Source organism: Staurois parvus, unplaced genomic scaffold (genome assembly GCF_062004578.1).
Source record: "Staurois parvus isolate SC_StPar_1 unplaced genomic scaffold, SC_StPar_1.0 ptg000078l, whole genome shotgun sequence".
NCBI classification, from domain to species: Eukaryota; Metazoa; Chordata; class Amphibia; order Anura; family Ranidae; genus Staurois; species Staurois parvus.
Window position 1 is genome coordinate 8,707,886 of NW_028317874.1, and position 72,089 is coordinate 8,779,974.

Here is a 72,089-nt window from a genome sequence, read left to right on the forward strand (position 1 = left end):
TTTTTTCTGTAAATATTTTAATTGCACCATTTTGACCTTTTTAGTAATAAATGCTATTTTCTGAGTGTTGAAATGTCTCTAATGCTTTTAATGCAAACTAAAGAATCCCTGTCTCTGAAGAGTGCCACTGTATGTAATAACCCTCTGAATCTGTCTGCGGTGGCAGTGTGCGTTACAGACGCTTATACTAATATCATAGTGTTACTGATAAGATTTGTGAGTTTCCTCCTTCTCTGTAAAAAGGTGGGGGTGGCAGTGTGAAGGGTTAATTGCATAATTAACCTGACCCGGTAACAATCGCTCTCAGGCTGCTGGCACATAGATTGTGGTCCCGCGAGCTGGAAAATGTTTGTACAGGGCGCAGCTGAGATTGGCATTGTTACGCAAGTGACAGCGCGGTGTGAGATTGGCTGGTCCTTCGGTCACGAGTTTGTGAGAGGGACGGGGGTCGGACACCGCATACCGACATAACATGGATCATAGTAAAAACATACATTGATATCTATATTTTATTATGTACTTACTAAAAAGACCACCCAAGTAAATAAGTTTCAGACCACCCAGAAAATCAAATGGGTAAATAATGATGAAATGGTTATTATGGTATGTGAACAATTGGTACCAGAAATAAAAAAAAAAACAGAGGGATAATTAAATTGTGTGGATGTTAACAGTGGATGAAGCATCCCTTCTAAAAGGAGGCAAAAGTAGTTTTTAGATTGAATTATATAAAATGGTAGCAACCTCAAGTTCCTCATTGAGGCCTGCGGGGGACAGGATGTCAAGGACATAAAACCAATAAGTCTCCCTTTGGAAGAGCCTTTGAAAGTGCTCCACCTTAGGGAGACTACTGAACATAGATTCCACAACCCACACGCAAAACCCCACAGTAGATGTATTATGAACCTCTGAAAAAAGGCAGGGAACACTATTTTCATCTTTTGCTCCCTCAATAAGACAGTGATGTTCGCCGAATCTCCATCTAGGAGTACAAGTGGTGTGAACCACATAAAGAAGGCCACAGGGACGGGATATAGGCAGTAAATTACAAAGTCAGATGAGCAGTTATAAAAATCATGCAACATATAATTCCTGCCTTTGGCAACAAACTGGTTTTGGCCATGTTGTACAAAATGGCAGGTTTTTCAGGCATTGATACATGCCTTTGATGGGGGTGAGAAATAAGGAAGGTACTGTATAGTGTTGAATGTAATGGATTTCAATTTACTAGAGGCAATGTTTTTTAAATTAAGGGTGCTCCTGTATGTTACTTGCAGTTTTTTTAATGGATGACTGTTTTTAGATGAGCATCTTCTAGTGAAATGTCCTAATGTTTTGTAAGAATGTGCTTCATTTGGCAGTGTTGTTCACTGGACCCTAGTTGTAAATCTAATAGAATGGTCAGTTTCTTTATTAATTGTTTTTTCAGGTTTACCATTCATATACATGGTCTATGCTTGTTTGACCAAAGTGTCTAGTCTTTTTCCAAAAATTTTCTTTTGAGGATCGAACTCTGTTGGAAATAATCAGAGTTTTTTTCTCAGTTGTTTCTAAGGTGACAAAACTGCCCTTTATGGATATTTTGAATCCACTTGGGGCAGTGACAGCTGTGAAAGTGCAAAAAAGAATTGCCCGCAGTGGGCTTAGTGTAATTCCTAGCAATATTTCTCCCGCTCTCATGCCCCATTTCAAGGTCTAAAAAGGCAGAATCCTGCTCTCAAACTCCTGGTCTGTGTAGATGATCACAGACAGCAGTTTAATTACATTTATATTGGATTTCCAGGCTTACTCACCATTATATAATAAAGAGAGATCCTCTTTGAACCCATCTGGTGGACCCATGTCTTAGGATGCAACTGTTCCAGATTTCACCCTCTCTGTACTTTGCAGGTAACATCTGATACTAAGGCTACTGCAGTCAGATATAATAATGCTCTAGAAGAACAAAATGTGTGAAATGAACATCAAGTAAATGTAATCTAAATGCATAAAGGAAATATATATAAATACATACATGTAATCTGTTACACATCCCAGAGGATTTGTAATTCTGGTCAGCCAGTGTTATGATCTTATGCACCTGCCAGACAGAACAGCCCACTGTCTGACCTCACATTACTCCACTGCAGTTAAGTCATACAGCTTGGCCAAGTACACACCCCCAGCCTGCCGATTGGACAATGAAGGTCCAGCAGCATGCCAGTGGGGTCAAGCCTTTGATGTCCTGTAAGACTGACAGCATTAAAAATAATTTTTGCTACCCATTGGTTTCTAGTTGGGGAGATTTTTCTTTACTTCCTGTCCCATAGCCACAACAGAAAGCTACAGGAAATTACTCCAAATTGAGGGAAATCCCTGCTTGTCACCAGGGTCACCAGAACTAGTGCCCCACTGGAAGTTTCCACATTTATTCCTGTTCTGATGACAACTGACTTTGCAAGGGCAAGGAGGAAAGGAGCTAAGTTGTTAAAATAGCAAAAAGGGCTGGCAGTAATCTAGACTAATGAGAAAGGTAATGGTATCCAGGTGAATCATTGTGGAGATAACAGGTGGCTGGTAATTAACAGACAGCTGAGCAGCTTCTTAGTGCTGAAAGAAAAGAGCTGCTCGTTAAGTAGCAGGAGCCCAGCCCTGGCAATTTCACTATGTAGTGAGGTAAGTGGTCGTGGGGCCTTTGCAATCACTGGGCCCCTGGTGTCGACCTGGTTTGGCCTAATGTAGTCTTGGTCTTGATGTATTGGTCTTGGTGATGTCAGAGGACCTTAAGCCACTGGAGTTTAGGGAAGAAAAAGCTGCAGGGAACGGTGTCGCAGCATGGAGGAGCCTTTGGTAGTGGAGGGTCAGGTAATAAAAACTGCAGAACCCAGTCTCCCTAAATGAATATTTAACCCATGCAGTGCAAGAACAGCTCCACTGCAAGGATTTACTTTCAGTTATCCCAGAGCTCAGCTTTAAGAAAAATCAGCAAGTTAATTTGTTAATTATAAAATGAAATAAATGATAACACGTATTTTAATCTCAGTATTTATTCAGTAATATTTTCTTCCAGTATTTTAATATAATAAATGAGAAACAAATCCCACTGATTATGCTATCATTCTTTATGATTATGAATGTCAAGTAACTGTACATAGTGTTTTGCTCCTTTTAGAGGAAGTGAAAATTCTAACAAAAGACATATCAGAATGGATAGGAAAAGAACACGCTGTGCTGTTTCATTCAGAATATCCTTAAAAGGATTATTTTACTGTGTATACACTGTGTTAATGTTGCTTCTGTATGAGATCTGAGCACAGCTGTCACTTAAAGCAATGTAAATAGTCCTTACATTCAAATTATGTTCCATTGGTAACATCTGTTTCTTAGAATTATGAGGAATAAAAGTGAGCCATGCGATGAAAAGTGGTGCTTAAAAGAAAGCATATTTTTGTAATAAATGTTTTCTTTTCCTTTCATTTACCATGTACAGTACATTGTACACAGGCTCAGTCTATTATGAGACAGTATAGGCAGATAAAATGAAAAAGCAGCTTTTTGTTGCAATATTCCCTTTCAATCCAGGAGTTCTCTCCACAGTACAAGATGCCCAGCATCATTCAACCCACGTCCTCTAAGCCTGGACTGTCCCTGACTTGCCCTACCCTGTGACTGGACAGTGAAAAGAGAAGCTGCAGAGTGCTGAGCTCATTTCCCTGTCACTCTACTTGCTCTTCCTATCAGCTTGCTCTTGGTCAGCACATTGGCTGATTGGCTACTTCTATTACTTTTTCCTTTCACACCTGAGTCTTGCTGAACAAGGACTGCATAAGGATGATACCAGGTCAGGTTCAGGTGCTAACTGCTGGCATTACAATATACCTTTAATTATGTGTTAATGATTACAGAGTTGCATTCATTTGTGTCTATTATAGTTACTTAGAGTTCAGATTTAAGCACTTGTTTGCCACCCTATAGTAGAAGTACTGCTACAGGGTGGCAGGGCTGTGCAAAATCACATATATAAACGTGATTTGAATTTCCGGGTAAGAGGCGCACGCACGCGCTGCCCTACCTGCTCTGCTGTTGGAGGCTACGGATATCAATTGCCGGGTCCTGGCTGGCGATTCCCAGACAGCAATCAGCGATCGTTGAAGAAAGCTGTCAGGGGAGAGACCTGTGTGTAAACAACACGGGTTTGTCCTGTCAGCAAGGACATGCTGCTTTGTATTTCTTTGTCTCTGTAGTAAAACACACAAAGCACATAATGTGAAACACACACAGCACACAGTTAACCCTTTGATCGCCCCAGATGTTAACCCCTTCCTGCCAAGTGTCATTAGTTCAGTGTCACTGTATTAGTGTCACTGGGGTTGTCAGTGGCAGTTAGTGTCATGCACTGCCTGGCGGTATCTCTAGCAACCCACAGCGCCGGGTTCCTCAGGGCGTGGGGTCTAAGTCCCAATCTGCTTATTCACCAGGGCCCCTGATGGTGAGGATGGACTTGGAGCAGACTGAGACCAGGTCGCGACCCCTGAGTACGTCCGGCAGTGGTAGAGAGCACTGTCAGAGGTGTGCGGGTAATGGAGCCTGACATGAAGAGGCTGGTAGGCCTAGCAGCAGGGACTGGTCCGTACGGGATGGATGGACCGTCAGGGTAACGTAAGGTGTAGTCAGGCAGGCCAGGTCAGCAACGTGAGGGCAGCGAGGTACCAGAGGAGCAGGCAGAGAATGGTCAGCGTCACGAGCCAGGTTCAGCAACTAACGGGCAGCAAGGTACAGAGGATCAGGCAGAAGAATGGTCGGGTCAAGCCAGGGGTCAAGCAGGAGACAATCAGCAGGGTCAGGATCAATGCAGAGGTCGGCAACAGGAAGCTTCACAGATCAGATTACAAGAACAGGACAATAAGACCAAACGGCAATTGCACATACCTCCTGTCCCGTTTAAATAGCGCGCCCTGCGCTGTCATTGGGGCCAGGCACGTGTCCGCCATCGCGAGTGCGCATGCACGGCCGTCGCGATCGCCCAGGTCCCGCTGCCTGCTGGCTAGAGCGTGTCGGTGTTCTGCTCATGCGCCGCCCCGCGTATCGCGGCAGAACACCCGACCCCTGACAGTTAGTCAGTTGCCACCCTGAGTCAGAATGCCTGCCGCAGTCCCGCTATAAGTCGCTGATCACCGCCATTACTAGTATAAAGAAAAAAAAAATTCCAGTATATATACCGCCATTTATAGGTTCTATAACTTTCAAGTAAGCCGATTAGTTTACACGTCTTGGGATTCTATTTTGGCAAAGACATGTAGCAGAATACATTTTGGACTAAATTTTTATTGGATATGTTTTATAGCAAAAAGTTAAAAGTATAGTTTTTTTTCAAAATTGTTGGGGTTTTTAGTGCAAAAAATAAAAAATGCAGAGGTGATCAGATACCACCGAAAGAAAGCTCTATTTGTGGGAAAGAAAGGACATTTATTTCAGGTACTTATATAGCGCTGTCAATTTACACAGCGCTTTACATATATATTGTACATTCACATCAGTCCCTAACCCTCAAGGGGTGTACAATCTAAGGTCCCTAACTCACATTCATACATACTATGGACAATTTAGACAGGATCCAATTAACCTACCTGCATGTCTTTGGAGTGTGGGAGGAAACCGGAGTACCCAGGGGAAACCCACGCAGGCGCAGAGAGAACATGCAAACTCCAGGCAAGTGATGCTGTGGTTGGGATTTGAACCAATGACCCTAGTACTGCCAGGTGGAAGTGCTAACCACTAATCCACTGTGCCACCCATAAGTTTCATTTATGTACAGCGTTGCATGACCGTGCAATTTTCAGTTAAAGTAACGCAGCACCATATCGCAAAAAATTACCTGGTCAGGAAGGGGGGCAAATCTTCTGGAGGGCAAGTGGTTAAAGCCTAACCCCAGGTTTACTTTCACTTTAAATAGTTTGGCCAAGCAGTCTCAAATGAACTACAGTAAGTCCCATACATGTGAGTTCCATTCTGAGAGCATGTTCGTACGTTCAATTTGTTCATAAGTCAAACAAAGTCAGTGCCTGCAGCCAATGGCTGATCAGTGTGTTCTGGTGGAGAGGAGTTCTCCTTTCAGAACACAAAGGCACAGTGGGGGAGATCACTGCACTAAAATTGCTTGTGTTGATACAGTGATCTGTCAGGTTTTTTTTTCTGTTCAGCCCACTGAATTGAACAAAAAAAACTGAATATGTGTATCCAGCTTTACATGATTGGACATGCAAACACATGTTCGTATCTTTGAATGTTCACAACCTGAACATTCGTATGTAATGGATTTACTGTATTTCCTTTACTAAGTAATGCAGCCACTGTCAATGCTGTAAAACTGTATGTAGCATCAGCTCCATGCAGTATGAAGTGCTGTGTTCCCATCTGCTGCTGGAACAAAATTATATTCGACTGAAAGGTTTTCAGCCACTCACAGGTAGCTTTGTATTTTATCAATGAATAGAAGGCTTCCTCTGATTAGCTGAGGTGGAGATTGTGATGTCATCTACTGGCCTCTCCACCTCAGCCAATCAGAGAAAGCCGTGTATTCATTGCTAAAATATAAGGCCTTCCATGAATGGCTGAGAAGCACTCACCCCAACTCCATTTTGTTCTGGCATCAGAAAGGAAGTCCCTGTACCCATGCTGGAACACAGCAGTGAACACTTTTTTTTAGCTGATGCTACATACAGTTTATACAGAGCTGACAGAGACTGCATTGGTTAATAAAGGAAATAGTTTGGGCCATATTGGTCTAAAAAACTATTTAACCACTGTAGCTCCAGAAGATTTTACCCTCTTCATGAATAGGCCAGTTTTTGCTATTCAGCACTGTACAAATTTAATTGTCAGTGTATAATTTTTTTCACACAAATAGAGCTTTCTTTTGGTGGTATTTGATCACCAGTTTTTTTTATTATTTAACATATAAGCGTAGAAACACTAAAAATTTGAAAAAAACCCCCCAATATTTTCTATTTTCTGTTATAAAACAAATCCACAAGAAAAAAAGAGCAAAACAAAAATCTAATTTCTTCATAAATTTAGGCCAAAATGTATTCTGCTACATGCCATTGGTAACAGAAAATCCCAATAAGTGTATATTAATTGGTTTGTGTGACAGATATAGTGTGTCAAACTGTGGCATATATATTTGAAAATTGATCAATCCTGATGTACTGATAGCCTATCTCATTTCTTGACGCCCTTAAAATGCCAGGATGGTACACATTCCCCCCAAATGACCCCTTTTTGGAAAGTAGTCACAACTTTTTTTGGAAAATAAAGAATTTAAATAAAATTTATTTTTTACATTTTTTTTTTATATACTGTCAACAATGCAGTTCAGTGTCAGTATATAACCGGTGTGACGGTGATCAGGGACACTTACTGGTGACAGTATGTTAAAAAAAAAATTATAACTATAACTATAATTTATAACAAAAAATTTATAACAAAAAATGTATAAAAAAATTATAACTATAATATATAACAATTTATAACTTTTTTTATTCAATCTTTTTTTACATTTTTATGTTTTTGTATCATTTTTTACATACTTTCATCAGAGTAGTTCAGTGTGACCATTGTAACGCTGTACTACTCTGGGGAGTGATCAGGGACTTTTTGTTAACTTTGATTGCTGATACAATGCAGATCATTGTACCAGAAATGCTTTGATCTGTCATGAATGAGTTTCATTCATGACAGCTGTGATTACTAGTGATGCATGTTTAGCTACATCTAATTACATGGTACAGTATAATGTGACTGGCCCAGGTACCATGTGATAGCTGTGGGCCAATCACAGCTTACTAGTATTGGAAAAAGAGCTGTTATAAATTAAATTCATTCATAACAGCTTTGTTGACATTGTGTTATTGTGTTCATGTGATTGCATAGTGATCACATGATCCCTGGGCCACTCAAAGTGTGATCTGCAATCCGTTGATTCGCAATCTGTTGTGTCCTGTGGACACAGTGGTCGTGGGGATGGGGGGCGCATTGCATGCCCCAGCAGGCACAGAGTGCCCCCCTTAGCATGAGCAGGTACAATGAAGTATATGTACATGATTGTGCCTGCAAGAGCCACCCCACCTCAGTTAATGTACTGTGGCGGGTTTGACAAATGGTTAAAGCGAATGTAATCCTGGAGTTAGGCTTTAAAGAATATGTAAAATCAACATTTCATATTCCTGATATGTGCCTGCTGTATCGTGTACTTGTATGAAAACATATCCTGTTCTCTTCATATCGCTTCCTTTGCTCCAACCAGTCCTCTGCTTTCCTATTAGCAGAAACAAACAGAGCAATAAATACAAGAGACACTGCTCCAAAAGATCATATCAAACATGAACACGTCACATTCCAATTCTGTCAGACTGTTCCACAAATACATATCAGAAGTAAAAAACAAAAACTCTTAGACAAATGTGGAAGTTGTTACCTGCAGTCTACATAGCTTATGACACTTAGAAGACATTCCTCAATGTGTGGCATAGAACAACTGTCTAAGTGGCCTATTTGTACCCAGTCATATATTAAGTGATTCTCTAGCCTAATTTAAGATCAAGTAGAGAATGGTTAGAACACCTGTTGTTTTTTTTTTCTTTGCTGTCTTTTTCTCAGTGGGGAAATTTCCTCTCTAATCCTGTCCTAGAGACGCAAAAGAAAGTAAGTTAAAAATCTCTCTAGAGCAGTGTTTCTCAACTCCAGTCCTCATGGACCCCCAACAGGTCATGTTTTCAGGATTTCCATTATTTTGCACAGGTGATTTGATCAGTTTCACTGCCTTAGTAATTACCACAGCTGTTTCATCTGAGGGAAATCCTGAAAACATGACCTGTTGGGGGTCCATGAGGACTGGAGTTGAGAAACACTGCTCTAGAGTGAGAGGAATTCCCTCTTAGACAGCTGTCACAAGAAGTGTCCCCATTGGAAGTTTTCCTGACCCACCTCTTATTCCAATGATAATTTAAAATGTTGAATTCCCATTACTTTCTGCCCCAGTGACCATAATCACCAGGACAAATAAAGAGGGTGAATCCCTCCAGCAGGGATTGTTTCCTACTCTATTAAAAGAAAACCATTTTTTAGTTAGAGATACCTGTAAAAAATTGCATACAATTATCAGGGCTTTAAGAGTGTCAGGTGAAAAACTGTATATGACTAAATGGATATCATTTTTTTTTAAATCTATTTTTATTGCACAAAATCACAAAACACTTTTAAAACAATGGAGAAAAAAGTTAGGGTCCAAGATATATGGCTTATAATTTAACGCATCACTTTCCAAGGCCAAAACTTCAATTTATTGCTTCCTGTGTTCCATATACACTAGAGAGTTTGAGGGAAATGTATCAAAACTGGAGCATAGAGAAACAGAAGCAGCTGTGCATGGCAACCAATTAGTTTCTGTCTTCAGCTTGTCCAGTAAAGCTTTGAAAATGAAACATAGAAGCCCATTGGTTGCAACATGTCCGACGGATCCAGATTCTGTCTACTCCAGTTTTGATAAATTTCCCCCTTAGTTTTGGCTAGAGATGCACTTTAATTTGCAATTTCAAGGTATTTAAAGTCCAACAGCAGCAAAAAATGTTGTAGTTTTGGAAGGAAACAGAAAAGACTAGAACCCATTTTAATGGGGTTCTAACCCATTTCTGACTCAATCCAAAACTGAAAAAAAAAATGGTTTGCTTTCACATGGTTGGATGATAGATATTAGCAAAGCTTCACCGCTTCACTAAACTCTGGAAAAAATTCCATTGAAAAGTGCAACTTCTCTTACAAAGTGAACATTCTATTTACCTTTAGTAAATCAACCTTGCTCATATTTGGTGTAGGAAATGGAATTATCCCAATGCTCACAAGTTTGATTTTCTGATCTGAATATATGAGATTAATGAGATGAATGGCAGACTTAACTTTTGAAAATGATAAATATTAAGTATGGACAGTTTTATTATTTTTAATTGAAGCTTAACTGTGGAGAAATTGTACCATAAATAAAGCCTATTAGCTACCATATGTGTAGCTTTTTATTTTTTAGTGCCAGATGGGTAAAAATGTTACATAGTTATAGTTTTGCAGTTCAATAATCTTATTAAATTATACATTGCTTTTCTTGCACTACAATGAATTTAAAGACAAGATTATGAACTAACTCTCTGTGGGTTTATAAAGGGTCTGTAGCAGTTGTGTATGTTACTGAACTTGCTTCTTTGATTTATATACATACATACATACATACATTTTCTTAGAACAGCTAAATTAATCTTGGATTTCATCCCTCTGGTAGTCCAGTATCTTAAAGGTCGGGTTGTTTTTCTGATAATGCAGATCGCATGTTTCACTTAATCAGATTTTAAATATGATGCAAGTGATGAAAGATTCTCTCCTAGGGAGCTGCATATTAATAGATAAATTTGGCACTATGTATGTCAAGAACAGTTAAGACCACAGGGAATTAGCCATAGCAAATTAATTGATGTTACAAGAACTTCCGCATGCATCACATTAATAGTGGTACACATGGAAATGAAGACAATGTTTGTACAATTTGGTTATCTGTCATATGTACAGCTTGTGGTGTACTAGGCAGACACTAGTATATACTACTTGATCTTATCGTAGAGATGACTAAGTTGACTTTTCTGTAAGGATGGTTCGAAACTCCTTCAAAAAACAAATTCCTGGGATTCACATAAGAACATTTGTACAGCGATAATCAGGAAATGTACAGCATACGGCAATGGATATATGAATAACATCTGTGGTGCTTTGTGCCAACAATCATGCAATATGACTTTTCAAGCAAAACAGCCTGGCCGTGGGAACTCACATTGTTGTGTCCTTTTATTTTATGTCTTCACTCACTTAATATGATACTATAGCATCTGTATACAAGATATAGCTTAGTTTTATATTTTTTGTCCTAATGTAAATAAAGCAAATCTTATTAGACCATTTATTTTTGATGTGCTGCATTTTATTTTTCATATACACTATATTACCAAAAGTATTGGGACACCCCTCCAAATCATTGGATTCAGGTGTTCCAATCACCTCCATGGCCACAGGTATATAAAATCAAGCACCTAGGTGTGAAGACTGCTTCTACAAACATTTGTGAAAGAATGTGCAATAATTCATCCATGAAATTTCCTTGCTACTAAATAGTCCATGATCAACTGTTAGTGAATATAACGAAGTGGAAACTGGGAAAAACAGCAACTCAGCCATGAAGTGGTAGGCCACATAAAATGACAGAGCTGGGTCAGCGCGTGCTGAAGTGCACAATGTGCAGAATTTGCTAACTGTCTGTAGAGTCGATAGCTAAAGACCTGCAAACTTCATGTGGCCTTCAGATTAGCACAACAACAGTGCATAGAGAGCTTCATGGAATGGGTCTCCATGGCCGAGTAGATGCAAGCCTTTCTTCAACAAGTGCAACGCAAAGCATCAAATGCAGTGGGGTAGAACATGCTGCCACTGAACTCTAGAGCAGTGGAGATGTGTTCTCTGGGGTAATGAATCACGCTTCTCTGTCTGGCAATCTGATGGACGTGTCTGGGTTTAGCAGTTGCCAGGAGAATGGTACTTGCCTGACTGCATTGTGCCAAGTGTAAAGTTTAGTGGAGAGGTGTTAGGGTGTGGGGGTGTTTTTAAGGGGTTGGGCTTGGCCCCTTAGTTTCAGTGAAGGGAACTCTTAAGGCATCAGCATACCAAGACATTTTGGACAATTTCATGCTCCCAACTTTGTGGGAACAGTTTGGGGATGGCCCCTTCCTGTTCCAACAGGACTGCACACCAGTGCACAAAGCAAGGTCCATAAAGACATGAATGAGCATCAGCTCATCCCCCCACAGCTATTACCTTTTGTGTCACTCAACCCTTCCTCCTAGATTGTAAGCTCTAATGAGCAGGACCCTCTGTTTCTTCTTGTACCAAATTGTATTTCAACTGTAATGTCTACCTTCACCTTGTAAAGTGCTGCGCAAATTGTTGGCGCTATATAAATCCTGTATTATAATAATAATAATGAGCGAGTTTGGGGTGGAGGAACTTGACTGACTTGCACACAGTCCTGACCTCAACCTCAATAGAACATGTTTGAAATGAATTAGAGCGGAGATCAGGCCTTCTCGTCCGACATCAGTGCCTGACCTCGCAAATGCGCTTCTGGAAGAATGGTCAAACATTCCCATAGACACACTCCTAAACCTTGTGGACAGCCTTCCCAGAAGAGTTGAAGCTGTTATAGCTGCAAAGAGTGGGCCAACCTAATATTGAACCCTACAGATTAAGACTGGGATGCCACTAACATTCATGTAAAGGCAGGCATTCCAATACTTTTGGCAATATAGTGTATTTATTTATACATATTTACCCACAAGGAAGAAAAAATATATTTGAAATATATTTTAAAAATATTCTTCCCAAATATATTGACATATATTTGAAATGCTACAATTTTGCCCATATTCAATATATTTCAAAATATATTTCAATAAATATCTTCCATATGGTTATGCAAGTTGTTATAGTAAAATCTCTGTTTTTACAAATAACAGAAGTGCATTAACGGATTAATAATTATTTTATACAGAAATGCTGAGAAGAACTATATCAAGGAGACATTTAATGTTATTATACATTGGGGTAGATTTACTGAAGCATTCAGAATTTTGCGCAGATATGCTTGGTAGCCAATCAACTTCTAACTTCAACTTGTTTAATTAAGCTTTGGCAATAAAACCCGGAAGCTGATTGGCTTCTATGCAGAGTTACACCAGATTTTGCACTCTTCAGGTTTAGTAAATAACGCATGGAATTAATATGACTGCGTATCGTTTTTGAATGTTTTAAAATGTATTTAAAATTATATTTAAAAAGTAGAACTAAAGTTTGTAGAAAGTAAAGACTAATATACAGTACTTTCCTCAACACACTGCATAAGAGATATGGATAAGGAATGGTGAGAAAAATACATTATGGAATAGTAAACCTTTTTTTCTCTTTGAAGTAAGAAGATGATCTGCTCATCTGTGCAGACTTCTGAGGTGTTAACAACTAATAGAAGGTATAAATGGCTAAAGTAGAAAATCCAAAGAAGTTACTCTCTTATGGTAGAGTTGGAGGGAAGGGGTATAAAAAGAATAGGGGGCTAAAGAGGGAAGGGGGATAAAGACACAGGGAATAGGAATGAAAGCTTAGGAAAAACAAGAGGAAGGAAGCACACGAAGGCCAAAAGAGGAGGGTTCCCCTTCTTACTGGCAGTTGCAGACAAATACATTTATTTTCTGATATATATGGTTTGGATCAGGGGAGCTTTTAAAATACATCCAAGATGCCCAAGTTTGAGTGAGGGAGTGCAATACACCATCCACTGTTGCATTCTTACATCCATCTTCAGAACTCATTCCCTGGCAGTGGGAGTCTATTGTGTGAAAATGGTATAACAACCCAAGTTATATTAGAACATAGCAGAAGATCGTATTTTTAGGGAGGCTACACATCTTTGACACAAAATGGCATTAGGCTCAAATCACAATTTATTTTTCACAAGGATACAGATATTATTTTTGGACATGTGACTGTATTTCTAATCTAAAGTGTTCTCAGCTAAAATTACCTGTCACTTTCTTAAATACTGTATAAATATCTATATCACATGTGTTGATTTTGGGAATTGAAGCTATTGTTTTGAAAAAGGGAAAAGGATTTAAAGAAACATTTTACTATCTATATATATATATACAGTGGGGATCGAAAGTTTGGGCACCCCAGCTATAAATTTGTATTAATGTGCATAAAGAAGCCAAGGAAAGATGGAAAAATCTCCAAAAGGCCTCAAATTACAGATTAGACATTCTTATAATATGTCAACAAAAGTTAGATTTTATTTCCATCATTTACACTTTCAAAACAACAGAAAACAAAAAAATGGCGTCTGCAAAAGTTTGGGAACCCTGCAGAATTTATAGCATGCACTGCCCCCTTTGCCAAGCTGAGACCTGCCAGTGTCATGGATTGTTCTCAATCATCGTCTGGGAAGACAAGGTGATGTCAAGCTCAAAGGTTTTAAATGCCCAGACTCATCAGACCTTGCCCTAACAATCAGCACCATGGGTTCTTCTAAGCAGTTGTCTAGAAAACTGAAACTGAAAATAGTTGACGCTCACAAAGCTGGAGAAGGCTATAAGAAGATAGCAAAGCGTTTTCAGATGTCAATATCCTCTGTTCGGAATGTAATTAAGAAATGGCAGTCATCAGGAACAGTGGAAGTTAAAGCAAGATCTGGAAGAGCAAGAAAAATATCAGACAGAACAGCTCCCAGGATTGTGAGAAAAACAATTCAAAACCCACGTTTGACTGCACGTTCCCTCCAGAAAGATCTGGCAGACACTGGAGTTGTGGTACACTATTCCACTATAAAGAGATACTTGTACAAATATGGTCTTCATGGAAGAGTCATCAGAAGAAAACCTCTTCTACGTCCTCACCACAAAAATCATCGCTTGAACTTTGCAAATTAACATATAGACAAGCCTGATGCATTTTGGAAACAAGTTCTGTGGACCGATGAGGTTAAAATTGAACTTTTTGGCCGGAATGAGCAAAGGTACGTTTGGAGAAGAAGGGGCACAGAATTTAATGAAAAGAACCTCTGTCCAACTGTTAAGCATGGGGTTGGATCAATCATGCTTTGGGGTTGTGTTGCAGCCAGTGGCACAGGGAACATCTCACGAGTAGAAGGAAAAATGGATTCAATAAAATTTCCGCAAATTTTGGATGGTAACTTGATGCCATCTGTGAAAAAGCTGAAGTTAAAGAGAAGATGGCTTCTACAAATGGATAATGATCTTAAACACACCTCAAAATCCACGGGGGATTACATCAAGAGGCGTAAACTGAAGGTTTTGCCATGGCCTTCACAATCTCCTGACCTCAACATAATTGAAAATCTATGGATAGACCTTAAAAGAGCAGTGCGTGACAGACAGCCCAGAAATCTCCAAGAACTGGAAGACTTTTGTAAGGAAGAATGGGCAAAGATACCTCAAACAAGAATTGAAAGACTCTTGGCTGGCTACAAAAAGCGTTTACAAGCTGTGATACTTGGCAAAGGGGGCAGTACAAGATATTAACTCTGCAGAGTGCCCAAACTTTTGCAGACGCCATTTTTTTGTTTTCTGTTATTTTGAAAGTGTAAATGATGGAAATAAAATCTAACTTTTGTTGACATATTATAAGAATGTCTAATCTGTAATTTGATGCCTTTTGGAGATTTTTCTATCTTTCCTTGGCTTCTTTATGCACATTAATACAAATTTTTAGCTGGGGTGCCCAAACTTTCGATCCCCACTGTATATATATATATATATATATATATATTTTTTTTATTGAGCAGTTTTGAAAATGTAAACACATATTCCTAGTTTGTTTGCAATAAGCATGCAATCCATGATCTGAATCCCTCAGTGCATAATGTGTCAGTATTTGTTCCTGGTTCAAACCAGCTCATCTGTGACATGATGAGGATTAGCATCCCTAGCCCTTTTTTAATTCTTTCAAATTTGTCTGCATGTGAAATCTATGCAACCCCATAAAATGAGTGTATTTTTGTTTCTAGACAAGTTTGTGATTTCTGTTGGACTGTATTGTTAGGATTATGTGGCTGCTTAAGATCTAGACAATACACAAAAAAGCCCTTTTAATAACTTTTCACAAAATACATAAACTTTGCTTTCAGAACAGTTGGATTTTTGAACAATTACATATGCACTTTAGATACCCATCTTGCATAAAGCTGTTTCAAGCCTTATGTATACTTTAGGCCATTTTAATTCATTTTGGGCGGAGTAATAAGTGTTTAAACTTGTTATATTTTTGTCCTTTGTGTCCCATTGGGGGATCTCTTCTCACTTTTGGTCTCTTAGGTACAAACAAAACTGAGAGAAAAAATAAACTTTTGACGAAAATGTGTGAGAAACACTGGACCTTTCAAGTGGATAGATCATTTGGGTTTCATGCTGATTCGGTGGTCACAGGTAGGATTCCGGTTCCCTTGGGGTGTTTAACCTGTGTAAAGCCACTGCAAAGGTTATTTTCTTCAAGTAGTAACTGTGATTGAATAGTCTCAAGCATTCAGTTATGAGGGCATAGGGATTTTATTTAATAAAACCATGCAAAAAAGTACACCCAGTATATCTTGTTTCTCCACTTCTTTAGTTTGTGGTTGCCTTATTGCACATGTGATTAAAGGGGTTGTAAACCCAAAAGAACAATTCCCCATTTTAATACATTTTCTAACATTCCAAGCTATTCTTTTCATTAAACACAGTTTGAAACATGTAACATACTTAGCTTTCCTGCTAGGTTTTTCACTCAGCCCCATTTCCCATCCTCTCCTGTCAATGCTAATCACAATCACTAAACACATGGTAGCATTGACAGACAATGTCACTGTGGAAAGGACTGGGAACAGCAGGACACGATGTTCTTATGCTTCCCAAGTAACTGCAGGCAGAGTGTGAATGCTGGGATGAAGCAGTGAATCAGAGGCCAATCAGATCTAGTAGAACTAAGGAATGCATAACAGAATTCAGGAAAGATATAATTTCTTGAAGGCAGTTATGTTGCTGCACTGGCCATGCCCCCCACCCTTGAAGGGAGTAAATGGGGTCACTGGACTGCTTAATGAAAGAAGATGATTTTAGGAGGCGGTTTTTAAAACAATAGTGGTGTTTTCGGGGGAATAGGCTTTCAATGACATGGTAACCTGCATGGAATTACTTTACTTCACATCTGTTTTAATGTGTCTGCCAGGAGTTGGTGTCTCTGCACTCCATTCCTGTGACTGCTTGCATTGGTGAACAGCTAAAACGTCCTTCTTCCAGTAGACACCTGAAATAAACGTGTGATTGCCCTGGAAAAGGTGGAAGACCCTGAAACATGTTGGCTGAATATTTGCACACATTTTTACCAATAATATTACATAAAGGTAATCTTATGCCTATTGACTTACACGGCTTGTTTGCTTTGGATCGTTGCTTAAATTTAATTTTTACTGAATATTTGGTATTTTGGAGTGACGTTTTTCAATTTTTTGTGTACCTAATACCTTTTTCTGTGTTCAGTCTGTAGTTTGTGGTTTAGCATTCATTCTTTCAATTGTTTAATGGTAGTAGGGGGTGAACGTTGCTGAAGTTGAGGGGGTGAAAGGGCAGTGGCTATTTTTTTGTACTGTATGGTCCGACAACAAGTGTTTTCATGTAATGAATGACAGCCTATACATTTTCTCTAGGAAAGGGTAATTTTAAAAAGCAATTCCATGCAACATGTGAACTAAAATCAGCTAGCTACACATTTTATTTAACATAATCTTCAGCAGTAATCAAAGTGGAAGGTTCATTTACTTTACTTTACTGGTGTTCTACACAAACCTTTGAAGTCAGATACCAGAGAGAATCTCACATGTTCACTGTTTCTTTTATCACTAGTCGCATTAAAACTTTCAAAGCAGGTTTGAATTTGGTTGGTAGTTGCAGGAAACCTATTAATATTGACATTTTATATACTGCTTTGTGTGTCATGCGTCATAGGTGCATTTTGCGTTTCAGCATCACAAGCAGACACTCTCAGATCAACAGATTACAGACAAAAGGATCTGGTTTACTAGATCAATGCCTGAAACAAAAAAAAAACTAATCACTGAGTAGGTAGTATGTGCTCCCTGTATTAATTTCTTAGTTTAAGTTACAATTTTGGTTAGATTACCTTTAAAGAGGCACTGTCAATTTTCCCATTCAGGGCAAAGTGTCAGTCTCTCCTGATTTCCATTTCCCTAGCAAGGTATGATCATTGATCCATGCTTCCTCTTTTGCCTCCTTGCTTAACGCTATAAAAGCATGGGGCTTCTGGGATGAGTATATGATCTCCCTCATTGTGACACTGGTCAGACCTAAACTGAGTAACCAATTACCAGGCTTGAACATTTTCATTACTTTAGTGACGTTATCCACCTGGATAAGCTCCAACACCAGAGCTTACTTAGACTGAAATTCTACAGTCATGAGGTGGTGAGAGAGTATGGATTAGTGAGTATACTTTGACATGGGGATAGTTGGTAGGCTATTGAAAGGCACTGCCACTTTGCTAGGATTGGGTAAGTGACAGTGGGGGTGTGGGGGTTATTTACTTAAATTGGAAAGTGCAAAATCTGGTGCAGCTCTGCAAAGAAACCAATTGGCTTTCAGGTTTTATTGCCAAAGCTTAAATGAACAAGCTGAAGGTAAAAATCTACCCAGTGTCTTTTAGGAAATAATCTGGTTTGTAGACCAATAGAAGTCTCAGTTTAGCTTCTCAACTTATGGATCAAGTTCAGTCTTGGGGATGTGGCAGGTACATCATCTGAGATCACAGGGGGAACTAATGTACATAGTGTTAACTCCCATTCACCTTAATAGGTATACTCTCTTCCACTACATTGTAATCTGCATAGCTATATAGTGGGGCAATGCATAAGTATCCATCATCTTGGAACCTCTTAGAGATAGTTACAATCAGACGAATGTATGCTATAAGTAACACCCAAACTTACAAAATGAAAATGTTATATATCAATCTCTGGCTCCTAATGTTAGTGTTTTTTGAATTTCTGCCCAGCAGAAGTTGTCAGTATAGACAACATTTTGTGAATAATTTTGCCAAGTTACTGAATATTAAATTACATCCAAAATACAGCAACATTATTGTTAGACAGATGGATTTGAAAAATAAGCATTATTTTTAACCACATAGCCAGACAGATTAACAGTAGTCTGTTACCCTTAACCATAAGAGGGTAAGTGTGGATATTAAAGAATTTATATAAACATTTCTACTTCCATCCTGTTGTAGTACAAGTAAAATACTTAAAATAAAGCAAGTAAAATAAACTAAGATAATTAGGCAAAGTTCACATCATGCTTGTTTAAGAGCTGGGCCTTCAAACCACAGTGTTAGCTCTGGATCTGTTTTTGCTTGGGAAAATAGAAAATACCTAAAAACAGGCAAAAAAACTTTACCATATGTTGACTCATAAAGGAATTACAATATTCACAAATGTAAACTTAAAGTGTTACTAAACCCACAACAGTAAAATCAGTCTGTATATGCAGTAAAGCATGCTTGATATACTCACTGTGGAACCTAAGGGGCTAATCCTCTTCACTCTCTAAAAAATGCTGTTTGATCCTGACTTCTATGGTCCTCCCCTTTTCCAGTGCCCTCCTGTTATCTTCTGATAAGACATATCGTGTGGAGACACGCTGCACATGCAGAGTTTGGTGTGTATTCCTAAAGAGGTTTTTGTTTCCTTGGGAGAGTGCATGTGATCAGCACAGAGACACTCAGCACTTTCCAGACAGAGGTCAGAGGTTCTGCATCCTCCAAGAGCAGAAAGAAAACTCTTCCTATAAGCTTTAACCAGTGCCTGCTCAACACTGATAGAAGTCACAAAACTGCTCTAACTGCTGATGGGAGAAGGTATTTAGCAGTTTATATTTACTAAAATAATTGCATTTCCATGTTCTGTGTACTCTGGGAGACCAGATATAGTGAATGCAGGGTCCTGGGTTTAGTAACACTTTAAAAGCACAAGTGTATATTCCAATCAACATGCTCTGGCACTGGGGAGGAGTTTAATGATACAATGCCACCTACATACTCAGAAACTCTAAACATTATTGCTGTATATGCTATGCTTCTGTTGGCTGCCTCTATGGCCTCTGAAGCTCTATTGGTGATTCCAGCATGGGTCCTATAAGCTTCATGTTCTATGTATAATTGTAAACTCTGTAACCTGCTTTATTCATTCGTACCTTGAAATGTTCCATACCAGTCCATGTAAACAAAGTTATATTTTTCTTCTGCTTTGTAGGTGGCTTTAGGTCTCCTTGAGGTTATTGTAAGATATCTGCAGAATACTTTGAACCTCAACCAAACGTTCTACCTAGCAATGTTCCTTGGCTAAAGGTGTGTTTAAAAAAAAATAAATAAAAGTTTAGAGTATCCGTATTTCACTCATGACCCAATTGTATTCTATACCTTTCATAATCTTCACCTTCACAAACTAAAGTAAAATCCAATAGTTTATCTCTTGCAATCATTTAAGACTTACTGTGTAGTAATATCTGTGTTCATCTTCAATGTGGTGCATTTTTCTATTTAGTTTTTATTAATATGACCTTCATTTCTTACATGCTAATGCAATACAAGTTTGTTTGGATCCCAATGCCCTGCTCCAGTGATGACTAGCCCTGTATCTGGACCTAATGGACATTGAAATACCTGTAACTATATAACTAGGCTTTATTAAAGAAGGAAAAAGCCCTATGAAGGAAGTAACATTAGAGAGCAGTTTCAATACACAATACATACTCATTGTCACAGGATACAGTTCTAATACTGTTTGTTCCCCAGCAGCCAGAGCACTCCAGACTGAAGTAAGGGAATAGCACCAACTCACCTATAGCCGAAGCATTAATCTCGACCCTTTAAAAGTATCTATGGGGTGAAATATCAATAATGCCAGTATAAATAATGACAACAGTGTAGCCTAACTGCTGTAAATAAGCCCTGACTAACCACTGGCCAATGGGCAACAGTAACACACTATGGTGGCCAGTAGGCCTCTTACTAAGTTTGAATTGTGGTGAATTTGTGTTGCTGTCCAGCCCTTAGCCACTCTTTTGATCACATTGGTTGTGGAGTAGATCAAATTGCATCCCCTGAGTGGGGGAGAATACAGGACATGGTCCAGCACCTCTCTGTATCTCTGGAGTTTCTCTGAAGCTTTATTTCACAGTAGCACATGGCCAAGCTGCTGTCTTCTGCCCAGACTTATCCATCTTCCAGAAACTCGGCCTGCAGCCCTAAGCCTACCCAGGCTATGGGCTCATATACTCTGCAGGTACATCAGAGCCCTGTATACAGGCTTCCAGCTTAACAGCAGTCCTGGCACATACCCTGGACACATCACCAGTCTCCCCAACGTAAGGAGACATGTACACCCTCTCTCCCTGTGCTCCCTTGCACTGAAACGTGTGAAGGGTGGGCCATGACACCATTAGCAGTCTTCTAAATTTTTTTCTATCTCCAGATACATGGAAAAATGATCTGTTAGGATCCCTACATCGCACACCAGACCGATTTACACCCAATGACAGGGTGCTGGAGCAACTGGTGGATGGCCACGCAGCAGTCATTTTAAAGATATTTAGTCAGCATACCTTAATGCTCTGTGAAAAGAACCACATTTATTGACAAGCAATCGCCAATAAACACAGGTCATTTCATAGTAAATTAGGGTATGCTGGCAGCATATCTTTTACAGAACTACATGACCCATGATCATTTGGGACTCTAGTCATGGTGATAGTCTGGCATGATCGACATGATGCCAGACTAGCAGTGGGCAGGGAAAGATTGATGTGGATCCATAGAAAGGATCCATCCTCTCCATGCAACATCATCACACCAATGCTGCTGTCTACAATGGGCTGGTACATGACCAACTGCCCTACATAAGTGAGAAAGCAGCGACTGGCCATTAAAAAAATAAAAAAAATGAAAAAAAAATAATTGCAGAACATTTTTCAGGTTAGCCATTAGATGTCTTTTGCTAACACACTGTTATTGTTTTGCCAGGAGTTTAGCATTAAAGTACAACTAAAGGCAAGCTTTGGATAGCGTGGAAAGGGAATAGAACACCTGCTACATTTTTTTCTTTTTTATATCCAAACAAATTCTATTGATGATAAACACCAATTACATGCAGTTTTACAACCATCCAATAATCAGAAGATTTTACAACAAATAAACTTTAGGTGATTGCCACATATAATGTCATAGCTAATGGTCAATATATGTTTTATATAGAAGACTGGATATGAGTAATAACAAGAATAGAGACACCACATTTGGCTTATAGCCTCCATCAAAGAAATATATACAGTACATATTCATGAAGGCTCATTTATAGCACATGGCACTGTGGGACAACCTATACACCTGCTAGGGTATTTTTTTTTTTTTTGCAACCTCTGACCCCATTAGGGAGACTCTCCCTCTTTACTTGTCCTATTTCTTGTTATTATCAAAAGTGAAAATGAAAGAAAATCCCAAATTTTGGGATGTCCCCAGAAAAGTAATAGAGGGGACATCTTCCAAAGGAGGCACTAGTTCTGATGACCTGTGGGGGGGGGGGGAGGGGCAATGGATGGTAACGCTTTCTGTTTTGGCAGGAAATGAAGGTAAATACCCTAATGGGAGCTTTAACCCTTCCTTACGCCATCCAAAATAATTAAAAAAATGTTTTGGCTATAGTTCTATTTTAAGATCAATTTAACGTTTGCTTTTCTGCTCTTTAACCACCTCACAAAGAAAATGGAAATAGAGCAGGTTGTGCTAATTTTGAAGCTAAGGAAGGGGCAAATGTATATAGCAGAGAATCTGACATTCAGAAAACATTCTCTGCAGATGAATCTTCTAGATGCATTTGTTTTAAATGTCAGTGATTGATTCTCCATTAGAGAATGTTTGTTAAAAGTCACATGCACTGCTTTTTTTAAAATAAATTCCTTAGTGTAATGCTTCAGTTAATATTGCTATTCATTTCTTGTATGATGGTTTATAGATTCCTTTATTAAATAGACTATGCCATCTGTATTAATACGCTAGTAATGGCAGTGCTTTTAATAGATGTGTTAATTTGCTTCAAACTGTGAAGAAGAAAGCAGAAAAGCTGTTTGTCAGAAATGGTCAGGAACTTCAATTATTTAGAGATTTAAATACCAATTGGGGAATTTCAAGAAATTTAATTAACTATACTTTATACAAGTGATTTAAATATAATAGTTTGCTCTTGTTCACTGGCTTGAAGCATTGCATAATGCCTAATTTTCAAACACAAGAAGTGGAGACATTAACTTGCTCTTTAATTGGTGGTATAGAAAGCCCCATCCACAATGTAATGACAGTGCAGTACAATTAAAGCTGTTGAAATGTGTTTAAAGGCTAAGTTCACCCTTTGCGTTATGTTACACCTGTATTTAGGGTAAACATGTAACATGGTACAAATGCACCCCCCACCCCATCCCATGCTCAGGCTGCCATCCATCCTTCTTCTCCATGACAGCAAAGAAGAGTTTTTCTCCCCTTCAGCCACTATCACATTTAAAATTGGTGCAGCTGCATGATTCATTCACAGTGATGAGTGAATGAATGAATCACAAGTCCATCTGCTGCAGTGACTTGTATTGCTCAGTAAACTGCAATTATGTGCATACTCATAGTCTATTGAATCTTCTTCCAGTTCTCCAACTGATAGCCTGTAGAGCAGTACAGGCAGATAGTTTGAGGAAGTGTTTGCAGGAGCCTGACATACAATGGTTTGCAGGCTCCTGATAAAAAAAAACAATAACAATATTAAATGCACATTTTTTTCTGTAAAATGTTGTAATCTATTTTTTTTTTCAAAGGTGATCCTAGCTTTTAAATAAATGAAGAAGTTTCCATTTTAATTTGCCTCTATTTGGATTTAGCCCTTTTTTTTAAATCTTCATCACTTACCTTCAAAGCTGATCTCCAGGTAACACCCTACTTAACTTAAAAGTAGAACCATAACAACTTGTTAAAAAACTAATGTTCTTTAGCAAGAAGCATACTTTACATTCCATATGAATAATTATGCTACCAAAATAAATGTGTGCTGTAAATTTCCTCCAACTTGTTCCTGTTTCTTCTTCATGGAGGCTTCCATTTTGCTGAAGCCTAAAACCCCTGAGCAGCAGTAAATCTTTAGTCTGTCAGCAGATTGACCTCTACAAATTCTGCACAGTGCCCAAAAATAGAGAGCAATTGAGCATGGGCAGAACAGGGCTAGTCAGTGTATTACTGGATTCTAAACAATATAGGCAGTGATTTTGTTTATTTTGTGTTTTACATAGCTATACCTGAAAAAGGAGCCAGTCTGAAGTGAGCTAGCAGGACTTAATATTCTGACTAAAGTTCCACTTCATTTACCCTTCTACCCTCTAGCTGTCATCCAATTAGACTTTAAAAAATAGTAAATAGCCAAATTTCTTACCAGACTATGTGATCACTTGACGCTGACTCCTTCTTGATTGCAGTGTGGGATTTGCTTTTCTGAATGCCCACATTACTAGAAAAAAACTGAAAAAAAACATCCTTTGTATGGCACTTATCTGAAGTAAACGTATGTTGGATTAAACTTGTGTGGCAGAGTTAAGTTGCCTGTAGATTCTGCCAAGTCAGAAAGTGGTGCTGCTGACTGCATGAATCGTATCTCTGAAGATATGTTATTGTATCTATCAGCATTTAAACCAATTAATTAAAGTAGGTGAAACACTAAGAAAGCTCAGCTAGGTTTTCCTTTCCTTGTCCGTTTGTCCGTCGTATATATATATATCCTCTAGTGTGCTACTAGAATCGTGTAGGCAAATCTATTGTGTATGACTCATGATAACTGTGTGAGTCTGTAATTAAGGTTGGGTTACTGCAAGTCAAACTGGATGGCTTAACAGGACCATTGGACCTTCCAGAAGCTAGTGGAGGGAAGAGGTGGAGACCTAATCTGCATGTTTATGGCAATCTAACCAATTCCAGAGTGGTGGACCAGTCCATAAATATGGGAGAGTCAGACTGGCAGGGGAGATGGAGTGATGAGGAGATATCTGCCCTACTGGCTGGACTCGAGCTGGCTCAGGAGGGTCCATTCAGCAGTGTGGCATGAACAGGATCAATGCCTGGGAGCAGTAGGAGCAAGGAGGACAGAGTAAGTACATCAACACACCCAGGAATTCACAAGGAGGAAGACTGCCACATATAGCAAGCTTTCAAAGGATAGTGCTGTACTTAATCCTTTAGCCTTGTCCTGGGAGACGTTCAGAGCAGCCAGGAGGGCTGGTAGTGTGTGCAGGCTGTGGAGCTTGGAGCAGTTCTACAGGGGAGAGGAGACATCTCTGCATGTAGTTTGCAGGCCAGTTCACACCATAGAATTGCAGTCCAGATGCATTCACTCAACAGAACTATAAATCAATTTAGCATTTAAAACAAAAAACAGATGATGATTTGAAGCCTGATAGAGATGACGGTGATTGGGTGTAGGACTTTGAATTTTCTGTTGCTACATGAAAATTTGGTAAACATTTGGTCCTGTGAGGATCATCAGAGTGAAACATTCATGTGGAGTTGCTCTATCCTTGGCTTCATTGCAAACTTCCTAACCATGGCACCATTTTTTGCTTTTCAGTAAAAGTTTCTATAAGTTTCTCATGTGCTCTGTTTTTCTGTTAACTGCAATTTTAGGCTTAGAAAAGATGGTGATCGCTCTCTGGGGAAGAAGTCTTTTATGTTTGTATGTATGGAAAAATATTGTCCAGTTTTTCCACATTTGCAAAAAAATGCATTTTGTGCTGAATGTCCTTTTTTTATCTTTCAGGTTAAAAACCTGTTCATGTAAACCAGGAATCTCCAAGCATTCAAAACAAGGGCCAGTTTTCTGCCCTTCCAACATTAAGGAGACAAGACTGTGGCCAGTGAAGGTAATAAATGGCATTGGTAGGAGTAAACAATGCCAATCATTTGGTGGTCAGTGGGGAGAGTTAGTTTCCCATCCCTGGTGTCAGTGGAAGAAATAATACTCCATTGATGGTGTCAGTGGGATGATTAGTGCCCCCTCTTTTGTGTCAGTGGGAGGGATAGTGCCTTGCATCAATGGAAGGAATAGTGCCCTGGGGGCCGGATAAAGTTGAGCAAAGGGCCACATCCAGCCTGCAGGCAGCAGTTCAGAGACTACTGATGTAAACCAATATGTCATTTATTTTTAAAAAAACATTTTTAATGTACCAAGTGAAAGAAACTTCTCTTTCTACCATGCACAATATATTTGTCAGGTGCCCGACTGTATTGCTGTCATTTCCATGCATGTAATTTTGGAGTTGCAATAAAATTGTTATGACTAGAAAGAGGGAATGTGTGTCTGGGGAAATGAGTAAGAGAGCTTATTTCCAAGTTACAAACAGATAATGATCACTGCTTCAGTTTGTAGTCAGATTTGAATTGCATCCAATTACACAGACACAACATAAGTATAACATAATTTTAAAAGTAGCATTTATTTGCAAATTCATTTTAAGCTTAGTAGCATGATTACAAGGATTAAAAAACACAGTTTAAGCCAAAAATAAGGTGGCATTAACATGCTTTATCATTATGATTTCTTAAAGCTAAACTCCAGGCAGAAATGTAACAGCATTCTAATAAAAAACATGTCATATCTTTCATAGATAGGTGCCTCTTTTTTCATTTCTTGCAGAAGCCATTGAGATATCACTGTAGGAGTCTTGTATTTATAGGGCTTGTTGCCACTGATTTCCTGTTAGAAAGACCAATGGCCGCAGTTCCTATTCCTTCCTCTGGCCACCAGTTGGCTAATAGCCTTTTTGGAATTTTAGGATATAAGCAGCAACGTAAATATGTTGCAGTTGGAGAACCCATTCTGCTCTTGCTCATGGTTTATCTTGCACACTGTAACAATACACTTTGAATGAGAGGCCAGAAGATTCTTAGTCTGTCACACCTATTCAAACCTGGATAGATCGACAACATATAAAAATGAACTCCTTGATACACTGCTGACCCGTGTGCAGCAATGTGGGTGGAGACACAAGACTAAGAGTTACATGTCTATGACGACGCACAATTCTGCCCACTGCCAGCAATAATGTACATTGCATGATGGAACGTAGCTTGCTAATGTGGCGCCAACTAGAGAATGAATATAACATTGGCGCATCGGTGAGCCCTCCTCCAAGTGCCCAGCTATAGTTCCAATTTATTCAGAAAAGCATTATTGTTCAGGACTTTTAAAATTACATTTTCTGCAGAAAAAATGCTCTTTTTTTGTTGTGCCTATGGAGGGGAAGCATTGAACAAAGTCTCTAAGTATCCTGGGGTTAAGCTTTAATGTATATGACCTAAAGTGAATGAAACTAAAAGGAGGACCAAAATGCAGAAGAGGCAGAGTAGTACAGGGGCTTTTGGTGGGTTTATGGCCTTTCGTATGAGGAGAGAAGGGAGGACCTTGTGGAGTATTGACAACATCAGACAGGTTTCTCTTGACCCCCCCACCCCCATCCCTTCCCTGGAGACCTTTGTTTTTGGCATTTTTTATAACGTATTAATTTGTCTATTTTATTTGGACTTTTGGTAAGTGTTTTGTTTCCTACTAATTTTGTCACCCCTTTAGTGTTCTGGTCATTTGGTTCACCTGTCATAGCAGCAAGCAGGGCTCTCAAATTTTGACGAATTATGGGTTGAGGCAATCTCAGCTCTGGGTACCACTCCGCAACAATAGTTTACGTTGGCAACATTGGGAGGAAGTGTTGTATTTGGGGTTAACGGGTTGCAGGTAATTGTGAGACAAGGTATTCTGCAAGTCCCAAACCTATTTCTACCTTGGTAAAAAATAAAAATAGTAGATTTTGCAGACTCTCCACTCTGGCTCTTAATAGCATCTTCTTTTCCAGGTTGAATGACACTCGGAGCTCAAAGTTGGGCTTTAAAGCCCAAAAAAGTCACAGAAATAAATATGCAGTCAGTCAATGTGCTAGCAATCTCTACTTTCTGCAGTCCAGTTAGACTCAGAATTATATCCAGTAATCTTGGTCATCAGCACTCAAATAATATTGGTCTGGTGCACCCCCTCTCTTTCTCTATAGGTCTGTGTGAGGACTCTTGGGCTGGTAGGTGCGGCCATCACAGAGAACTGCAGTGGGAAAGCAGCAGTGTCACTGCCAGAAAAATGTATTTTTCAGTAAATTAGTCACAAACCATAACATTCAGTCGTAAAGGACTATAATGAAATAAGCATGTGTGAGATTTCAACTGAACGGAAACTTGTGATTCAAGGTAAAAACTAAGTAGCAGTAAAGTAGGTAATAGCAAACCCCTTAACGTGTAAATATAGGACAGAATATTGGTATATCTTATGAATATAATGTAACACCACTACCCCTCTCACTCTGCAGTTGCTGTCACACAAAACATACCCTTCAAGGTCTGCAGGTTGTTGCTATGAGTATCCACATTATTTCTGTGTGTGACAACACACTCTGAAAGTTCTGTTCTGGTCAAACTATAAACACTTGGTTCACACTGCATTATAAGTTCAAATAAACTGCTGCATATACAACAAACTACTCATAGTAGTCCTTTCACTGCATATATTGTATGCAAGAGTAAGATGTTACTTCCCTTATTCTACTCAGTTCCAATAGAAATCTTGTAGAGATCTCACATCATTTTACTGGCTGAATTCTCCAGCAGTCTTAGCTCTCACTTGACCTGCTTCTGAGGCACAGAAAGATTGGGGTACTGCTCCAGATAGCCATCCAGAGCTTCAGTGACTCTTACTCATGAGATTAAGAGCAGGTATGCTTGGAGGGAGCCAACCCCTCCTTAAAGGTATAGGGATGCATTGTACACTCAGCAATAGCACAATGGCACAGAAGGTCTCCAGTGCATCCCCTCACCAACTAACCAACAGTATAATCAAATGGCAACCATCCCAACCTATACCTGGCCTTTGTAGCAAGGAGCACATAGACAGGTCACGCATGTCAAAAAACAACAAAAACAATTCCCAGCTCGCTTACCAGCCAGTCTGCAACCAACCAAATTATCCTGTCTAACAATTTTCATTAACCACATTCTCACCACCCTATAGCAGGTAGAGGGCGCGCGCAGGGTGTGCACATGCCCTACCAGCACCGCCATTCGCAGCCGTGGCTGTCAATCACTGGGACCTGGCCAGTGATTACTCGCCGGCACCCAGTGATTGCCAAGCATCCCTGACAGGGAGGGAGAACTGTTTGTGAACAAAACAATTCTCCTCCCTGTCATACAAAGCAGTGTGCTTACAGTGAAGCACAAACACACAGCCGCTAGTAAAACAGCACACAGTTAACCCTTTGACCGCCCCACATGTTAACCCCTCCCTGCCCAGTGTCATTAGTACATTGTCAGTGCTTTTTATTAGCACCGATCACTGTATTGGTGTCACTGGGGATGTCGGTGACTAGAAGTCAGTTCCCTCCTCTGTCAGAATGCCCACTATAAGTCGCTGATAGTAAAAATAAAACAAATAATAATCCCAGTATATATACCGCCATATATAAACGCTATAACTTATATGTAAACCAATTAATTTACACGTATTGGGATTTTTTTAAGCAAAGACATGTAGCAGAATAGATTTTGGCCTACATTTATGATGAAATTTGATTTTTTACATTTTATTACTGGACATGTTTAATAGAAGAGGGTCAAAAATATAGTTTTTTTCTCAAAATAGTCGGTCTTTTTTTTTTTTTATAACCATGTACTGATGTGTTTCATCATATCCAACATCATCACAGGGGGTGTCCCCATGTAACAAAGTCAGATATGATAAAATGCGACTTTTTAATGGCAGAGATCACTTGGGGAGGTTGTGTGTGCACCTGGGATGCCAGGTATCATCACTGAGCCATCTGGAGAAGTAGTAGGCCCATCAATGAGGCACGAAAGAAGGAGACTGCCAAACTGATGCCCATCCTCCTCCTTTTCACCAAACTAATCCCAACATCAAGGTTGCTGATTTGCTGTAGTGATTCAAACACCAAGTCTTATTTGCTTGTTTATTTGTTTGGGACCTTGAATTAAAAGCTTTAAGAACCCCTGCTTTAGTGGATTGAGCCCAAAAGTCAAGTCATTCGAGAGGTACAGTGAAATTGCTGCACCAAAATATCAGAAAAAAAAATCCAGATAACAGTGTGATAGCTCCTGCCTCTGGGGATTAGCACCATGGTGATATTTCTGGCAAATATTCAGCACACAGTATCAAAAAGGAACATTCTTCAAGAGCCAGAAACAATTTAGAAAAAAATATGTAATGAAAACATGACTGAATCATGCAAACATAGACACGTCATTTTTAATTTGAAGGTGTCAGGAAATAAATGGATGAGGGTCCCATCAGATATCATAGATAAGATCCAGCACCGGACCCAGTAGATAGAACAAGTGGCATGTTATAAGGTGGAGGTATATGTTATCAGTAAGCAAACTTGAGTCTTTTAAAAAATGTAGTTTACTTTATCTTTGAGATATAATTTTACACCTTGTCTACCCTATTGTGAAAACCTGCTTCCCTCCTATATATCTATGTTCCTCATATTCAGACAAAAAAGTGAAAAAAATTTGGATTACATACTCCACTTAAAACATGTGACTTTAAAATGCTTACAGGAGATCAACCCTACCTACCCAGGTATTTCTATTTTCATATATACATAGTTACAGGCCACTCCATTGTCTAAAATTGTGTTTTTGCTATTAATCTGGTGCCTTCGGATTACAGCCAAAGGAATCACAGCCAAGCTTGGCAGTGTATAGCTTGGCTGTGCTAGACTTTGCAAATTACTGTCGCCCTGCTTTCAATAATGAGATATTGCAACATAAAACTCAGGGTAAAGTAGATGTAACCTCAAGAATAAAAAAGAAATATACTGCAGCTTACAAGTCTTTAAATGTAATGGTGACATTAGGTTTCTTTTCAATTCTTACAGCTCTGTATATTCTGTTCCTAAGGAAAATATCTAAATGTTGATGGCTCAACTATGGAATGCACCTACTATTATCGGCTGTCAGTCACAGGCAAGGAAGACCTAACTGGGAACTAGTCTTGGGGTTCCACATCAGGTTTTGCCCACTGTCAGTTCCATTTCATCTGCGTCCTTGGTTTCTAGGACATGGGCAGCCTTCGTCCTAGCAACCATTGAAGCATATGAAAAACACAGTCAAATATGTTAATAATATATTGAACACACAACACTCCCCCTATACTCCAACTTTGAGTTGATCTTAATTACAGCCAGTTTGCTTATTTGTGAATTTGTGGTATTTATTTTAGAATCTGTTGCAGCCATAGTGATAGATTCTAAAAGTGACGTTAAGAAGAACTAACCAAATCTGGAGCACATGTCAGTATTTGTAAGGTTTTAATGAACTAGGAACAGGGCATTATAAAGGGGCCATGCCACCAGAAAAATGATGCTACGTCTTTAATAAATTTCCCTCACTGTTGTTTAAAATGTACAATATATGTATATTGTAAAGTTTTAGTAAAACAGTCCATGGCTGGATATAAAATTACCTGATGCTGGAAAACATCATAGTGACAGGAAAGTAACCAGACCTTGTCATGGTGCTCCGGATAATACTGTGATGACTACTAGATGGCACTTAAACAGTACGTGACTAAAGGCATTAAAAGCAGCATATAGCACAATGTGGACATTAATCTTTTTGCCTCACTTGTTTGTCCATTGGATACTCTGTGCAGATACTATTAAATATGGTTGTTATTAGTGATCAGTAACTGCCTGCCTACGTGTACAAATAGGAATACACTATCATGTTTTAGTGATTAGAGAGCTTTGCAACTAAAATCTTTAGTGAAATGTGATGAGTTCTCTGTATGCCACCTCATGTGTACCTCTTTATTTTACGTGATGATTTATTACAAATGAGAGAACTGTAAACCAACTGTCATACTGTAATGTGGCAACTGAGCACAATTCTTTTTGTTGTTGGAGTTCATTTTCTAAGAGGGAAGAAACATTTCCTACAGCCAGTGATGCTGAATGCAATAATGTGCAAGGTAAAATCCATTTTTTTCTTATCAGCTTTATTAAAATGGTTGTAAACCCTCACATATACCTAGTGAAGTGACTGGCCTCAAGTGATACCCATAGATAAAACAAAACCTCCTTCATATGTTGTACCTGTTTATCTGTAGTGTTTTTCTCTCTATATCTGTTAAAAGTTCAGAATTTATACAGCTTGTCTGAGCTTCCAGAAAGCAGGGGGTAGGGAGCTCAAGTTGCACTCTGAATAACTAAATGAGAGCTGTTTGGAGGGAAGGAATAAACCCCCTTCACACAGAGCACAGGAACAGAGCTAGGGCTGTCAATCACAGGTTGTGTGTTGATGTTCCCTCCCCTGTCACCTTTTTTACTCTTGCTGTCAGGAGAACTTGCAGAAATTACTCATGCAGATAGCAGAGGAATGAGGCAGCAGAGAAAAATAGCACCTAGTGCTTTGGATTGAGACAAGTACACACTATAGAAGGATATGCTTTGTTCATATTTCATGTCTGGGCTTTTTCCCTTCAAATCAACTTTATTGAAAATGCTTCTTAATTACATACACACACTGGATACATTTACAGCCCCCTCCTTCCCTTCCTCCCCCCCTCCCCCCAAAAAAAACAAACAAACTGTAGATCCCTTACTAAAATATACCTTTATATCAAAACCAAAATTCCTCAAATCCCATTTACAATCTTATACCCTTCATTTGCTTTTCTAATAACACAATCTTATTGTAAACCTTCTAAATTTCTATTTTCAACAGTGTATTCAATATTATCTAGGTTAAGGCAATATGTTTCCATTTTCTCTCACCGCTCAAACCAATTGATGCACGAAACGCTTAACATTAAATAAAAAGTCTACCTACAGTTGCAGATCCAGGTACCAGTCCTGGGCATTTAGCCAGGGTTTCCACAGTTTATCAAATTTCTTTACACATCCCCATCTCACGTAAGTAAATTTCTCTCTCACTAGTGTTTTATTCACCACTTTCAACCATGCTGAATAAGAAGGTGGTTGGGAAGATAACCACTACTGGACTATAAGTGTATGAGTGTTGTACAGAAAAAGCTGGACTTCTATCTGTGTAGAGAGAGGCACAACTACAAACTCCATGTAAGCCAATACACATAACTTAGGATCTTACAGCAGAAATGCTTTGAATGCTGAGTATATTGTATTCAGTATATCTACCCAGTATCTGTACAACTTGCATCTCCACAACACAAGAATGAGAGTCCCAGGTGAGCCCCCACACCTTGGTCAAGAAGCATTGTATACAAAAATAATTTTTGTGTTGTGCGATATACTCCATGGAGTATAAAATGTTGCGTCAATTTTTGAGATGAAGATACTGAATTTAAGGAAATTGATTCTAAAAATGTAATTCCACTGTTCATCCAACAAATCTACCAAATCCTCTACCCAAGGTATTCTGCATGGAAGATCTCTATCACTACATAATGCCACCAAGCGTATACTGGAATATACAGTACCTCTGACATTAGCCCCTTTGTCGAAATAGCTGTTGCTTACAAATGGAGAAAGGGAGCCTTACACCATGCCAATGGTGTTATTTTAAACTGAGCTGTTAAAGTGTGCCTAAGCTGTAAATACTGATAGAAGCACTGGTTCCCAAGAGAATACTAGTCTTTTAAATCCTGAAATACAGTGGGGCAAAAAAGTATTTAGTCAGCCACCAATTGTGCAAGTTCTCCCACTTAAAAAGATAAGAGAGGCCTGTAATTGGCATCATAGGTAGACCTCAACTATGAGAGACAAAATGAGAAAAAAAAATCAAGACAATCACATTGGCTGATTTGGAAAGAATTTATTTGCAAATTATGGTGGAAAATAAGTATTTGGTCACATACAAACAAGCAAGATTTTTGGCTCTCACAGACCTGAACCTTCTTCTTTAAGAGGCTCCTCTGTCCTACACTCATTACCTGTATCAATGGCACCTTTTTGAACTTGTTATCAGCATAAAAGACACCTGTCCACAACCTCAAACAGTCACACTCCAAACTCCACTATGGTGAAGACCAAAGAGCTGTCGAAGGACACCAGAAACAAAATTGCACACCTGCAACAGGCTGGAAAGACTGAATATGCAATAGGCAAGCAGCTTGGTGTGAACAAATCAACTGTGGAAGCAATAATTAGAAAATGGAAGACATACAAGACCACTGATAATCTCCCTCGATCTGGGGCTCCACGCAAGATCTCACCCCGTGGGGTCAAAATGATCACAAGAACGGTGGGCAAAAATCCCAGGACCACATGGGGGGGCCTAATGAATGACCTGCAGAGAGCTAGGACCAACGTAACAAAGGCTACCATCAGTAACACACTACACCGCCAGGAACTCAGATCCTGCAGTGCAAGATATGTCCCCCTGCTTAAGCCAGTACATGTCCGGGCCCATCTGAGGTTTGCTAGAGAGCATTTGGATGATCCAGAAGAGGATTGGGAGAATGTCATATAGTCAGATGAAACCAAAATAGAACTGTTTGGTAGAAACACAACTCGTCATGTTTGGAGGAGAGAGAATGCTGAGTTGCATCCAAAGAACTCCATACCTACTGTGAAGCATGGGGGTGGCAACATCATGCTTTGGGGCTGTTTCTCCGCAAAGGGACCAGGACGACTGATCCATGTACAGGACAGAATGAATGGGGCCATGTATCATGAGATTTTGAGTGCAAACCTCCTTCCATCAGCAAGGGCATTGAAGATGAAACGTGGCTGTGTCTTCCAACATGACAATGATCCCAAACATACGGCAACGAAGGAGTGGCTTCGTAAGAAGCATTTCAAGGTCCTGGAGTGGCCTAGCCAGTCTCCAGATCTCAACCCCATAGAAAACCTTTGGAGGGAGTTGAAAGTCCGTGTTGCCCAGCGACAGCCCCAAAACATCACTGCTCTAGAGGAGATCTGCATGGAGGAATGGGCCAACATACCAGCAACAGTGTGTGCCAACCTTGTGAAGACTTACAGGGAATGTTTGACCTCTGTCATTGCCAACAAAGGATATATAACAAAGTATTGAGATGAACTTTTGATATTGACCAAATACTTATTTTCCACCATAATTTGAAAATAAATTCTTTCCAAATCAGCCAATGTAATTTGTCTGGATTTTTTTTCTCATTTTGTCTCTCATAGTTGAGGTCTACCTATGATGCCAATGACAGGCCTCTCTCATCTTTTTAAGTGGGAGAACTTGCACAATTGGTGGCTGACTAAATACTTTTTTGCCCCACTGTATTTCAATATAAAGGAAGTATATCATTGAGAAAGTTGCATACGCATTACGTGTCCAATTCCTAAAGTTATCCAAACCCTTGAGCTCTGGTAGATTTTTATGGTCCCAAATAGGAAAGCAGTCTGTAAATCCTCTATATTTCAATAATGACAGCACCATCATCAATAATAGGTGAAATGTTGGCCATTGTGGATCAGATCTTAATGACTCTGCTGCCTGGCCTTCAATTAGTGTGGAATGTATAGTACAAGTCAACAATATACATCTAGAATGATAGTCTTCTAACAAAGCACACTTTTGTAGATGTTGCAATTAAGCTGGTACACAATAGCTCCAAGGATGTAGTAGAGCCACTCCACCTCTAACTTTTGGCAGTTGTAAAGTACAAAGGTGTATCCTAGCTTGACCCTTTTTCCACACCATGTCACTGAATAGAGTGTCCAGCTTCCTAAGCCATGCCCCTACTTGTTATGAAGTATATAAAGAAGCTGGGGCATTCATATAATTTTTATTAAATTACAATGGCTTATCACCCATAATGGTAAATGACACCACGTCTTATACTTTTCTCTAAATCCCTCCAACAAAGGATCTAATTTATATGACAAATATAACTTAGGATCCACAATTTCATGCACACCAAATATTTAAACCTTTCAACAATCTGAATAAATCTGGCTCTAGTAAGCAAATCCTACTTTAAAGGGTCCACTGGGAGAAGGGTAGATTTGTCCCAATTAATAGAAAGTCCAGAGAAGGAACCAAAATCCGTTATTATATCCATAGCTGCTATTAACGACTGATCTGTATCTCCCAAAAATAGGAGAATATAGTCAGAGTATAGTGCAATTTTTTCACGAGCTCCCCTTGCTGAAAGCATTGGACTTCCTAATGGTCCTTACAGCTAATGGCTACAGCTAATAGATATTGTACCAGAGCAAAAAAAAAAACAGAGGTGACAAGAGACACCCCTGCCTCATCCCCCTTTAACACTTTACATAACAATGAATATGCATAAACAACATTTTTACATTCAGCCACAGTTCAAAATAGTACAATGAGCAGTAACACACACTGCACATATTATGACACATATTGAGTCACCCATTGTTTCTGTCTGTTGGCTAGTCAGGGGCGGACTGACCATTTGGAAACTCGGGCACTGCCCGAGGGCCCAGGGTCAGTAGGGGGCCCCATGAGATGCCCCTGGTACCTTTTTCATAGGCGTTTTTGAGTTTGGGCAAGGACACACGGGCCCCATGATCCCCTATTGCCCCATGAGTTGTCAGTCCGCCCCTGTGGCTAGTCCTCCTGGAAGTTCGTACATGATGGGATTTGTCTGGTGTCAACTTGACTTTGTTACCTACTTAGTGTGGGCTGTTTATCCCAATGTGTAATGTTTGTTTTTATTGTTTATGCGGGGACTGCCCTTATTTCTGAAGTGTTTAAAAACCTGTATTTCTGTTCAATAAACAGTTCCAGTTGCACCTACTCTAGTGTAGTCTAGTCCTTGGGTGCAATGCCCAGCTATAATTCCTTGGTCCTGTGTCCTAGCAGCGATTAAACAGTTCTCTGATGAAAGTACCCAGGCAGGGTGCCAGGCGGTCCATCACAGGGCCCATCTGCACTGCGAAGATTACATGCTCATTTAGTCTAGGAGGTTGCAAAAGAGGCTGTATTACTTACATGACTCCTTGTTCTGGCAAGCTATGGTGCTCTCCTCCTCTTCCCAAAGCTCCAGTCTGTGAGTAGACTCTTGGCATTATCTTGTACAGTGCAGGGCTATTCACTCTATATTGTATGTGATGAAGGCAAGTGTGCTACCGTAGCCAAGAGCAGCTTACAGAGGGGAACAGGGGGGGAAACGTCACATGGATAGAGGGAGCTTGCTGCAGCAGGGAGTCAGGTAGGTAATACAGCCTCTTCTGTAACCCCCTAGACGTAACATGCATTTAACCCATGCAGTGTAGGGGGCCCCAGTGCAAATGTATTTATTTGTTGTGCCCAGGGTTGGGACTTAATTGGAGTAGGCTGAGGCTAAATGAAATTCAATGTGGAAATTAATCTATGAATTTTACATTTTGACCTTAGATACACTTTGATTTATGTATTGCTGCGTGCTTAAGCAATATTATCTCCTATTGACCTTGAACAGAAAAATCAGCAAAGCACATATTATGCACATCTATTTTTATAGATTTTTCTCTGAATCATTACATTTATCAGGCTTTGTTTTCTTTCTAAACACAGACACATATAAGATTCATTTGTAAAGATTAATGCAACTTTTCCTCTTTTCCACTGTGATGTATAAAAGAAAGCCTTTTCCTGAAATCCACAGCAAATGAAGTGAACGTTACTTATAGCAATCATTTTCTCTCATCAATGTGCTTTACCTTTTATATTATTGCTTTTCAGCCAGCCCTCTTGGTTTGTTAGATGTTAATTCTTAAATCCAATCTATGTCAGATCCTGTGGGCTGAAGTAGTATCTCCTCAATAAAATGGCAGCAGTTGTGTGACGTTCGGTATCACCATGGCTCATCTTGTGCGCTGAGGGTGAAAGCTCCCAGTGATATAAACACATCTTCACCTCTCCTTCTATTGATATGGTCATGAGATTGTACACCCAATTAACACCCATCATACAATACCAACTTACCTAAATCATCTAAAAAACACACGTCAAGGATTGTGGGAAAGTTTAGGCCGCAGCCCCTTTACTGGGTTTAAATCAATTTTAATTATGAAATAAACTTTAACCTTTAACCTCCCTGGCGGTATGATTATTTCAGATTTTTGGTGCTAAAAGCGGTACCATTATTTTGCATGGAAATATGTAGTTTTTTTATTGTAGGCTGTAATATTTAGGAATAACTCACTGAAATCTGTCTGAACAAGAGTCTATTAAACATCCCGGGTATGATAAAATTTGAAACACAAAATCATAAATTATAATTAAATAAATAATCATAAAAAATAATAATATCATAATAATACATTTAATTCAATAATATAATCAAACCAAAAACACTGAAATTTGAAATATAGCGCCAGGGTCGCACATCGCTGAACAAAGTCGCAAAATTGTTTTCAGTGTCTGATGACGAATTTCTCCACAAATCATTATCACTCAATTCTGCAAGTGGTTCTGATTTACTATCGCTGTTCTCTAGCTGATCTAAACCGCTTTTGACCTAAAGGGACACTTTTTGGACGCCATGGACTTTTCTAAGTTTCCAGGCAGAAAGAACAATCAAAATGCAGACAGGGGACAGGACAAAGCACTAGGGACAAAATGTATGTGAAATGGTTTGAAACAGCAATGTTTTTTTCCGAGTTGATTGGAAGGGGGTGGAGCCTGAACATGGCGACAATGGAGAGTGTAGAGTGAACACTCTCCGTTAACCTCCCCCGACTATCTCCTCCTCAAGTGTCCCTGTTTGTGGACCGGCTGCCCCGGAGATATGTGGACCCACCTGCTTGGCTGAAGAAGCTCTCTGGAGACGGTGGGGAGCCGAGCCTGGACTGTGACAGCGAGCAACAGCGAGCGCCCGCTTCCCTGGGGATCATCTCGCGGTAGTGGCGAGAGAAGGAGAGCGGTTGCCGGGAGACAGGAAGGCGCAGTCACGTGTGCAGCCGCGGAGGATCACTGGAAGACAGAGTTGCCGGCCGGCCAGCGTTTTGGGAGGCCGAAGGCCGGAGCAAAGCCGGCTGTTGATCGGAAGGCTCCGCGGTGGTCTGGGTAAGTGCATCCCTAGCACCCCATACCAGTTTTTCCCGGACTCAGTGAATCTCCAGGCTTCCCCTAGAGGCTTTGGAGAAGGCTCCTGCTCCCTTGGGGTTATTGGCGGTGACGGAGCGACGAGGAGAGCGGCTGTCAGGAGACGGCTAGGATGGCGTAGCCACACGAGAGAGACGCCGTTCCCCCGGCTTATACCCTGGAAGACAGATACAGTAAGAGTGGAGAAGTCCAGCTAGCCCAGTGAGGAGAGAAACCCGTGACCGGGTACCCTGTGGGTGGAACACAGATATACTGCCTCTGTATTGCCTCCATATTGCTACTGTTTCCGTGGGATTAAATATTATATATATCATCGAACTATAATACTATACTCCTTACCTCCCTCCTCCATACCTCTATATCACCCCATATGTTTATTCTACCCTGTTAACAAATTATACTATCTTTATGCTACTATAGATACATCTCTAGCCTTTATTTCCACACCATTGGGAAATCACATATTGTTCCTAGAAGAAGAAGTTAACCCCACAAAGAGCAACCCCCCAGGAGAAGATCGCCGCAGAAGAGATTCGCACCCTGAAGGACATTACAACTTGGAGGGTGAGTGATAACAGTAGTTCTACTGCAGAGTGGGGTTTTTTTTTTTTTTTCTCCTCGCTCTGCATCCGCTGTTTAAGGAATTTGGACTTTGAATTCGGAGAGTCCTTGGGTGGGTTCAAGGATCCGATAGAGTATAAGGAAAGGAGGAGGGATAAAACTTCAAAAATAATTATGAAAGGTAAAAACACCAAAGGGGTTGGGTCTAGGAACCCCCAATCTGGCACGATCAAAAAATTTACGACACAGGGAAATCTCACGCCAGATAGAACCCAGGGAATCAGTGAAAAAAGTGAATTGGAAATAAGCCTGGATAACAGCCCGAGACTTTCCCTGGGACCGGTGTACAACAGCCAACAATTATTGGAAGGCATTGAGTCGAGAGAAATTGAAAGGGACCTTCAAATACCAAATAAAAAGGAAATGGCGGAGATGTTTAAAGGTCTGGAAATATCAATAAAGCAGGAGATGGGTATAATTCGGGAAGATCTGGAGCAATTGTTAACCAGGGTGGAGGAAACGGAGGAGAAAGTTCAAAAGCATGCCCAAATTATCCCAAACTTGAAAAAAGGGATAATAGACAATAGAAAGGACCTAAAAAGACTGCTTTATATGATGGAACAACAAGAAAACAGAGCAAGGAGGAACAATCTAAGAGTGAGAGGTGTCCTAGAGTTGACCATGGGGGAAGATTTAAAAGAGTTAATTGGCAAAATTTTGACCTTCATAATGGATAATCAGGACATGGCGATATGTAAACTGGATGAAGTATATAGGTTAGGGAGGTTTCAATGAGAAAAAGGAGTAGAGAAACCAAGAGACATAATTGTTAAATTTCATAATTACGGTGATAAAGAAGAGATATGGAAAAAGGTGAAAGGAAGAACAAGTATTGTATATGAAGGGAAAAACATCCAAATTTTTGCGGACTTAACAGCAGAGACTTTGCGGAAAAAGAGATCACTGAAACCCCTATTGGAAGTATTGAAAAAGCATAATGTGAACTATAGATGGGGTCGTACAGCGGGTTTAATTGGCTGGAGGGAAGGAATTACAGCGGTCCTGAGGGTCCCAGAAGATGTGGGGGATTTCTGTGATAAATTTGGCATACAGAAACTAGAGATCCCGGGTTGGGAAGGGGAGGAGGGAGAGTTATATAATTTGGAGGAAGAAAATTGGCAGCCGGTTAGAAAAAGAAATAGAGAAGCAATGGATAAAGGGACACGGGGGAGGAGGAGGGGGGGAGTGCGGTCATGGGAGGAGTTGAACCCCTGAGGTAGGGATCTAAGGTGGATAAAGATTCATAGGCAGAGGAGGCCTGGAGGAGAAGGGGAGGGGGGGAGGGGGGGGATGTGGGGGGGAGGAGGGGAGGGGAGATGGGGAGTGGGGGGGATGGATGGGTAATACTCTGCATAGGAGGGGTAAGGGTAAGAGAACGGGTAGAGGAAAGAGAGAGAAAAGAAAGAGGAGGCCAACATGGAAGAAGTTCAGTTTGTAACCTTTAATGTAAAAGGACTAAGATGCCCCGGAAAGAGATTTAGATTATTGAAGGAGTTACAACACAGGACAGCCTCAGTGGTTTTTTTGCAGGAGACACATTTGGATTTGGAATCTAAGATTGGGCTGCGCTCAAGATATTTTCCGACATGGTATTATGCGGACTCACCAATTAGAAGAGCAAAAGGGGTAGCTATAGGGTTTGCAAAAAATATTAGGTTTGATGTGGAGAAGAGAATAACAGACCCAGAGGGCAGGTTTTTGTTCCTAAGGGGTAAGTTGCAGGATATTGATTGTACAGTGGCTAGTATATATTGCCCAAATAAGAAACCAGAGATATTCCTAAGGGAAGTATTGCAGAGGCTGATGGATTTTAGAAGAGGTCGATTGATAGTAGCGGGGGATTTTAACCTTTGTATGGATCCACGGCTGGATACTACCACCCAAGTGAGGAAAGAGGAGTATAGGTCCTTGAGATTATTAAAGAAATCATTAAATGAGTGTCAGCTGGTGGATATATGGAGAATTAGGCATATGAAGGATAGAGATTATACATTTTATTCACATGTTCACGAGACTTACTCCAGATTGGATTATGTATTGGTAGAACATCAATTTATAGACTCCGTGGCAGAGGTTATGATTGGAGGGAGTTCTATCTCAGACCACTCTCCGGTTGCAATGAAGTTAAGATGGGGTAGTGAAGACAGAGGTGGTTTTGTGTGGCGGATGAATGAAGCACTTCTTTTGGATGAGGAGGTCGACCAAAAGATTAAAACAGAAATTGAAAGATATTTTGAAGAGAATGACACTGAGGAAGTTTCGGTCGCAACATTGTGGGAAGCCCATAAAGCCTATATCAGAGGATTACTTATTGCAATAGGGGCAAAAAAGAAAAGAGAAAGGAGAGAAAAGATCAATAGACTTTTAAATAAAATAGCTGATCTGGAACAGGCCCATAAAAGGAATATCTTGAAAGAACTAAGGCAGAAGATAACAAAAAAGAAAGATGAATTAGAGAGGATAATGGAGGAGGAAAAAAGAAGAGTCTTTAATAAATTATCAAGTGAAAGGTATAGATGGGGAGATAGACCGGGAAAACACCTAATGAGGGCATTGAGAGAAAAGAAAAATAGGAATTATATAGAAAAAATAAGAAACTCCAAGGGTGAAATGGTCCACTCAACTAAAAGAATCGCTAGAGTATTTAAAGATTATTATAGTGAATTATACAACATAATACCCCAGGACACCCCCAATAACATTGATACAGTAAATAAAGAAAAAAGAAGTATATTTTTAAAAAATGCAGGTCTAACAAAATTAAGTAAAATTCAACTGAATTCTTTGGATTCAGAAATCACGTCAGAAGAAATAGAAATAGCATTGAAGGATACAGTGGTGGGGAAAAGTCCGGGCCCAGACGGGTTTACTGTAAAATATTATAAAAAATATAAAGAGTTATTAATACCTAGATTGAAGACATATATGAACGCCCTTGGAGATAAGTTGGAAATTAGGGGAGAGTCCTTACAGGCCAATATAGTTTTAATTCACAAGGAAGATAAAGACCCTTCTCAGTGTGCAAGCTATAGACCTATTGCGCTGCTGAATGTAGACACAAAATTGGCAAAATTGGCAAACAGGCTTAAGGTCTTGTTGCCAGAATGGATACATGGGGATCAGGTGGGATTTGTCCCGGGAAGGGAGGGTAGAGACAACGGATTAAGATCAAAGGGAAGACCCCAGTAATATTATTGTCAATTGATGCAGAGAAAGCATTTGATAAAGTGAATTGGAGCTTTATGATGGACACCTTGGTGGAGTTGGGGTTGGGGGATAGAATTAGGAAGTGGATTGGTAATTTATATAAAGGCCCCACAGCCACTGTCTTGGTAAATGGAGGAAGATCAGAGCTCTTTAGGATGACAAATGGAACTAGACAGGGATGCCCCCTATCCCCATTATTGTTTGTTTTGTCCCTGGAACCATTGTTGTCAATGATAAGAAAGAACATCAATATAAAAGGAATAAAGATAGGTGATAGAGAACATAAGGTAGCGGCCTATGCGGACGACTTATTGTTCTTCGTTGGAAACCCTCGTATTTCTCTACCAAACTTAATGAAAACACTGAAAGAGTATGGGGAAATATCAAACTTAAAAATTAATCCAACAAAATCAGAAATTTTAAATATAAATCTTAAAAATAGTGAAAAAGAAAAAATACAAGAAGAATTCCCCTTTGTGTGGAGAGAGAAAGAACTAAAGTATCTTGGGGTAAAATTGTCTGCCTCAATTAATAATATGTATAAGATTAATTACATTTCACTTTTAAATGAGATAAAAGAGGAATTGAAGAGGTTGGGAACTGGAAATCCGTCTTGGATGGGCCATATAAATCTGATAAAAATGATAATTTTGCCCAAAGTCCTATACAAGTTTCAAATGATCCCAATTAAACTTCCAGAGGTTTTTTTTAGTACACTAAGGAAAATGCTCTTGGGGTATATATGGAGGAAAAAAAAACCGAGGATATGCTATGAAACACTGACTAGAATTAAAGAGAGAGGAGGCTTAGGGCTCCCAGATTTTAAGAGATATTATAAAGCAACCTTGATCGCGAGAATATTTGACTGGACTCATAACCCAGGGAAAAGTTGGGTCAAAATTGAAAATATACTGAGTGGGTCCAATCTGAATAGAATTATATGGTTACCTATACATCATCGCGGACTAGATGTTAACACAAGTACATACACTTCTATTGTTTTAAAAGTTTGGCAGATGTTACACAGACAAAGGGGATGGGTTTTTAATTCACAGTTAATGCCACTTAAAAATACAGATTACTTTGCACCGGGGAAGGAAGATATCACGGGGAATTGGATTATTAAACAGGACGCGCAACTGAGAGATATAATGGTGGGTGAGGAATTAAGATCTTATAGAGAGATGGAGAAATTAAAGGGAGAGGTTTTTAGTAGAATGGACGAGGTTCGATACCACCAATTAAAACACTTTTTTGAGAGTCTCCCAAAACCGGTGAGAACAAAAAAGGATTGGAATCTATTTGAAAGTTTATTAGACACAAGGGGAGATGGGAGACATGGTGTTGCTAAAATATATAGAATCTTAACGGCACTAGACACTGACACAAAATTAATTTATATAGAGAAATGGGGAAAAGATATGGGGAGGGAGATTAGTGAGGAGCAACAGAGGAAAATGTTTAGATTAATTCACGAAAATATTAGTATGAGAGAAGTGGAATTAAATTATAAGTGTTTAGTTAGATGGCACATTGCACCGAGTGTGGAGCACAAGATGAACGGGGAGAACTCTCCACTATGTTGGAGAGGCTGTGGAGAAGTGGGTACACTATATCACATTTGGTGGGAATGTTCAAAGATACAGGTGTTCTGGGGGAAAATCGTCCATTTAATGAGGAAAATTACTAAGATCAATATTAGATTGGACCCAGAGTTATGTCTCCTTCATATCTCTGAGCTCACAGTAAGATCATATAAGGACTCAGGGATTTGGCACTTTCTGAGTGCAGCTAAAAGCTTGATTCCTAAGTTTTGGAAAAAAAGGGAGGTCCCGACGGAAGAAGATTGGTTGATCAGAACGAGTCAGTTATGTGAGATAGAAAGACTTTATTATACACACATAGATGGGATGGAGATGTACCATAAAAAGTGGGGAAAATGAGAAGTATTTAGACAAGAAAGTGAAATGTAGTTGATTTACACCTCTTGACGAACAATGATTTTTTTAGAAATGAGTTTTAGAAAAAAAAAAAAAAAGGGGATAGTGCTATATATTTATTTATTCTTTCTCCCTCTTTCGGACTTGAAAAGAAATGGCAGAGCGGGATGGAGGGGGGAGGGGGGATACGGGGATAGGTGTGGGTGGGGAGGGGCTTAGGGGGGACTCGGGTTTTGGGAATTAAATAAATCATGAGGAATATAATGATTATTTTATGAAGAAAATGTTTGTTAATTATATCTGATTGAAATCTAATAAATATTTATAAAAAAAAAAAAAAGAAACAGCAATGTTTTACTATGTAAAATCGGTTTGAAAAAAATTACATTTTTTTTAAATTTTCAAATTTCCCGCCGCCGGCGGCGCACATACGTCCCGACGTCATAGGGACCGGAACACAGGAGCCGGATGCTGGCATCAGCTGGAGGAGATGGCCGGGGATGCAGCAGGGGACACATCGCGGGAGCGAAGGACAAGGTAAGTGCTGCAGGGACTCCCTATGCAGCGCCGCATGGTAAGCCCGAGTGTAGCTCGGGGTTAACGCTTTTGGTACAGACATTTTACCCCGAGCTACACTCAGGAATACCGTTAGGGAGGTTAATACTAGAGATGAGCGAAGTATTCAAAAATTCGATTCGACTGATTCGGCGAATTCGTAGAAAAAATTCGATTCGAGTCGAATATATTCGCTGTGAATTTAACTTAAAAAAGGGTGTTTCTAGGCTTCAGAGAGACTTAATATTAGTGCTGAACACTGTACCTTTAATTTAAATGCCCTTGGAGTCTGCTGGGGAAGAGAAATAATACTGTCAGGCAGTATGACATGCAGATGAGTGCCGTAGATCTTAGAATCACCGCACACTTCACTCATTTGGCCAGTCACGGGGCCAAAACCAGAGTGTGGAGCCACAGTGTGGCGGTGGAGGCAGCAGCAATGGGAGGCCATGCAGCACCCTATGACAAAAATGGAAACCACCAGCAGTGTGAGGAGACCTGAAAGTGGCACATGGCAGAGTGTGGCGATAGAGACAGCAGCAATGGGAGGCCGTACAGGGACCCATGACACACTCTGGACCTGGCAGCAGCATGAGGAGGCGGTACAGGGGCCCATGGCAGATTACGGGCCTGGCAGCAGCATGAGGAGTCGGTAGGGGGGCCCATGGCAGATTACAGGCCTGGCAGCAGCAATGGGAGGCCGTACAGGGACCCATGACACAATCTGGACCTGGCAGCAGCATGGGGAGGTGGTACAGGGGCCCATGACAGATTACGGGCCTGGCAGCAGCATTTGGAGTCGGTACGGGGGCCCATGACACACTCTGGACCTGGCAGCAGCATGAGGAGGCGGTACAGGGGCGCATGACAGATTACAAGCCTGGCAGCAGCAACTTGGACAGGAGGACGTTCAGTTTCTGCACCGTCTGGTGCGTGCTCGCAAACTGTTGTCTCTTGGAAACGGATTCCAAGAAAGACTGCTGACGGAATCCGTGAAGAGGAGTAGCAGGAGAAGGAGCATCTGAACGAGCGGAATATGCCAACAAGCGACAACAGGGGCCCATGACAGATTACGGGCCTGGCAGCAGCATGAGGAGTCGGTACGGGGGCCCATGGCAGATTAGGGGCCTGGCAGCAGCTATGGGAGGCCCGTAATCTGCCAGCACCCTATGACAAAAAATGGAACCCACCAGCAGTGTGAGGAGACCTGAAAGTGGCACATGGCAGAGTGTGGCGATGGAGACAGCAGCAATGGGAGGCCGTACAGGGACCCATGACACACTCTGGACCTGGCAGCAGCATGAGGAGGCGGTATAGGGGCCCATGGCAGATTAGGGGCCTGGCAGCAGCTATGGGAGGCCCGTAATCTGCCAGCACCCTATGACAAAAAATGGAATACACCAGCAGTGTGAGGAGACCTGAAAGTGGCACATGGCAGAGTGTGGCGATGGAGACAGCAGCAATGGGAGGCCGTACAGGGACCCATGAGAGACTCTGGACTTGGCAGCAGCATGAGGAGGCGGTATAGGGGCCCATGGCAGATTAGGGGCCTGGCAGCAGCTATGGGAGGCCCGTAATCTGCCAGCACCCTATGACAAAAAATGGAACACACCAGCAGTGTGAGGAGACCTGAAAGTGGCACATGTTTGGGGCATGATTCATGGCGGATTTAGTCAGTTGTGTCAGGAACTGGTGGTTTGAAATCCAGACTAATCCACGCCTGATTCATTTTCACAAACGTCAGTCTCTCCACACTTTGGGTGGACAGTCGTGTCCTCCGCGGAGTTGCAATACCTCCTGCCGCACTAAACACGCGCTCCGATGCCACGCTACTGGCCGGGCATGACAGCCTTTCAAGGGCAAATTCAGCTAGTTGGGGCCAAAGGTCAAGTTTCGTTGCCCAGTAGTCAAGGGGATTGTCTACCTCGGTTGGCAGGGTGCTGTCCAAGTAGGCCTAAGCCTGTTGTTTGAGGTCCTGCTCCAGGTCCACCTGATGCTGCTGCTGCTGCTGCGGCTGGTTAGTAGTTTCCTCACTGCGCTGGTGAAGAAAGCTACTCATCATCGACTGCAGACTGAGGCAGCCGCTGCTGGTGGAGCTGCCACTGCTCCTACCACCCCACCCCTCCCCTGCTGCCATGGCAGCGGAACGCGAGCGCACAGGGCCCACAGTGTCTGAGGATGGACGTTGGCGCAGACAGGCAGAGACCAGCTGACTACATAGGTGGTTTTTATAGTACGTTATTTTGGCCTCCCTCTCAGCAGGTGTGAAAAAGGCCACCATTTTGGAACGGTAGCGAGGGTCCAACAAGGTGGACAGCCAAAAGTCATCCCTCTGTCTGATGGTTATTATTCGGCTGTCGCTACGCAAGCAACCAAGCATGCTATGGGCCATTTGTGCCAAGGAATGCGAGGGACTCCCTGCCTCCATCTCCACAGCATACTGCCACGGTGCGTCTGGGTCCTCTGTCTCCTCCTCCTCCTCCTCTACCAGATGCTCCTGCTCCTCCACTCCTGTCCGCTGAGTGGAAAAACCACCCATTTCACTCAATAATTCCTGAGCACCAATGTCCTCCTCTACCTCCTCCTCTTCTTCCTGTCCTGCCCCCACAGGGGTCATGTGGCGTTGAGATCTGTGCGCCACGTCTACCGCACCCTGACCAGCCATTGTTAACAGCATTTGTTCCAGGACGTGCAACAGAGGAATGACGTCGTTCATCCCATAGTCCTGCCGACTCACGAATAGCGTGGCCTCCTCAAAGGGCCTGAGCAAGCGCAGGTGTCACGCATGAGCTGCCAATGGCTGACATCTAAGTTACACAGGGAATACCTTTATCCGCTTTTAACATCAGGAAATCTGTGATGGCCTTTTGCTGTTCGTAAAGGCGGTCTAACATATGTAGGGTTGAATTCCACCTTGTTGCAACGTCACAGCATGAGGAGTCGGTATAGGGGCCCATGGCAGATTAGGGGCCTGGCAGCAGCTATGGGAGGCCCGTAATCTGCCAGCACCCTATGTCAAAAAATTATACACACCAGCAGTGTGTGAGGAGACCTGAAAGTGGCACATGGCAGAGTGTGGCGATGGAGACAGCAGCAATGGGAGGCCGTACAGGGACCCATGACAGACTCTGGACCTGGCAGCAGCATGAGGAGGCGGTATATAGGGGCCTATGGCAGATTAGGGGCCTGGCAGCAGCTATAGGAGGCCCATAATCTGCCAGCACCCTATGTCAAAAAAATTCTACACACCAGCAGTGTGAGGAGACCTGAAAGTGGCACATGGCATGAGAGACTCTGGACCTGGCAGCAGCATGAGGAAGCGGTATATAGGGGCCTATGGCAGATTAGGGGCCTGGCAGCAGCTATAGGAGGCCCATAATCTGCCAGCACCCTATGTCAAAAAATTCAACACACCAGCAGTGTGAGGAGACCTGAAAGTGGCACATGGCAGAGTGTGGCGATGGAGACAGCAGCAATGGGAGGCCGTACAGGGACCCATGACAGACTCTGGACCTGGCAGCAGCATGAGGAGGCGGTATATAGGGGCCTATGGCAGATTAGGGGCCTGGCAGCAGCTATGGGAGGCCCTTAATCTGCCAGCACCCTATGTCAAAAAATTCAACACACCAGCAGTGTGAGGAGACCTGAAAGTGGCACATGGCAGAGTGTGGCGATGGAGACAGCAGCAATGGGAGGCCGTACAGGGACCCATGACAGACTCTGGACCTGGCAGCAACATGAGGAGGCGGTATATAGGGGCCCATGGCAGATTAGGGGCCTGGCAGCAGCTATGGGAGGCCCTTAATCTGCCAGCACCCTATGTCAAAAAAATTCTACACACCAGCAGTGTGAGGAGACCTGAAAGTGGCACATGGCATGAGAGACTCTGGACCTGGCAGCAGCATGAGGAAGCGGTATATAGGGGCCTATGGCAGATTAGGGGCCTGGCAGCAGCAATGGGAGGCCCATAATCTGCCAGCACCCTATGTCAAAAAATTCTACACACCAGCAGTGTGTGAGGAGACCTGAAAGTGGCACATGGCAGAGTGTGGCGATGGAGACAGCAGCAATGGGAGGCCGTACAGGGACCCATGAGAGACTCTGGACCTGGCAGCAGCATGAGGAGGCGGTATATAGGGGCCTATGGCAGATTAGGGGCCTGGCAGCAGCTATGGGAGGCCCTTAATCTGCCAGCACCCTATGTCAAAAAATTCAACACACCAGCAGTGTGAGGAGACCTGAAAGTGGCACATGGCAGAGTGTGGCGATGGAGACAGCAGCAATGGGAGGCCGTACAGGGACCCATGACAGACTCTGGACCTGGCAGCAGCATGAGGAGGCGGTATATAGGGGCCTATGGCAGATTAGGGGCCTGGCAGCAGCAATGGGAGGCCCGTAATCTGCCAGCACCCTATGTCAAAAAATTCTACACACCAGCAGTGTGTGAGGAGACCTGAAAGTGGCACATGGCAGAGTGTGGCGATGGAGACAGCAGCAATGGGAGGCCGTACAGGGACCCATGACAGACTCTGGACCTGGCAGCAGCATGAGGAGGCGGTATATAGGGGCCTATGGCAGATTAGGGGCCTGGCAGCAGCAATGGGAGGCCCGTAATCTGCCAGCACCCTATGTCAAAAAATTCTACACACCAGCAGTGTGTGAGGAGACCTGAAAGTGGCACATGGCAGAGTGTGGCGATGGAGACAGCAGCAATGGGAGGCCGTACAGGGACCCATGACAGACTCTGGACCTGGCAGCAACATGAGGAGGCGGTATATAGGGGCCCATGGCAGATTAGGGGCCTGGCAGCAGCTATGGGAGGCCCTTAATCTGCCAGCACCCTATGTCAAAAAAATTCTACACACCAGCAGTGTGAGGAGACCTGAAAGTGGCACATGGCATGAGAGACTCTGGACCTGGCAGCAGCATGAGGAAGCGGTATATAGGGGCCTATGGCAGATTAGGGGCCTGGCAGCAGCAATGGGAGGCCCATAATCTGCCAGCACCCTATGTCAAAAAATTCTACACACCAGCAGTGTGTGAGGAGACCTGAAAGTGGCACATGGCAGAGTGTGGCGATGGAGACAGCAGCAATGGGAGGCCGTACAGGGACCCATGAGAGACTCTGGACCTGGCAGCAGCATGAGGAGGCGGTATATAGGGGCCTATGGCAGATTAGGGGCCTGGCAGCAGCTATGGGAGGCCCTTAATCTGCCAGCACCCTATGTCAAAAAATTCAACACACCAGCAGTGTGAGGAGACCTGAAAGTGGCACATGGCAGAGTGTGGCGATGGAGACAGCAGCAATGGGAGGCCGTACAGGGACCCATGACAGACTCTGGACCTGGCAGCAGCATGAGGAGGCGGTATATAGGGGCCTATGGCAGATTAGGGGCCTGACAGCAGCAATGGGAGGCCCGTAATCTGCCAGCACCCTATGTCAAAAAATTCTACACACCAGCAGTGTGTGAGGAGACCTGAAAGTGGCACATGGCAGAGTGTGGCGATGGAGACAGCAGCAATGGGAGGCCGTACAGGGACCCATGACAGACTCTGGACCTGGCAGCAACATGAGGAGGCGGTATATAGGGGCCCATGGCAGATTAGGGGCCTGGCAGCAGCTATGGGAGGCCCTTAATCTGCCAGCACCCTATGTCAAAAAAATTCTACACACCAGCAGTGTGAGGAGACCTGAAAGTGGCACATGGCATGAGAGACTCTGGACCTGGCAGCAGCATGAGGAAGCGGTATATAGGGGCCTATGGCAGATTAGGGGCCTGGCAGCAGCAATGGGAGGCCCATAATCTGCCAGCACCCTATGTCAAAAAATTCTACACACCAGCAGTGTGTGAGGAGACCTGAAAGTGGCACATGGCAGAGTGTGGCGATGGAGACAGCAGCAATGGGAGGCCGTACAGGGACCCATGAGAGACTCTGGACCTGGCAGCAGCATGAGGAGGCGGTATATAGGGGCCTATGGCAGATTAGGGGCCTGGCAGCAGCTATGGGAGGCCCTTAATCTGCCAGCACCCTATGTCAAAAAATTCAACACACCAGCAGTGTGAGGAGACCTGAAAGTGGCACATGGCAGAGTGTGGCGATGGAGACAGCAGCAATGGGAGGCCGTACAGGGACCCATGACAGACTCTGGACCTGGCAGCAGCATGAGGAGGCGGTATATAGGGGCCTATGGCAGATTAGGGGCCTGGCAGCAGCAATGGGAGGCCCGTAATCTGCCAGCACCCTATGTCAAAAAATTCTACACACCAGCAGTGTGTGAGGAGACCTGAAAGTGGCACATGGCAGAGTGTGGCGATGGAGACAGCAGCAATGGGAGGCCGTACAGGGACCCATGACAGACTCTGGACCTGGCAGCAGCATGAGGAGGCGGTATATAGGGGCCTATGGCAGATTAGGGGCCTGGCAGCAGCTATGGGAGGCCCTTAATCTGCCAGCACCCTATGTCAAAAAATTCTACACACCAGCAGTGTGAGGAGACCTGAAAGTGGCACATGGCAGAGTGTGGCGATGGAGACAGCAGCAATGGCAGGCCGTACAGGGACCCATGAGAGACTCTGGACCTGGCAGCAGCATGAGGAGGCGGTATATAGGGGCCTATGGCAGATTAGGGGCCTGGCAGCAGCTATGGGAGGCCCTTAATCTGCCAGCACCCTATGTCAAAAAATTCAACACACCAGCAGTGTGAGGAGACCTGAAAGTGGCACATGGCAGAGTGTGGCGATGGAGACAGCAGCAATGGGAGGCCGTACAGGGACCCATGACAGACTCTGGACCTGGCAGCAGCATGAGGAGGCGGTATATAGGGGCCTATGGCAGATTAGGGGCCTGGCAGCAGCTATGGGAGGCCCTTAATCTGCCAGCACCCTATGTCAAAAAATTCAACACACCAGCAGTGTGAGGAGACCTGAAAGTGGCACATGGCAGAGTGTGGCGATGGAGACAGCAGCAATGGGAGGCCGTACAGGGACCCATGACAGACTCTGGACCTGGCAGCAGCATGAGGAGGCGGTATATAGGGGCCTATGGCAGATTAGGGGCCTGGCAGCAGCAATGGGAGGCCCGTAATCTGCCAGCACCCTATGTCAAAAAATTCTACACACCAGCAGTGTGTGAGGAGACCTGAAAGTGGCACATGGCAGAGTGTGGCGATGGAGACAGCAGCAATGGGAGGCCGTACAGGGACCCATGACAGACTCTGGACCTGGCAGCAGCATGAGGAGGCGGTATATAGGGGCCTATGGCAGATTAGGGGCCTGGCAGCAGCTATGGGAGGCCCTTAATCTGCCAGCACCCTATGTCAAAAAATTCAACACACCAGCAGTGTGAGGAGACCTGAAAGTGGCACATGGCAGAGTGTGGCGATGGAGACAGCAGCAATGGCAGGCCGTACAGGGACCCATGAGAGACTCTGGACCTGGCAGCAGCATGAGGAGGCGGTATATAGGGGCCTATGGCAGATTAGGGGCCTGGCAGCAGCTATGGGAGGCCCTTAATCTGCCAGCACCCTATGTCAAAAAATTCAACACACCAGCAGTGTGAGGAGACCTGAAAGTGGCACATGGCAGAGTGTGGCGATGGAGACAGCAGCAATGGGAGGCCGTACAGGGACCCATGACAGACTCTGGACCTGGCAGCAGCATGAGGAGGCGGTATATAGGGGCCTATGGCAGATTAGGGGCCTGGCAGCAGCTATGGGAGGCCCTTAATCTGCCAGCACCCTATGTCAAAAAATTCAACACACCAGCAGTGTGAGGAGACCTGAAAGTGGCACATGGCAGAGTGTGGCGATGGAGACAGCAGCAATGGGAGGCCGTACAGGGACCCATGACAGACTCTGGACCTGGCAGCAGCATGAGGAGGCGGTATATAGGGGCCTATGGCAGATTAGGGGCCTGGCAGCAGCAATGGGAGGCCCGTAATCTGCCAGCACCCTATGTCAAAAAATTCTACACACCAGCAGTGTGTGAGGAGACCTGAAAGTGGCACATGGCAGAGTGTGGCGATGGAGACAGCAGCAATGGGAGGCCGTACAGGGACCCATGACAGACTCTGGACCTGGCAGCAGCATGAGGAGGCGGTATATAGGGGCCTATGGCAGATTAGGGGCCTGGCAGCAGCTATGGGAGGCCCTTAATCTGCCAGCACCCTATGTCAAAAAATTCTACACACCAGCAGTGTGAGGAGACCTGAAAGTGGCACATGGCATGAGAGACTCTGGACCTGGCAGCAGCATGAGGAAGCGGTATATAGGGGCCTATGGCAGATTAGGGGCCTGGCAGCAGCAATGGGAGGCCCATAATCTGCCAGCACCCTATGTCAAAAAATTCTACACACCAGCAGTGTGTGAGGAGACCTGAAAGTGGCACATGGCAGAGTGTGGCGATGGAGACAGCAGCAATGGGAGGCCGTACAGGGACCCATGAGAGACTCTGGACCTGGCAGCAGCATGAGGAAGCGGTATATAGGGGCCTATGGCAGATTAGGGGCCTGGCAGCAGCTATAGGAGGCCCATAATCTGCCAGCACCCTATGTCAAAAAAATCTACACACCAGCAGTGTGTGAGGAGACCTCAAAGTGGCACATGTTTGAGGCATGATTCATGGCGGATTTAGTCAGTTGTGTCAGGAACTGGTGGTTTGAAATCCAGACTAATCCACGCCTGATTCATTTTCACAAACGTGAGTCTCTCCACACTTTGGGTGGACAGTCGTGTCCTCCGCGGAGTTACAATACCTCCTGCCGCACTAAACACGCGCTCCGATGCCACGCTACTGGCTGGGCATGACAGCCTTTCAAGGGCAAATTCAGCTAGTTGGGGCCAAAGGTCAAGTTTCGTTGCCCAGTAGTCAAGGGGATTGTCTACCTCGGTTGGCATGGTGCTGTCCAAGTAGGCCCAAGCCTGTTGTTTGAGGTCCTGCTCCAGGTCCACCTGATGCTGCTGCTGCTGCTGCGGCTGGTTAGTAGTTTCCTCACTGCGCTGGTGAAGAAAGCTACTCATCATCGACTGCAGACTGAGGCAGCTGCTGCTGGTGGAGCTGCCACTGCTCCTACCACCCCACCCCTCCCCTGCTGCCATGGCAGCGGAACGCGAGCGCACAGGGCCCACAGTGTCTGAGGATGGACGTTGGCGCACAAAGGCAGAGACCAACTGACTACATAGGTGGTTTTTATAGTACGTTATTTTGGCCTCCCTCTCAGCAGGTGTGAAAAAGGCCACCATTTTGGAACGGTAGCGAGGGTCCAACAAGGTGGACAGCCAAAAGTCATCCCTCTGTCTGATGGTTATTATTCGGCTGTCGCTACGCAAGCAACCGAGCATGCTATGGGCCATTTGTGCCAAGGAATGCGAGGGACTCCCTGCCTCCATCTCCACAGCATACTGCCACGGTGCGTCTGGGTCCTCTGTCTCCTCCTCCTCCTCCTCTACCAGATGCTCCTGCTCCTCCACTCCTGTCCGCTGAGTGGAAAAACCACCCATTTCACTCAATAATTCCTGAGCACAAATGTCCTCCTCTACCTCCTCCTCTTCTTCCTGTCCTGCCCCCACAGGGGTCATGTGGCGTTGAGATCTGTGCGCCACGTCTACCGCACCCTGACCAGCCATTGTTAACAGCATTTGTTCAAGGACGTGCAACAGAGGAATGACGTCGTTCATCCCATAGTCCTGCCGACTCACGAATAGCGTGGCCTCCTCAAAGGGCCTGAGCAAGCGGCAGGTGTCACGCATGAGCTGCCAATGGCTGACATCTAAGTTACACAGGGGAGTACCTTTATCCGCTTGTAACATCAGGAAATCGGTGATGGCCTTTCGCTGTTCGTAAAGGCGGTCTAACATGTGTAGTGTTGAATTCCACCTTGTTGCAACGTCGCAGATCAGGCGATGCTGTGGAATTCCGTTCTGCCGCTGCAGCTCAAGGAGGGTGTGCTTTGCGGTGTAGGAATGGCTGAAATGCATGCAAAGTTTACGTGACATTTTAAGGATGTCTTGCAGTGGGATGGTGGATTTTAAGAACCGCTTGACAACCAGATTGAACACGTGAGCCATGCATGGCGCATGGCACAACCTTCCTTGACGCAGAGCAGACACCATGTTCTTTCCGTTGTCGGTCAACATGGTTCCGATTTTCAGTTTGCGCGGAGACAGCCATCTGTCGATTTCTCTGTTCATTACACTCAGAAGTTCCTCCCCTGTGTGACTACGTTCGCCAAGGCATACCAGGTGCAGAACAGCGTGACACCGTTGCGCCCTGCACATGTGATATGCCGGTCGGGTAATGGGACTTGGCACGGGGGTGGCGGCTGAGGACACGGCGGAAGAAGAGGTGGTAGAGGCGGACATCTTTGCCGGACCAAGGACGTGCAAACGTGGAGGCAAAAGCGGCGTGACCTGTCCAAGTTGCTGGTGCGGCTGTGACGGCACCACGTTCACCCAGTGGGCCGTAAATGACATGTACTGTCCCTGACCGTAGTTACAGCTCCACACGTCGGCGCTGCCGTGCACTTTGGCAGAGACCGACATGCTCAAAGACTGGCCCACCATGTCTTCTACATGTGAATGCAGGGCTGGCACTGCCTTTTTGGCGAAGAAATGACGGCTTGGCACTCTCCACCGAGGCGCGGCACAAGCCATCATTTCTCTGAAAGGTGCTGAGTCCACCACTTGGAAAGGGAGGGACTGCAGCACCAGCAACTTGGACAGGAGGACGTTCAGCTTTTGCACCGTCGGGTGCGTGCTCGCAAACTGTTGTCTCTTGGAAACGGATTCCAAGAAAGACTGCTGACGGAATCCGTGAAGAGGAGTAGCAGGAGAAGGAGCATCTGAACGAGCGGAAGATGCCAACGAGCGACAACTCCCCTCAGCAGAGGTGTTGGAGCCTTGACTGGCTGATGGAGGGCGATTGACGTCGGGTGACGGAGCAAGTAACGGAGCGGGTGATGGAGCGGGGGCTGGGGCGGGCAGAACCGCCGTATCTTTATCACGGTTTTCCCAGGCCACCAAATGGCGACGCTGCATATGCTGCCGCAACGCTGTAGTCCCAACATGGGCCCCCTGGCCACGCTTGACTTTCTGGCCACATAGTCGACATACGGCTACGTTTACTTCCTCGGGCGGCTTGACGAAAAATTGCCACACCGCCGAGTAGGAAACTTTGCCCCCGATACTCCTCACTGGCTGACTGCTGCTTCCTCCGTGCACACCGGCACCACTACTGGCCGTGGTGGTAGGCTGCAGTGGAGCTGGTGCTCTACTCCGTGGCCGTTTGGCTCCACTTACACTGCTGCGACCCTGCTGCTGTCTCCTGGGCAACCCACCGACTGTTTTGCTCGCTGCCAAGCTGCCACCCTCTTCTCCTGATGATGCGGAAGAAATTGCCTGATGACGACGAGGCTGCCAAGTGCGATCAACCTCCTCATCATCAAGTAGGGTCTCCGCCTCACTACTAGCCCCCTCGGCTGCGTCTGGGTCAGGAGACAGACCTGTCTCTAGACCGGCTACCGAGCCACTCTCCTCGCCACTACTTCTTCGCCTGGCTGCTGAAAAGGCGGATGTCTCCCCCCGTTCCTGACCGCCCTCTGTTAGCTCTTCCTCACTGTACAGTGGGGCTGAGCCCACAGCATGTGATACTTCGCTTGGTGAGGGAACACCAAAGGACAGGGGCAGGTAGAGGACACGTGATTTCAGTGGGCTTGGTCCCGGGCCATGCCAACTAACGGTTGTGTCTGACGTACCCACCGACCGTTGGCTGTAGGTGTCAGAGGTGACCTGGGAAGAGGAAGACGACCGAGCCAACCAATCGACGACGGCAGGGTTGTCGGTGGAGACACGACCGCTGGATGACACCGGGAGCACTGGCCTCTGGCTGCGAATAGTGCTGCCTCGACCCCTTCCTCTGCTGCCACGTCTGCTCGCTCCTAAAACATTGCCTCCTCTGCCACTCCTCTGCATGTTGTCTGACATACTCTTTAATTAAACGATTATGTGTCCCTGAGTAACAATTCTGTGTCCCTGAGTAACAATTCTGTGTCTGTGCGAGTAACAATTCTGTGGCCCTAAGTAACAGTTCTGTGGCCCTCAGTAACAATTCTGTGTCCCTGATTAACGTTTCTGTGGCCCCAAGTAACAGTTCTGTGGCCCTCAGTAACAATTCTGTGTCTGTGCGAGTAACAATTCTGTGTCTGTGCGAGAAACAATTCTGTGGCCCTAAGTAAAGTTTCTGTGGCCCTAAGTAACAATTCTCTGGCACTCAGTAACAATTCTGTCTGTCCCTGAGTAACAATTCTCTGGCACTCAGTAACAATTCTGTCTGTCCCTGAGTAAAAATTCTGTGGCCCTAAGTAAAGTTTCTGGGGCCCTGAGTAACAATTCTCTGGCACTCCGTAACAATTCTGTCTGTCCCTGAGTAACAATTCTCTGGCACTCAGTAACAATTCTGTCTGTCCCTGAGTAAAAATTCTCTGGCCCTAAGTAAAGTTTCTGTGGCCCTGAGTAACAATTCTCTGGCACTCCGTAACAATTCTGTCTGTCCCTGAGTAACAATTCTCTGGCACTCAGTAACAATTCTGTCTGTCCCTGAGTAAAAATTCTGTGGCCCTAATTAAAGTTTCTGTGGCCCTAAGTAACAATTCTCTGGCACTCCGTAACAATTCTGTCTGTCCCTGAGTAACAATTCTCTGGCACTCAGTAACAATTCTGTCTGTCCCTGAGTAAAAATTCTCTGGCCTTAAGTAAAGTTTCTGTGGCCCTGAGTAACAATTCTCTGGCACTCCGTAACAATTCTGTCTGTCCCTGAGTAACAATTCTCTGGCACTCAGTAACAATTCTGTCTGTCCCTGAGTAAAAATTCTGTGGCCCTAATTAAAGTTTCTGTGGCCCTAAGTAACAATTCTCTGGCACTCAGTAACAATTCTGTCTGTCCCTGAGTAACAATTCTCTGGCACTCCGTAACAATTCTGTCTGTCCCTGAGTAACAATTCTCTGGCACTCAGTAACAATTCTGTCTGTCCCTGAGTAAAAATTCTGTGGCCCTAATTAAAGTTTCTGTGGCCCTAAGTAACAATTCTCTGGCACTCAGTAACAATTCTGTCTGTCCCTGAGTAACAATTCTCTGGCACTCCGTAACAATTCTGTCTGTCCCTGAGTAACAATTCTCTGGCACTCAGTAACAATTCTGTCTGTCCCTGAGTAAAAATTCTGTGGCCCTAAGTAAAGTTTCTGTGGCCCTGAGTAACAATTCTCTGGCACTCCGTAACAATTCTGTCTGTCCCTGAGTAACAATTCTCTGGCACTCCGTAACAATTCTGTCTGTCCCTGAGTAAAAATTCTGTGGCCCTAATTAAAGTTTCTGTGGCCCTAAGTAACAATTCTCTGGCACTCAGTAACAATTCTGTCTGTCCCTGAGTAACAATTCTCTGGCACTCGGTAACAATTCTGTCTGTCCCTGAGTAACAATTCTCTGGCACTCAGTAACAATTCTGTCTGTCCCTGAGTAAAAATTCTGTGGCCCTAATTAAAGTTTCTGTGGCCCTAAGTAACAATTCTCTGGCACTCAGTAACAATTCTGTCTGTCCCTGAGTAACAATTCTCTGGCACTCCGTAACAATTCTGTCTGTCCCTGAGTAACAATTCTCTGGCACTCAGTAACAATTCTGTCTGTCCCTGAGTAAAAATTCTGTGGCCCTAATTCAAGTTTCTGTGGCCCTAAGTAACAATTCTCTGGCACTCAGTAACAATTCTGTCTGTCCCTGAGTAACAATTCTCTGGCACTCAGTAACAATTCTGTCTGTCCCTGAGTAAAAATTCTGTGGCCCTAAGTAAAGTTTCTGGGCCCTGAGTAACAATTATCTGGCACTCAGTAACAATTCTGTCTGTCCCTGAGTAACAATTCTCTGGCACTCAGTAACAATTCTGTCTGTCCCTGAGTAACAATTCTCTGGCACTCAGTAACAATTCTGTCTGTCCCTGAGTAAAAATTCTGTGGCCCTAAGTAAAGTTTCTGGGGCCCTGAGTAACAATTATCTGGCACTCCGTAACAATTCTGTCTGTCCCTGAGTAACAATTCTCTGGCACTCAGTAACAATTCTGTCTGTCCCTGAGTAAAAATTCTCTGGCCCTAAGTAAAGTTTCTGTGGCCCTGAGTAACAATTCTCTGGCACTCCGTAACAATTCTGTCTGTCCCTGAGTAACAATTCTCTGGCACTCAGTAACAATTCTGTCTGTCCCTGAGTAAAAATTCTGTGGCCCTAATTAAAGTTTCTGTGGCCCTAAGTAACAATTCTCTGGCACTCAGTAACAATTCTGTCTGTCCCTGAGTAACAATTCTCTGGCACTCGGTAACAATTCTGTCTGTCCCTGAGTAACAATTCTCTGGCACTCAGTAACAATTCTGTCTGTCCCTGAGTAAAAATTCTGTGGCCCTAATTAAAGTTTCTGTGGCCCTAAGTAACAATTCTCTGGCACTCAGTAACAATTCTGTCTGTCCCTGAGTAACAATTCTCTGGCACTCCGTAACAATTCTGTCTGTCCCTGAGTAACAATTCTCTGGCACTCAGTAACAATTCTGTCTGTCCCTGAGTAAAAATTCTGTGGCCCTAATTCAAGTTTCTGTGGCCCTAAGTAACAATTCTCTGGCACTCAGTAACAATTCTGTCTGTCCCTGAGTAACAATTCTCTGGCACTCAGTAACAATTCTGTCTGTCCCTGAGTAAAAATTCTGTGGCCCTAAGTAAAGTTTCTGGGCCCTGAGTAACAATTATCTGGCACTCAGTAACAATTCTGTCTGTCCCTGAGTAACAATTCTCTGGCACTCAGTAACAATTCTGTCTGTCCCTGAGTAACAATTCTCTGGCACTCAGTAACAATTCTGTCTGTCCCTGAGTAAAAATTCTGTGGCCCTAAGTAAAGTTTCTGGGGCCCTGAGTAACAATTATCTGGCACTCCGTAACAATTCTGTCTGTCCCTGAGTAACAATTCTCTGGCACTCAGTAACAATTCTGTCTGTCCCTGAGTAAAAATTCTCTGGCCCTAAGTAAAGTTTCTGTGGCCCTGAGTAACAATTCTCTGGCACTCCGTAACAATTCTGTCTGTCCCTGAGTAACAATTCTCTGGCACTCAGTAACAATTCTGTCTGTCCCTGAGTAAAAATTCTGTGGCCCTAATTAAAGTTTCTGTGGCCCTAAGTAACAATTCTCTGGCACTCAGTAACAATTCTGTCTGTCCCTGAGTAACAATTCTCTGGCACTCGGTAACAATTCTGTCTGTCCCTGAGTAACAATGCTCTGGCACTCAGTAACAATTCTGTCTGTCCCTGAGTAAAAATTCTGTGGCCCTAATTAAAGTTTCTGTGGCCCTAAGTAACAATTATCTGGCACTCAGTAACAATTCTGTCTGTCCCTGAGTAACAATTCTCTGGCACTCCGTAACAATTCTGTCTGTCCCTGAGTAACAATTCTCTGGCACTCAGTAACAATTCTGTCTGTCCCTGAGTAAAAATTCTGTGGCCCTAAGTAAAGTTTCTGTGGCCCTGAGTAACAATTCTCTGGCACTCCGTAACAATTCTGTCTGTCCCTGAGTAACAATTCTCTGGCACTCCGTAACAATTCTGTCTGTCCCTGAGTAAAAATTCTGTGGCCCTAATTAAAGTTTCTGTGGCCCTAAGTAACAATTCTCTGGCACTCAGTAACAATTCTGTCTGTCCCTGAGTAACAATTCTCTGGCACTCGGTAACAATTCTGTCTGTCCCTGAGTAACAATTCTCTGGCACTCAGTAACAATTCTGTCTGTCCCTGAGTAAAAATTCTTTGGGCCTAATTAAAGTTTCTGTGGCCCTAAGTAACAATTCTCTGGCACTCAGTAACAATTCTCTCTGTCCCTGAGTAACAATTCTCTGGCACTCAGTAACAATTCTGTCTGTCCCTGAGTAAAAATTCTGTGGGCCTAATTAAAGTTTCTGTGGCCCTAAGTAACAATTCTCTGGCACTCAGTAACAATTCTCTCTGTCCCTGAGTAACAATTCTCTGGCACTCAGTAACAATTCTGTCTTTCCCTGAGTAAAAATTCTGTGGCCCTAATGAAAGTTTCTGTGGCCCTAAGTAACAATTCTCTGGCACTCAGTAACAATTCTGTCTGTCCCTGAGTAACAATTCTCTGGCACTCGGTAACAATTCTGTCTGTCCCTGAGTAACAATTCTCTGGCACTCAGTAACAATTCTGTCTGTCCCTGAGTAAAAATTCTGTGGCCCTAATTAAAGTTTCTGTGGCCCTAAGTAACAATTCTCTGGCACTCATTAACAATTCTGTCTGTCCCTGAGTAACAATTCTCTGGCACTCGGTAACAATTCTGTCTGTCCCTGAGTAACAATTCTCTGGCACTCAGTAACAATTCTGTCTGTCCCTGAGTAACAATTCTCTGGCACTGAGTAACAATTCTGTCTGTCCCTGAGTAAAAATTCTGTGGCCCTAATTAAAGTTTCTGTGGCCCTAAGTAACAATTCTCTGGCACCCAGTAACAATTCTGTCTGTCCCTGAGTAACAATTCTCTGGCACTCCGTAACAATTCTGTCTGTCCCTGAGTAACAATTCTCTGGCACTCAGTAACAATTCTGTCTGTCCCTGAGTAAAAATTCTGTGGCCCTAATGAAAGTTTCTGTGGCCCTAAGTAACAATTCTCTGGCACTCAGTAACAATTCTGTCTGTCCCTGAGTAACAATTCTCTGGCACTCGGTAACAATTCTGTCTGTCCCTGAGTAACAATTCTCTGGCACTCAGTAACAATTCTGTCTGTCCCTGAGTAAAAATTCTGTGGCCCTAATTAAAGTTTCTGTGGCCCTAAGTAACAATTCTCTGGCACTCATTAACAATTCTGTCTGTCCCTGAGTAACAATTCTCTGGCACTCGGTAACAATTCTGTCTGTCCCTGAGTAACAATTCTCTGGCACTCAGTAACAATTCTGTCTGTCCCTGAGTAAAAATTCTGTGGCCCTAATTAAAGTTTCTGTGGCCCTAAGTAACAATTCTCTGGCACTCAGTAACAATTCTGTCTGTCCCTGAGTAACAATTCTCTGGCACTCCGTAACAATTCTGTCTGTCCCTGAGTAACAATTCTCTGGCACTCCGTAACAATTCTGTCTGTCCCTGAGTATGAATTCTGTGGCCCTAACTAGCGTTTCTTTGTCCCTAAGTAACAGTTCTGTGGCCCTCAGTAACAGTTCTGTGTCTGTGCGAGTAACAATTCTGTGTCTGTGCGAGTAACAATTCTGTGGCCCTAAGTAACAGTTCTGTGGCCTTCAGTAACAATTCTGTGTCTGTGCGAGTAACAATTCTGTGTCTGTGCGAGTAACAATTCTGTGGCCCTAAGTAAAGTTTCTGTGGCCCTAAGTAACAATTCTCTGGCACTCAGTAACAATTCTGTCTGTCCCTGAGTAACAATTCTCTGGCACTCAGTAACAATTCTGTCTGTCCCTGAGTAAAAATTCTGTGGCCCTAAGTAAAGTTTCTGTGGCCCTGAGTAACAATTCTCTGGCACTCAGTAACAATTCTGTCTGTCCCTGAGTAACAATTCTCTGGCACTGAGTAACAATTCTGTCTGTCCCTGAGTAAAAATTCTGTGGCCCTAATTAAAGTTTCTGTGGCCCTAAGTAACAATTCTCTGGCACTCAGTAACAATTCTGTCTGTCCCTGAGTAACAATTCTCTGGCACTCAGTAACAATTCTGTCTGTCCCTGAGTAACAATTCTGTGGCCCTAATAACGTTTCTGTGGCCCTAAGTAACAATTCTCTGGCACTGAGTAACAATTCTGTCTGTCCCTGATTATGAATTCTGTGGCCCTAACTAGCGTTTCTTTGTCCCTAAATAACGATTCTGTGGCCCTCATTAACAAGTCTGTGTCCCTGAGTAATGGTTCTCTGTCCCTAAGTAACTTTTCTCTGTCCCCAATTATCGTTTCTGTGGCCCTAACTCTGTCCCTGTCCCTAGTACAGAGCGGTCTGCCTCTGTTCAATAACTGCAGGCAAATGAAGAATTCCAAAATGGCCGCTATTTATAGCTCGACCATTACACAGTGCTGGCTGGCTGGCTGCTGATAGGCTGATGCGATCACATGTAGTTGAGGCATGCATTATGGGTCAGCGCGCCTTGTCTGCGCGCCTTCCCAGACATTCCCGCTCCGTCGCCGCACATGTCAGCCGCCATTTTCTGAAAAATTTCGATTCGCGCGTCCGAATTAGGCTATTTTTCGGATTCGGCACGAATCGAAATTTTTCAGATATTCGACTCGAATTCCACTTCGGATACTTCGATTCGCTCATCTCTAGTTAATACCATACAGAACCACTGTTAACCATTAACAGCCTGACATGTTTGGTCACCAAGACTCACGCAGCAATATCTTATACCATCCAAGTACAAGTTTACCAACCACTATCCACCCAGAAAGTGACATTACCCCATAAAGTTTGACTGTAAAAAGGGAAAAATAGAACAATTGGGAGCTGGGCAGGGGAGCAGGTCAAAATATCCAAAAGGAGGCAGAAGAAAATCCAGAGGTCAGTCCAGATGACCGTCAGCTGTTTCCCACCAAAATATTTGTCTCCAATCCAGCACTCAGCTGACTGAAGATCTGCCCAACAACTGAAGTAATATTTTTCTAGCAACAGCAGACAGCTTGGAACCTGAAACACAAAACAGAAAGAACCAGCAAAGCAGCCACAGAGAGACATATACTGTACATCACAGTCACCATAGTTCTCTAATAAGAACAGAATTCATTTAAACAACAAATGAGTGACTGTTTTCGTATGCAATTGATATTTGTATGGCATATTGTCTGCTGATGCTTTAACATTGTACCTTTATTTTTGCAATATGGGGTTTTTCTTGCATGAGATTGGGTATTCTTTGCAAAGTGAAATTTTAACACATTTACTGAGCTCTGAGGATGTTTCCTTTGCAAAGTGCAACTTCCCCTGCAAAGCAAATAGCCTGCTGCCTTAAGTAAATCAACTCCTATGTGTTAGGATGGAATCAGAAGAAGACGTGTATGTAGAAGTACAATAAAAAATCATATCTGATTATAGCTACTCCGAGGTGACTTGAATTTCCTGCAATGGACCTAAACCCCATCTGTTGCTTGTATTATTTCTGGTAACAGGACTGTGACTTTTAGTTCCCTATCTTCATTAGGCTAGTCATTTAAAAACTACTAGTTGATGAACTGCTTCCTGAATGGATGTTTCCCATCTCTCCATGATTCCAAAGGTCAAATCCATAGCTTAAGGATGTAATGCAGATATAGATTTTAAGACAGAGGTCAATGGGAAAATTTACTCTCTGTAAATAAACCTACATTACACCATTATTTTTAAAACATTATGGAATTTAAAACATTGCAGCAATGTTTTACATGATAGTTAACAGCAATGTGCAGAGGAAACTTAAAGTGAACCTAGCACCAAAAATGTGATTCCATGTTTAAATTTGCAGATAAAAAAAATGATGCTAAATAATATCCTTAATTTTCAAAAATAATCCACACATATCTATTGCTCTGTAATGTATTTTTCTCTTTTTCCTTTATCCTCCCACTTCAGTTTGTTTGAATAGAGCAATGCACATTAGTTACAGTCATGTGCACTGCTCTATGCACACTACACATCCCTTAGTCCACAGTTCTTTTCTGGAGTGAGAAAGACAGGGTGACATTGGAACTAAAGGGAATGAACATAGCCATTTTGTAACAGCAAGTCAGATCACAGCAGCAAAAAAAAAAAGGAATTTTTTTGAGGCGGCTGAGAACGTACCATTTTCAGTTAACGATGCATACTTGAATATAATAAATATATATATATATATATATATAGAGAGAGAGAGAGAGAGAGAGAGAGAGAGAGAGAGTTAATTTCACTTTAAGAAACGGTGTACGTTTGACAGTTACAGGTAATTATTTTTTATGAAATAGATCATTTTTCTCCATCTAAAATTAAATGTACCACCATGTAAATCTCCATACATGTGATGCAGACTTAAAACACATCCCCCTACTTCTGCCTCTTAATCTGTAACTAATCACTGTAAAATGATCAGCTTTTATTATTAAACCTTTATCATACTGTATACTTCAATGTGTAAAAAGGCTGAATGTTTTTGCATGGGTGTCTTTGTATACAGCTCTCACAGTGGAAGTCACAATTCAGCATATTTGTAAAGTAGCTTTCAGTAGGTTCCTTTCTGTCATTACATATTTTGTCTACATTATGCTACAGATCTTAGTATTTAGCAGAAAAGCCTGCATTCACATTATAGGATTAATGAATGTGTGCAAAGATATTGATGGCACTTTTCTAAGTATTTCTGATCTGTCCACCAGGGATTTTCCTTTCAACATTTTTTATTCTAAATTAACAACATGTGTTTCCCTAACTTTTTTTTTAAGGAGGTTTCTCCCCATCTAAATCTAATCCATATGAGCAAATAATAGTTGTTTTCAGTTCTTCCTGGCTTTCACCTCCCTATTACAAAATGTATGTTTAGTCTCACAAAAATATACACTAATCACTACTTTCTGAAAGAACTCATCATACCTCTCATGCCTTGACAAAAATTGAGTTGAGGGTGCCAATTAACTGTCAGTGACACGTGTCTGTGTGGCAAAACTTGACTGCCTTATTTTTTCCAGCACACCCTGGGACGGGAGTCATTTTGGGTGGGGGCCCATGGAACCCAGCTCACTTTGGAGAGGTGGGGAGACCCCTGTCTCAACTCCCCATATCCCTCTTATGTGTAAATCACCCTGTGCCTGTTAGGGGTACAGGGTGATCTGTCCTAATATGCTGTGGGCTTTGTCTCAGACTATGTAGACATGTTTAGGAGATAGGTGGGGGTTGTTGATTGTTTAATGTTATGTGGCTGCATCCCATTGTTCTATTGTGTCTGGCTTGGGAGCAAACTATTATGGGATGTATGTGTTTATGTGTATTAGCTTAGTGTGTGTAGGGGGGGTGTCTCCAGCAGCCCTCCCTCCTGATGAGACTGTCTGCTGGTGTGAAGTTTGAATGCCTGTGTGTCTCTTGTTACTAAATGTAGATTGCCCCACCCTGTGTCATTATGCAGGGAGGGGGGGATTGTATCTGTATCTGTGTTTAAATAAAGTAGTCTACCTCCTGGTTTACTTCAAGACTGGTGTTGTCTAGTCTTGTATGGTTGGCTGTGGTGTCTGTTGTCAGTGTTCGGATGGGGAAGGGGTATTCTAACGGAAGTACTCAAGCGCAGTCTGGGTCAGTTCCGTTACACACCCCAAGGCAATTCTTTTGTTCTTTATTGCATGTATTGGGTGTGCAGAGGGGCAGCTGTGTTTGTTTTTGCCTATGAACCTTGGGGTGCCATTGAAAATTAATGTTTATTCAGTTTGTAATTGTTAGAGAAATAAACCAGTCAATCCAAACAACCACTGCCTGATCCTAATATTATACAGTATATACAGAAAGCACCACTATTATTGTTATTAATATACAGTATTTATATAGCGCCAAAAGGTTTGCTCAGAGCTGTACATTATAGTGGGAGACAGTACATGAGACAATACAGTAACAAAACAAAGCACGAGTGGTTCGAGGGGCCCTGCTATTTCGAGCTTACAATCTAGGAGGGAGGGGAGAGTGGTACAGGAGGAAGTGGCTGTGGGGGATGGAGATGTGCAGATCTCCTCTGTCACATCTGCTGGTTATCAGCAGTACTTTCTTCACGCTATGACAGCATGAAGAAAGTGCAGCTGATAACCGGCAACTGTATTTACATTGTGATCTGCTGTGTCACTGGACACAGCTGATCACATGGTAAAAGGCCGCTGTGATTGGCCTTTTACCTTATCAAGTGATCAGCTGTGTCCATAGGACAAAGTGCGTGTCGCTGGGGGTGCGCAGGGGGTGGGTTCTGGGAGGACATCCATGGACACCCTCCCAGAACTAAACAAACGCGCTGTAGCCATCTTTCGGTTATAGCGCGGTTGGGAAGCAGTTAAACCAGATGATTGGTCAATTGTTCTCTGGTGACACCCCTTTTATATCACAGAAAAAGGGGATGACAGGACTTGGTTAGAATGCTCGCATTTAACATCAACCAAGGACACATCTTAACGAACTTGAGAGCCACGGCAATGTTTTTGCTTGGACTATTAGACCCTGCTAAACCAGGACTTTGCAAGTGTTCTCCATTTTCACCTCCTTTTATTTCTCTGTTGCATTATTGTTCTATTTATGTCTTTGCAACATCCTTTTCTGTAAATATTTTAATTGCACCATTTGACCTTTTCATTAATAAACCCTATTTTGAAAAGTGTTAAAACTATCTCTAAGGCTTTTAATGAAAACCCTGTCTCTTGAAGAGTGGTACTGATAATAATCCTCTGAATATACCTGTCTGTAGTGACAGTGTGTGTTGCAGACGTTTATGCTAAAATCATAGTGATTGCTAAGATTGCGAGTTTCCTCCTTCTCGGCAAAAAGGCGGTGGTGGCAGTTTAAAGAGTTAATTGCTAATTAACCTAACCTGGTGACAATCACTCTCAGGCTGCTGGCACATAGATTGTAGTCCCGTGAGCTGGAAAATCTTTGTGAAGGGTGCAACTGAGAGTGGCATTGTTACGCAAGGGACAGCGCAGTGTGAGATCGGCTGGTCATTTGTCACATGTTGGTGAGAAGGGCAGGGGTTGGGCACCGTGTTCGTCACACACTTGTATTCATTTATTTCATCTGGATAATATGATGCGGTAGTTTGGGACTTCTGTTAATATTTGAAGTATCCAAAATAACCTAACGACATATTGAATTAATCCAAAAATTATTTTGTTCCATTCTTTCTTTTGTTTCATTTTGTTTTTTATTTTGCATTAACATTTTTCATTATTATAAAAAAATGCACTACATATAAAATAGAGGCATAAATACAGTAAGGTATAAAAGTGAAATAAGACGATGATTCCAATTTCATGCTTATTGTCTTTGGGTTGGATTACGGTGGATCCATCAGAACCTCCGGATCATAACAGAACAAAATGAATTTTGTTCCATTAATTCTTTCGGATATCATCCAATCAGCTCATTCCATTTCTCTTGGATTAGCCGAATTCGAATATGTGAAATGAACCCGAATATATAAAATTAATCTGAATATTTGAAACAAATTCCAAAAACAAATCATTCTAACATAAAGAATATGGCAAAACAAAATTATTAACTTAATGAATGAATCAGAAATACATTTTTTGATTTTGCACATCCCTAGCTAGCAGAACAACAAGCTAAGCTCCATTTGACTGAGCGTGATCTTTGCTGGGGCAGGTTAAAGTGGCTGTAAACCTCGGACATGAAATATGGACAAAGCATTTCCCTCTATACTGTGTACTTGTCTCTATTAAGAACACTAAGTGTAATTTCTGTCTGCTGCTTTGCTTATCTGCTATCAGCTTTTTCTGGCACCAAGAGAGAAATGGTGATAAGGGAGGTAGCTCCAGCACACAACCTTGATTGACAGCCTCAGCTCTGTTCCTGTGTGCTGTGTGAACAGGGGAGTGTCTTTTCCTTCCAATCAGCTCTCAGAACTCCCCTCACTGAGCTCTGCAGTGTGAAACTTCAGCTCTCCACTCCCCTTTTCTGAAAGCTCAGATAAGCTGTACAAATTCTGGACTTTGAACAGGTATAGAATAAAGAAGACTTCAGATAAACTGGTACAACTTATGTGGGAGGGTTTTTTAATCTCTGTGTATCACCTGGGGCCATCACTTCGCTGGGTATACAGTATGTAAGGGTTTACAACCACTTTAAGTCTGCAGTTAGCTTTTTATACACAAAAATGGTTGATACCATGTCTTTTAATGGAAACACACACTGTTCACAGAAATTGCTGAAGCGATTCTGACCTTTAACTCTGTGACATTCACTGCCATGCCCAGACAGGAATGTAACAGAGTTTACAAATTGTTAGCCTTTTTAAAAAAATAAGTTATTTTGGGTTACAGCCTTCAGAGTTTCAGTTATCTATTCAAATTATAATTTTAATGAAAAGAAAAACAGAGTAAAAAAATAGTAAAAAAGTAAAACAGACAACAGTAAAATACATGAAACTAAAAATGAAAAGTACCTAATGCCTTATGCAGGCTATAGATCGGCCGAAAAAAAAATCGGCCGCTGTTCGCACCGTTAATGAATTAATTGGTTGGACGTTTTCTGGATTTTGGCACATTTTTTTATCAGTAAAGTTGGAAAAAAATTGGCCGAATTTGCCGATCAGCCGATTTTCACGGCAATGATGGGCAAATCGGACGATCTTTTTACTGATAAAAAATCTGCGCATGAGCCGTGACCTGCAAGAAAAAGAAGAAGAAAAAGAAGCAGAAAAAGAAGAAGAATAATAGGAAGAAGAAAAAGAAGAAGAAGAAGAAAAAGAAAAAGAAGAAGAATTCCAGTCCGCTATCATATTTGACATGAAAAAGTATTGCTGTTGCAACAATGTATCTATTTGTATCCGAATAAAAACATCTGTATCCGGAATGGATACAAATAGATACAATGTTGCAACCACTATACTTTTTAATGTCAAATATAATAGCGGAGCTCTCTGCAGGAATAGAAGTAATTAAATGCCGGCCGTAGATGGGACGAAAATTGGCCAATTTTTTTTACCGTTGGTGGTAACGTCGGCCTATTGAACGACCGATTTTTCCTTTTTTTTTAAAAAAAAACATCCGGTTTTCAACTCATCTATGGCCTGCATAATTCCAGTTTTTCTGTCACTTTAAATAGTGTGTTTGCTGGCCCAAGCAAACTATTTTCTTTACTAAGTGATGTGGCTGCTGTGAAGGCTGTATTTTAGTGTATTTAGCATTAGCTACACACAGTATGCAGCACTGTGTTTTGGCAGCATCTCAGAAGACTTCCGTCTGCTTCTAGAACAAAATTGAGTCAGGCTCAAGTGCTTCTCAACAATTCACAGTAAGCCTTGCATTTTTATCAATGAGTACATTGACTGACTGAATGCAGGGGAGATTGGGACGTCCTCTGCCCACCTTTTCCGCCTCAGCCAATCAGAGAAATGCTTTTATTAACTGATAAACATACAGAGCTTCTTGTGAGTGCATGAGGAGCACTCAGCCCAACTTGATTTTGTTCTGTTAAAAGACGAGACGTCTCCCACGATGCTGCTTGAACACATTGCTGTATACCATAAGTTGCTGAGGATACATACATGTAGCCATACACCAACACTAACTTTTTTTTTAGAAAAGACTAACTTAATTACATTGCGCTGGAGTGGGACAACAAGGCCCAGCATGTCCATCTGCCATGTTCCTATTAACTGTTTTTACTCCTTTTTTATTGACCACAGCGGGTGCTATGTAGGGAAAAGTACTAATAAAGGGATTATAGGATGTGTAGGTCTGTCACCCCTGCGTGGAACTGCACTCTTTGGGAAAAGAAACTACAGTTTCAAGCAGTTGCTACAGCCAAGGAGGAGGGGGAAAAAATAACTTTTGGAAAGGCTGTCTGGGAAGATCTGGGCACTTGGCGCCAGACTGGGAAAAGAGAAAGAGTGCTGAGTCTGTAGCACCTGTATGCCCGCATGGCCTACTTCCGGTAGCACAGAGCCACTGAGTGGAATCCTCAACCTGCCTTCAGTTGTATCAGAGGCGCAGAATGGAGGCTGGACCAACTTCATGTAAATGTGTAAGCCCATGAGCTGCTATACCAGTGTATTACTCTATTAAACAGTGTAAATAAATGTGTGTAGCAAATATCCTCCTAATATATAGATGATAATAAATAAAACGACATGTGACCCTATGTTATCTAGGACTCCTGCTATCACTACTGCAGTGTACTCACACACTACTACAGGAAAATACTTGAACCTAAAAATGAAATGGTGTGCTGTCCCTTAAATATTATAGCTAGTGATACAAACCATACATAAATTCACCAGGATAGATAATACCAAAATAATTATATTGTTATATCACCTTCTGAGACAGACTCAATATTTATGTCATGGAACCCCTCATGTGTGATGGGAGGATACCAGTAAACCCACTTGGCTCTTCTGGGATGGTTGGGATGGATTATCAACTGTTTCTTTAGAAAGTTGGGGAATAGACCAGTGATTCCAGTCTGTGTCTCTGAATGGCTGAAGTTGGTCCATCAACTCTACACTGTGCCTCTGGTATAGCTGAAGTTGGTCCAGCTTAGATAATGCCAAATAAATTATGTTGTATCACACTAACTCACTATTAAACTGGTAAATATACCATGTGACCATAAAATGGAGAAATAATGTGCATAAATGCAAACAAAAGTCCTTAAAGTTTAAAATGAGTGTCCACGCACATTAAGTGTTCTTATTCCGTGACATAAATTCTTTCCCAAAGTACTTTCTCTAAGGTGCTCCAGTGCCAACCCACCTCTATGTGCAATGCTAACCTTAATTTTTGACCTACAAGAAATAGGTCACTTGTGATTTGTTTGGTACTTACTGTGGTTCCATTTCCAAGTATTAGCCACAATTTTCCTTCTGGGGTCCCTTTAAAAGACCAAACCCTGCCGCCTCCAATATGGATATAGCTAAAGAGAAAGGAAGATATCTCATTCAGTCAGTGAAAGTGTTTGATGCCAGACTCATAACTTTTTCAAAAGAAGGTAAGTTATCCTTGGTATTACCTTTACTTTTTAACATGCATGGTATTAATTTATTAAGGAATCATATTTCAATTGCAGTTTTAATTGTAATTGATGGATGACATAATTTGATATTTACTAATCTGAAATTCTCCAATGTCTGAAAAACTGTCACCAGTTCAGAAGCAAAATGTCCCAAGAAATTATTTCATATCTGCTGATCACGTATGTAGCACTAGAATAAATAAGCCACCACATGCTACAAT